The sequence below is a fragment of the Heptranchias perlo genome, chromosome 35 (genome assembly GCF_035084215.1).
Source record: "Heptranchias perlo isolate sHepPer1 chromosome 35, sHepPer1.hap1, whole genome shotgun sequence".
Taxonomy (NCBI): Eukaryota; Metazoa; Chordata; class Chondrichthyes; order Hexanchiformes; family Hexanchidae; genus Heptranchias; species Heptranchias perlo.
The window spans coordinates 8,763,048-8,835,136 of record NC_090359.1 but is presented as its reverse complement, the minus strand read 5'-3'; the positions used below and the strand labels follow the sequence as shown (position 1 = coordinate 8,835,136).

At 45.1% G+C, this 72,089-nt stretch overlaps 1 protein-coding gene across 1 annotated transcript; it reads right to left on the bottom strand.

Moving 5' to 3' along the window:
- Positions 1-48,717: 48,717 nt before the first annotated feature.
- LOC137302219 (probable G-protein coupled receptor 139) lies at positions 48,718-54,424 on the bottom strand. Its single transcript, XM_067971876.1, has 4 exons — positions 54,292-54,424; positions 49,720-49,882; positions 49,005-49,608; positions 48,718-48,807 (listed from the first exon to the last, which is right to left on the bottom strand). Exons 1-4 carry the CDS (start codon positions 54,422-54,424, stop codon positions 48,718-48,720), a joined length of 990 nt encoding a protein of 329 aa, XP_067827977.1.
- Positions 54,425-72,089: the final 17,665 nt, after the last annotated feature.

The window sequence follows — 72,089 nt, the reverse complement described above, 5'->3', positions numbered from 1 at the left end:
CTGGAACTCCCTTCCTAACAGCACTGTGGAAGAACCTTCACCACACGGACTGCAGTGGTACAAAGAGCTTCTACAAATACATAAGGGGCAAAAGAGTAACTAGGGAGAGAGTAGTGCCTCTTAAGGATCAACAAGGTCATCTTGTGGCGGAACCACAAAAGACGGGTGAGATCCTAAATGAATATTTCGCATCGGTATTTACAGTTGAGAAAGGCATGGATGTTAGGGAAGTTGGGGAAATAAATAGTGATGTTTTGAGGAGTGTACGTATTACAGAGAGGGAGGTGCTGGAAGTCTTAACGCGCATCAAGGTAGATAAATCTCCGGGACCTGATGAAATGTATCCCAGGATGTTATGGGAGGTTAGGGAGGAAATTGCGGGTCCCCTAGCAGAGATATTTCAATCATCGACAGCTACAGGTGAGGTGCCTGAAGATTGGAGGGTAGCAAATGTTGTGCCTTTGTTTAAAAAGGGCGGCAGGGAAAAGCCTGGGATCTACAGACCGGTGAGCCTGACATCTGTAGTGGGTAAGTTGTTCGAGGGTATTCTGAGAGACAGGATATACGGGCATTTGGAGAGGCGGGGACTGATTAGGAACAGTCAGCACGGTTTTGTGAGAGGAAAATCATGTCTTACAAATTTGATTCAGTTTTTTGAAGGGGTAACCAAAAAGATAGATGAGAGCTGTGCAGTAGACGTGGTCTACATGGACTTTAGCAAAGCCTTTGACAAGGTACCGCATGGTAGGTTGTTACATAAGGTTAGATCTCATGGGCTCCAAGGTGAGGTAGCCAATTGGATACAAAATTGGATTGACGGCAGAAGACAGAGGGTGGTTGCAGAGGGTTGTTTTTCAAACTGGAGGCCAGTGACCAGCGGTGTGCCTCAGAGATCGGTGCTGGGTCCGCTGTTATTTGTTATTTATTTTAATGATTTGGATGAAAATTTGGAGGCATGGTTAGTAAGTTTGCAGATGACACCAAGAATGGTGGCATTGTGAACAGTGAAGAAGGTTATCTAGGATTGCAACGGGATCTTGATAAATTGGGCCAGTGGGCCGATGAATGGCAGATGGAGTTTGATTTAGATAAATGTGATGTGATGCATTTTGGCAGATCGAATCGGGCCAGGACCTACTCCGTTAATGGTAGGGCGTTGGGGAAAGTTATAGAGCAAAGAGATATAGGAGTACAGGTTCATAGCTCCTTGAAAGTGGAGTCACAGGTGGATAGGGTGGTGAAGAAGGCATTCAGCATGCTTGGTTTCATTGGTCAGAACATTGAATCCAGGAGTTGGGATGTCTTGTTGTAGTTGTACAAGACATTTGTAAGGCCACACTTGGAATACTGTGTTCAGTTCTGGTCACCCTATTATAGAAAGGGCATTATTAAACTAGAAAGAGTGCAGAAAAGATTTACTAGGATATTACCGGGACTTGATGGTTTGACATATAGGGAGAGGTTGGATAGACTGAGACTTTTTTCCCTGGAGAGTGGAAGGTTTAGGGATGATCTGATAGAATTCTATAAAACAATGAGGGGCATAGATAAGGTAGATAGTCAAAATCTTTTCCCAAAGGTAGGGGAGTCTATAACGAGGGGGCATAGATTTAAGGTGAGAGGGGAGAGATAGAAAAGGGTCCAGAGGGGCAATTTTTTCACTCAAAGGGTGGTGAGTGTCTGGAACGAGCTGCCAGAGGCAGTAGTAGAGGCGGGTGCAATTTTGTCTTTTAAAAAGCATTTGGACAGTTACATGGGTAAGATGGGTATAGAGGGATATGAGCCAAATGCAGGCAACTGGGACTAGCTTAGTGATATAAACTGGGCGACATGGACATGTTGGGCCGAAGGGCCTGTTTCCATGATGTAAACTTCTATGACTCTAAGGCGGCTCACCACCAACTTGTCAAGGGCAATTAGGGATGAGCAATAAATACTGACCTTGCCAGTGACGCCCATATCCCATGAACCAATGCAAAATATAAGACATCGGCTGGCCGGTTGAATATGTGGATACGGGGCTGATAAAATTTAACACAGATAAGTGTGAAGTGGTACATTTTGGCCGGAAGTTCGACGAGAGACAATATCTACTCAAGGATACAATTCATTCGAGGGTGAAGGAACAGAGAGGCCTGGGGGTATCTGTGCAGAAATCGTTGAAGGTGCAGATCGTGTTAAAACGGTTAAAAAAACAAAGGGGATCCTGGGCTTGATAAATTGGGACAAAAGTAAGGAAGTTATGCTGAACCTTTGTGAAGCAGTGGTTGGAGTATTGTATCCAGATCTGGGCTCCGCACATTAGGTAGGATGTGAAGGCATTGGAGAGCGTGCAGAAAAGATTTATTAGAATGATTCCAGGAATGAGGGGCTTTTGTGATGTGGAGAGATTGGAAAAGCTGGGGTGTTCTCAATGGAACAGAGATGGTTGCGAGGAGATTTGATGGAGGTATTCAGAATGATGAAGGGTCTATACAGATTAGATCGAGAGGAACTGTTCCCAATCGCGGAAGTTTCAAGAACCAGAGCGCATAGATTTAAGGTGACATGAGGAAAAACTTTTTTTACACAGCGAATGGTTTGGATCTGGAATGCACTGCTCGAGGGGGTGATGGAGGCAGATTCAATCATGGCCTTCAAAAGGAAACTGGATAAGTACTTACAAGGAGAACAAATTACCGGGCTACGGGGATAGGGCAGGGGAATGGGACTGGCTGATTGCTCTTGCGTAGAGACAGTGTGGACTCGATGGGCCGAATGGCCTCCTTCCGTGCTGTAACCTTTCTATGATTCTATGATTCTAAGATTCTAGTTATTCAACTTCCTGATCTTCACAGCCAAGATCCTTTCTCACTACTGCCCTGAGTCATCTTTTATTATCAAAACGTCCGCCCTCCTTTTCCATTCTGCCTGTCTTTCCGAAACGTCAAGTACCCTGTAACATTTAGATCCCAACCTTGGTCACCTTTCAACCACGTCTCTGTAATGGCTATTGGATCAAACTGTTTCATCTCTATTTGCGCCATTGGTTTGTCTATCTTGTTACCAATGCAAAATCTTGTTACATATGAAAAAGGATGATATTAAGGGAAATAATCGTGGGTACCTCAGAGTCAAAGTTAGGAGAAATTATAATGGGGAATTTGGAAATAACAGAGACGTTAAACAAAAATTTTATTTCTGTTTTCACTGTAGAAGACACAAAAAAATATCTCGAAAATAGTGGGGAACCAACGGTCTGATGATAGGGAGGAATTTAACATAATTAAGATTAAGTCAGCACAAACTACTGGAGAAATTCACGGGACGAAAAGCCGACAAATCTATGGACCTAACGGCCTACATCCTAGAGTTTTTAAAGAGGTGGCTGTGGAGATAGTGGATGCATTGGTTTTCATCTTCCTGGATTCGCTAAATTCTTAAATGGTCGCAGTGGATAGGAAGGCGGAAAATGTAACCCCGTCATTCAATAAAGTTGGGAGAGAGAAAAAGCAGGGAACTAAATGCCATTTAGCCTGACATCAGTGGAAGGGAAAATGCAAGAATCTATTATTAACGACCTGATATCAGGGCACTTAGAAAATCATAATATGATTAGCAGAGTCAACACGGTTTTGTGAATGGGGAATTGTGTTTGAATAATGTATAATAATTTCTTGTGGGTGTAACGAGCAGGGTAAATAAAGGAGCACCAGTAGAGGTAGTGTATTTGGATTTTCAAATTGCATTCGATAAGCTGCCACACAAGAAGTTGTGGCATAGATATACAGGATGGTGGTCCCTTTAAGTGTTGATAAACCCAAATATATAGACTGGTGGTCCCAGTTACTTGATAAACCCAGATATTATAGGCTGGTGAAGCAAGTAAACCTCGATATCTCGACTGATGGTCGCAGTAAATCCAAATAAATCACAATATATACCTACACCGCGATATATAGGCTGATGATCACAACAAAATTCGGTAAATTCCGATATATAGACTTGTGATCCCAGTAAACCTCGATTACACCAGACATAGAGAAGGGTGATATCAGTAAACCCTGATAAACACAGATATGTGGACTGGTGCTCCCAGCAAATCGTGATAAACCCCAATGTATAGGATGGTGATCTCATGAAACACTGATAAAAGCCAGTTATATAGGGTCTTGATCCCAGTAAGGTATGCAAAACCCAAAATTTAAACTGGTGATTGCAGTAAATCACGATAAAGCCAGATATTTCAGCCGCTGATCCCAGCAAAACATGTTCAACCCCGATATGAAAGCTGGTGACTCCAATCAAGCCTGTGAAAACCCAGATGTATAGGATGGTGGTCCCAGTAAACCACCATAAACGCAAAAATATAGGCTATTAGTCGCAGTAAACCCTAATAAGCACAGCTTTTATTGGCTGGCGCAGCAATTAAACCCCGATATCTCGACTGATGATCCCAATAAAGCACGATGTATAAGGTAGTTGTTATGTTACTGGAATAGTAACCCAGAGGCCTGGAATAACAATCTTTGTGTTAGGCATGAGTTCAAATCCTGCCACAGCAGCTGGGCAATTTAAATTCATTCAAATAACTTCTGGAATAAAAAAAAAACTGGTATCAGTAATGGTGGCCAAGAAACTACCGGATTGCTGTAAAAACCCATCTGGTTCAGAAATGTTTTTTTAGCGGAGGAAACCTGCCGCACTTACCAGGTCTGGCCGATATGTGACTCCAGGCCCACAGCAATGTAGTTGATTCTTAATCGCTCTCTGAAATGGCCGAGCGAGCCACTCAGTTGTACAATCTCGCTACAGAAAGTCACAATAAGAATAAAACCAGAAGGACCACGCGGCATTGGAACACTCGGCACCGGACACGACAAAGGCAAATCAAATCCAGTCGACCCTGCAATGTCCTCCTCACTAACTCCTGGGGGCATTGTACCAAAATTGGGAGAGCTGTCCCACGGACGACTTCAGCTACAGCCTGATAGAGCGATGCTCACAGAATCATAGCTTTCAGCCAAACGCTTCCATCACCATCCCTGCGTATGTCCTGTCCCACAGGCAGGACAGACCCACCAGAGGTGAGGGTACAATGGTATACAGCCCAGGAGGGAGTGGCGCTGGGAGTCCTCAATATTGATTCCAGACCCCATGAATTCTCTTGGCATCAGATCAAACATGAGCAAGGATAACTCCCACTGATTACCACCGACCGCCCTCCCTCAGCTGATGGAGCAGTCCTCCTCCATGTTGAGCCCCACGTGGGGGAAGCTCTGAGGGCAGCAAGGGCACAGAATGTACTCTGAGTGGGGGACTTCAATGTCCATCACAAATAGTGGCTCGGTAGCAGCAATACTGACCAAGCTGGCCGAGTCCTGAAGGACATAACTGCCAGACTGGGCCTGCGGCAGGTGGTGAGCGAACCAACACGAAGGGAAAAACCTATTTGATACAACTCAGCCTCGTCCCGATATCCCCACCATCACAGAAGCCAGTCTCCAGCCAATTCGATTCACTCCACGTGATATCATGAAACGGCTCAGTGCACTGGATACAACAAGGGCTGTGGACCCGACAACATCCCGGCTGCAGCGCTGAAGACTTGTGTTCCAGAACTAGCCGCGCCCCTCGCCAGAGTGTAACTGTACCAGAGTGCTACTGCAACAATGGCATCGAACCGACAATGTGGACAATTGCCCAGGTGTGTCCTGTCGACAAAAAGCAGGACAAATCCAATCCGGCCAATTACTGCCCCATCAGTCTAATCTCAATCATCAGCAAACTAGTGGAAGGTGTCGTCGACAGTGCTATCAAGCGGCACTTACTCACCAATAACCTGCTCACCGATGCTCAGTTTGGGTTCCGCCAGGACCATTCGGCGACAGACCTCATTACAACCTTGGTCCAAACATGAACAAATGAGCTGAATATTAGAGGTGAGTTGAGAGTGACTGCCCTTGACATCAAGGCAGCATTTGACCGAATGTAGCACCAAGGAGCCCCAGTAAAATTGGAGTCAATGGGAATCAGGGGGAAAACCCTCCAGTGGCTGGAGTCATATCAGCACAAAGGAAGATGGTAGTGGTTGTTGGAGGCCAATCATCTCAACCCCAGGACATTGCTGCAAGATTTTCTCAGTGAGGTGTCCAAGGCCCAACCATCTTCAGCTGTTTCATCAATGACCTTCCCTCCATCATAAAATTAGAAATGGGGATGTTCGCTGATGACTGCACAGTGTTCAGTTCCATTCGCACCCCTCAGATAATGAAGCAGTCCGTGTCCGCATGCAGCAAGACCTGGACAACCTCCAGGCTTGGGCTGAGGTGTGGCAAGTAACATTTGCGCCAGACAACTTCCAGGCAATAACCGTCTCCAACAACAAAGAGTCTAACGACCTTAACTTGACATTCAACAGCATTACCATCGCCGAATCCCCCACCATCAACATCCGGGGGGTCAACCTTGACCAGAAACTAAACTGGGCCAGCCATATAAATACTGTGGCTACAAAAGCAGGTCAGAGGCTGGGTATTCTGCGGCAAGTGACTCACCTCCTGACTCCCCAAAGCCTTTAAACCATCTACAAGGCACATTTCAGTTGTATGATGGAATACCTTCTACTTGCCTGGATGAGTGCAGCTCCAACAATACTCAAGAAGCATGACAATATCCAAGACAAAGCTACCTGCTTGATTGGCACCATAACCACTACCCTGAACATTCACTCCCTTCACCACCAGCGCACCGTGGCTGCAGTGTGTACCATCCACAGGATGCACTGCAGCAACTCGCCAAGGCTTCTTCGACAGCACCTCCCAAATCCACGACTCGACGACATGGAAGGACAGGGGCAGCAGGCATACGGGAACAATACCACGTGCACATTCCCCTCCAAATCACATACCATCCCGACTGAGAAATATATCGCCGTTCCTTCATCGTCGCTGGGTCAAAATCCTGGAATTCCCTCCCTTAACCACATGGCCTGCTGCGATTCAAGGCGACGGCTCACCACCACCTTCTCAAGGTCAATTAGGGATGGGCCATAAATGCTGACCTTGCCAGCGATACCCACATCCATGAACGAATAAAAAAAAAAATATACCGCGATATTTCGGCTGATGGTCACAACAAACCTCGATAAATCACTATATGTAGACTGGTGATCCCTCTAAGCCCGATAAACTCAAAAATAAACCCTGCCGTTTGCACTAAACCCTTATAAACACGTATTATAGGATGGTAAACAAAGTAAACTCTGATATATAGACTGATGATCCCAGGAACCCGCAATGAGGCACGATAAATAAAGTAGTGATCCCAGTAAACCGCTAATGCGCCCAAATATATAGACTGGTAATCCCAGTTAACCGCGATACACCCAGATATATAGGCTGGTGATCTGAGTAAACCACGCTAAAGCCAGATATATAGGCTGGTGATCTGAGTAAACCGACATAAAGCCAGATATATATATACTGGCGATCCCAGCGAACCACAATAAATCCCGACTTATTGACCTATGATACCAGTAAATCATGATAAACTTCGTTGTATAGTATGTAAGGAATCTTACAACACCAGGTTATAGTCCAATAGTTTTATTTGTTGCCAGACAGGAGGGTTCCCTCCCAGTCGGGGAACACTTTAGCAGTCAAAGATATTCAGCCACCGATCTTCGGGTAAGCGCTCTCCAAGGCGGCCTTTGAGACACACGACGACGCAAAATCGTCGAGCAGAAATTGATAGCCAAGTTCCGCACCCATGAGGACGGCCTCAACCGGGATCTTGGGTTCATGTCACGCTACACGTAAGCAGGGGGAAATTTTTTTTAATCTGTTTTTAATACAACTGGACATTCTCTCTGTCTCTCTCTGCCTTTCGAGTCTCTTTCTCTCTCTGGCTTTGTAACCTGACCCATTGTGTATTCAGAACTGTTTTCCGTGGCTAACCTGTCTGAACACCAACGACACCTTTGATTGGTGTGAGCGTGTCCCAGCCTAATATAAGATATGCGATTTGAGAATCTTTCACTCACTCACTCACCTGACGAAGGAGATAATCTCCGAAAGCTTGTGATTTTCAAATAAAACTGTTGGACTATAACCTGGTGTTGTAAGATTCCTTACATTTGTCCACCCCAGTCCATCACCGGCATCTCCACACCATGGCTTATATAGAATGGTGCTCCCAGTAAACCCAGACAATCGCAGATGGATAGGCTGGTGATCCCAGACAACTATGAGGAACCCAGATATATTTTGGTTGGTGATGCCAGTAAAACCCGCTAAACGCAGATAACTAGGCTGGTAATCCCAGCAAAGCCCGATTAACCAGACATATACTGGTGACCCTAGTAAACCCCGATAAATCGAGATACATAGGCTGGTGATACCAGTAAACCCTGATATACCCTGAAATATAGGCTGGTGATCGAAGTTGGCACCCCGGTCAACCAAGATATGCATGCTGGTGATTCCATTTAAACTGGATAAAGCCAGTTGTATCAGCTGGTGATCCCATCAAATGGTGATAAACCTCGACTGGTGACCTTAGTAAATCCTGAGAAACTAAGATATATCGTACGGTGATAACAGTAAGGAATGATAAACTGGATATCTTGGCTGGTGATTTCAGAAAACAACAACGAATCCAAATATATAGGCTTGTGCTTCCAGTCGACACTGTTAATCCCAGATAAATAGGCTGTTGGTCCCTTTGAAACCTGATAAACCCAAATATATAGACTGGTGATCCCAGTACACCCTGATAAACGCAGATATTATAGGCTGTTGAACAAAGTAAACCCCGGTAACACTGATATCTTGACTGATGATCCAAGAAAACCTCAATATACCACGATATATAGACTGGTTATTCCAGTAAACCGCAGTATATAGGCTGATGATCAGAACAAACGTCGATAAATCCCGCCACATAGACTGGTAATGCCAGTAAACCATGATAAGCCAAGATATGTAGATTGGTGGTCCCGCTAAACTAAGACAAACCCAGATATATAGGCTGGTGATCACAGTAAATACGATAAAGCAAATACATGAGTTGCTGTTCCAGCATCGTTTTAAGCCCCTGGTGACACCAGGAAAGTCTGTGAAACCAAGACATATTACCTGGTGATTCCAGTGGTCCCTGACAAACCCAGGTATGTAGGCTGATGTTCCCAGTGAAACCCAATAAACACAAATATATAGATTGGTGGTCCCAGTAAACACTTATAAATTCAGGTATTATCGGCTGGTGAACCAAGTAAATCAAGATAAACTCCGAAATATATTCTGGTGCTCCCAGTAAACCACGATATATAGGCTGGTGATCCCAGTAAACCACTAATAAATCCAAATATATGGATTGGTGAACCCAATATCTCTGATTAATACAGATATATAGGTTGTTAATGCAAGTAAACCCAGGTAAACCCAGATATAAAGTCTGGTGATCTCATTAAACCCGAGAAAACCAGATATATCCTGGTGATCGCAAGGAAACTCCGAAAAACCCACGGATATAAGCTGTTGATTGCAGATGATCCCTGAAAAACCCATGTAAAAAGGCTTGTGATTCCCTAATAACTCAAATATTTAGGCTGGTAATCCCAGTAAAACCCGATAAACACGGACATATTGGTTGGTGATCCCAGAAATCCCACTGATAAACCCAGATATATACTTCGACTACGACAACTTGCATTGATTTTTCGCCTTTATAGTAGTAAAACGTCCCAAGACGTTTCACAGGAGCGATTATCAGGCACAATTTCACACTGCGCCAAATAAGAAGATGTTAGGACAGGTGACCAAAAGCTTGGTCGAAATGCTTGCTTTTAACGAGCATCTTAAACGAGGAGAGAGAGGCGGCGAGGTTGAGGGAAGGAATTCCAGAGCTGAGGGACTTGGCTGCTTAAGGCACGGCTGCTAATGGTGGAACAATGAAAATCGAGGATGCACAAGATTCCAGAATTGGAGGTGTGCAGAGATGTCGGTGGGATGTTGGGCTGGAGAAGGTTACAGAGAAAGGCAGGGACGAGGCCATTGTGGGATTTGAAAACATGGGTGAAAAGTTTAACTTGAGGCATTTGCGGGCCGGGAGCCAATGTTGGTCAGTGAGCACAAGGGTGATGCAAGAACGGGACTTGGTGTGAGTTCGGAAAAGGGCAGCAGAGTTTCGGATGAGCTCAAGTTTAAGGAGTGTGGAAGTGGTAGGCCGGCCAGAGAGTATTGGAATAGTCAAGTCGAGAGGTAACAAAGGCATAGATGAGAGTTTAATCTGGACCCCATGAAATCTCATGGCATCAGGTCAAATATGGGCAAGGAAACCTCCTGATGATTACCACCTACCGTCCTCCCTCAGCTGATGAATCAGTCCTCCTCCATGTTGAGCACCACTTGGAGGAAGCAATGAGGGTCGCAAGGGCACAAAATGTACTCTGGGTGCGGCAGCAGAATTGTATTCCAGCACAATCTGTAACCTCATGGCCCGGCATATTCCTCACTCTACCATTACCAACAAGCCAGGGGATCAACCCTGGTTCAATGAGGAGTGTAGAAGAGCATGCCAGGAGCACCACCAGGCGTACCTAAAAATGAGGTGCCAACCTGGTGAAGCGACAACTCAGGACTACATGCATGCTAAACAGCGGAAGCAACATGCTATAGACAGAGCTAAGCGATTCCACAACCAACGGATCAGATCAAAGCTCTGCAGTCATGCCACATCCATTCGTGAATTGTGGTGGACAATTAAACAACTAACGGGAGGAGGAGGTTCTGCAAACATCCCCATTCTCAACGATGGCGGAGTCCAGCACGTAAGTGCAAAAGACAAGGCTGAAGCGTTTGCAACCATCTTCAGCCAGAAGTGCCGAGTGGATGATCCATCTCAGCCTCCTCCCGATATCCCCACCATCACGGAAGCCAGTCTTCGGCCAATTCGATTCACTCCACGTGAGATCAAGAAACGGCTGAGTGCACTGGATACAGCAAAGGCTATGGGCCCCCGACAACATCCCAGCTGTAGTGCTGAAGACTTGTGCTCCAGAACTAGCTGCGCCTCTAGCCAAGCTGTTCCAGTACAGCTACAACACTGGCATCTATCCGACAATGTGGAAAATTGCCCAGGTATGTCCTGTCCACAAAAAGCAGGACAAATCCAATCTGACCAATTACCGCCCCATCAGTCTACTCTCAATCATCAGCAAAGTGATGGAAGGTGTCGACGACAGTGCTATCAAGCGGCACTTACTCACCAATAACCTGCTCACCGATGCTCAGTTTGGGTTCCGCCATGACCACTCGGCTCCAGACCTCATTACAGCCTTGGTCCAAACATGGACAAAAGAGCTGATTTCCAGAGGTGAGGTGAGAGTGACTGCCCTTAACATTAAGGCAGCATTTGACCGAGTGTGGCAACAAGGAGCCCGAGTAAAATTGAAGTCAATGGGAATCAGAGGGAAAACTCTCCAGTGGCTCGAGTCATACCGAGCACAAAGGAGATGGTGGCGGTTGTTGGAGGCCAATCATCTCAGCCCCAGGGCATTGCTGCAGGAGTTCCTCAGGGCAGTGTCTTTGGCCCAACCATCTTCAGCTGCTTCATCAATGACCTTCCCTCCATCATAAGGTCAGAAATGTGGATGTTCGCTGATGACTGCACAGTGTTCAGTTCCATTCGCAACCGCTCAGGTAATGAAGCAGTCCGAGCCCGCATGCAGCAAGACCTGGACAACATCCAGGCTTGGGCTGATAAGTGGCAAGTAACATTCGCGCCAGATAAGTGCCAGGCAATGACCATCTCCAACAAAAGAGAGTCTAACCACCTCCCCTTGACATTCAACGGCATTACCATCGCCGAATCCCCCACCATCAACATCCTGGGGGTCACCATTGACCAGAAACAGAACTGGACCAGCCATATAAATACTGTGGCTACGAGAGCAGGTCAGAGGCTGGGTATTCTGCGGCGAGTGACTCACTTTCTGACTCCCCAAAGCCTTTCCACCATCTACAGGGCACAAGTCAGGAGTGTGATGGAATACTTTCCACTTGCCTGGATGAGTGCAGCTCCAACAACACTCACGAAGCTCGACACCATCCAAGATAAAGCAGCCCGCTTGTTTGGCACTCCATCCACCACCCTAAACATTCACTCCCTTCACCACCGGCGCACTGTGACTGCAGTGTGCACCATCCACAGGATGTACTGCGACAACTCGCCAAGGCTTCTTCGACAGCACCTCCCAAACCCGTGACCTCTCCCACCGAGAAGGACAAGAGCAGCAGGCGCATGGGAACAACACCTCCTGCACATTCCCCTCCAAGTCACACACCATCCCGACTTGGAAATATATCGCCGTTCCTTCATTGTCGCTGGGTCAAAATCCTGGAACTCCCTTCCTAACAGCACTGTGGGAGAACCGTCACCACACTGACTGCAGCGGTTCAAGAAGGCGGCCCACCACCACCTTCTCGAGGGCAATTCGGGATGGGTAATAAATGCCGGCCTCGCCATCGAAGCCCGCATCCCATGAACGAATAAAAAAAAAGATGAGCTGATACTGAAGTGGCCACGAATGATGTTATGGATGTGGAGAGAGGCGGTCTTGGTGATGAAGTGGATGTGATGTCCGAAGCTCATCCCATGGTCAAATAGATCGCCAAGATGGCGAACAGTCTGGTTCAGCCTCAAACAGTTGCCAGGGAGAGGGATGGAGTCGATGGCAAGGGAAGAGAATTTGTGGCCGGGACCAAAGACATTGTTTTCGGTCTTCATAATATTTGCTTGGAGGAAATTTCCGCTGATCCAGAACTGGATGTCGGGCAACAAGTGTGACAAATCAGAGACAGCGAAGGAGTCGAGATTGGTGATGGTGAGGTCGAGCGATTCTTTGCCTATCGCTGAATCAATAAGAATGGAACGAGGGGAGCACAGTTCCACCCTGCTGGGCGACGGAGGAGAGGCGTTGGAGGAGGATCATGTGGTCAACCATGTCAAAGGCTGCAGACAGGTCAAGAAGGATGAGGAGGGATTTTTTACTATGATCACAGTCACATAGGATGTCATTTGCGAATGGATAAGGGCTGTTTCAGTACCATGGCAGTGGCAGAAACCTGTTTGGAGGGATTCAAACATGGAGTTTCTGGGAAGATGGGCACGGATTTGAAAAATGACAATATGTTCAAGGAATTTGGAGAGGAAAAGGAGGGTCCACACCTTTTGAAAAACAAGCTGTTTTTTATCCTTGCTACCAAAATGAACAAGCTAATTGAAGTTAAATCAATGAGAGAGCAGTGGGAGATATTTCAAGTGGTGATTCAAGGGTTTCACGGTAAACATGTTCCAACAAAGAAAAAGGGAGGGCTGCCAAATCCAGAGTCCCCTGGATGTCAGTAAGCATTCAGAGTAAGATAATGCAGAAAAAATAAGCCAATGGTAGACACCGGGAACTCAATACTACAGAAAGCTTAGAGGAGTGTCCAAAGTGCAAGGGTGAAGTTAAAAAAGAAATTAGGAAAGCAAAGAGAGGGCATGGAAAATATCAGCAGGTAAAATCAAAGAAAACCCACAGATTATTTATAAATACATTAAGAGCAAGAGGATAACTAAGTAAAGAGTGGGGCCTATTGAGACCAAAATAGTAATCTATGTGTGGAGGTGGAATGATGTGGGTATGGTTCTTAAAGAATACTTTGCATCTATCTTCACAAAGGAGAGGGATGATGCAGGGATTGAAGTTAAGAAGAAGCGATGTGAAATATTGGATGGGATAAACATAGTGAGAGAGGAAGTATTAATGGGATTAGCGTCTTTGATCGTGGATAAAACACCAGGGCCGGATGAAATGTATCCCAGGCTGATAAAAGAAGCCAGGGTGGAAATAGCGAAGGCTTTAACAATCATTTTCTAAACTGCACTGGATACAGGCGTAGTGCCGGAGGATTGGAGAACTGCTAACGGTGTACCGTTGTTTAAAAAGGGAGCGAAGGATAGACCGAGTAATTACAGGCCAGTCAGCCTAACCACGGTGGTGGGAAAATTATTGAAATCAATTCTAAGGGACAGGAAAAACTGTCACTTCGAAAGGCACGGACGAATCAAGGGCAGTCAGCACGGATTTGGTAAGGGGAGGTAGTGTCTGAATGACTTGATTGAATTTTTCAAGGAGGTGACAAGGAGGATCGTTAAGGGTAGCGTAATTGATGTAGTCTACAGGGATTTTTGCAAGGCTTTTGACAAGGTCCCACATGGCAGATTTGTCAAAAAAGTAAAAGCCCATGGGATCGAAGGGAATGTGGCAAATTTAATCCAAAACTGTCTCGGTGGCAGGAAGCAAAGGTAATGGTCGACGGCTATTTTTGTGACTGGAAGGCTGTTTCCAGTGGGATGCCACAGGGCTCGGTGCTAGGTACTTTGCTTTTTGTGGTATGCATTAACGATTTGGACTTAAACGTAGGTGGCATGACTAAGACATTTGCGGATGACAGAAAGATAGGCCATGTGTTTGATAGTGAGGAGGAAAGCTGTAGACTGCAGGAAGATATCAATGAACTGGTCAGATGGGCAAAAAAGTGACAAATGTAGTTCAATCCGGAGAAGTGTGAGGTAATGCATTTGGGAGGGCCAAAAAGGCAACGGAATACACAATAAATGGGAGGAAGTGAGGGAACTTGGAGTGCATGTCCACAGATCCCTGAAGGTAACAGGACAGGTAGATAAGGTGGTTAGGAAGGCATATGGAATTATTTCGTTTATTAGCCGAGGCATGGAATGTAAAAGCAGGGATGTTATACTGGAACTGTATAAAACACTTATTTGGCCAAAGTTTGAGTACTGCGCACAATTCTTTTAACCACATTACAGGAAGGATGGAATTGCACTCGGGTGCAGAGGAGATTCACGAGGATGCTGCCGGGACTGGAGAATTATAGCTGTGATGATATATTTGATAGGCTGGGGTTGTTTTCCTTCGAGCAGAGGAGGCTGAGGGGTGATATGATTGAGTTGTACAAAATGATGAGTGGCCGAGATAGAGTGGATAGAACGGACTTATTTCCCTCAGTGGAAGCGTCAATAATCAGGGGGCATAGATTTAAAGTGATTGGTGGAAGGATGAGAGCATGAAGGAGGAAACAAATTCACCCAGAGGGTGGTGGGGGCCTGGAACTCACTCCCTGAGAGGGTGGTAGAGGCAGAAATCCTCAATTCATAAGAACATTCCTGGATCTACACTTGAAGAGCCGTGACATGCAGGAGTCTTCCCACTGCACAGTGGACCCTTTCTCCCATCATCAGAATTCTCGTTCCACCTGGACCTCTCTCTGGCCTCTTACCTTCTCTTGATCTTCTCATTGCGAACTGCCGATGTGTCATCGGCCGTTTAAATTCTTCTACGCCCCTCACTCTCTCTAACCTCCCTACCTCTGAACTTGCAACACTCCGTTCTCTTCGGTCCAACCCTGACATTGTCATTAAACCTGCTCAGAAGGACGGCGCTGTTGTTGTGCAGCAAAAAGACCTTTACCTTGCGGAGTCTGAACGCCAACTCTCCGACACTTCCTCCTACCTCCACCTCGACCATGACACCACGGCCGAACATCAAACCATTATTTCCCAGACCGCCACTGACCTCATCGCCTCTGGAGAGCTTTGCCCCATGGAAGCCAACCTCATAGCCAAAAACTGCCCACAGCCCGCTTCCACCTCCTTCCCAAGATCCACAAACAGGACTGCCCCGGGAGACCCATCGTTTCAGCCTGATCTTGCCCCACAGAATGTATTTCTTCCTCTCTTGATGATATATTTTTCCCCTCGATCAGTCTATTACGGCCAACATCCACGACGCTTCTGACGCCCTTCGCCACTTAAACCGTTTCCAGTTCTGCGGCCCTAAATATCTCCTTTTCACCATAGACGTCCAATCCCTCTACACATACATTCCCCATCAGGACGGTCTGCAGGCCCTCCGCTTCTTCCTTGAAAGGAGGCCCAACCAGTCCCCATCCGCCACCACCCGCCTCCATCTGGTTGAAGTCGTTCTTATGTTGAACAACTTCTCCTTTGACTCCACTCACTTCCTCCAAATAAAAGTGTCGCTATAGGAACTCATATGAGTCCTAGGTATGCCAGCTTTTTCGTGGGATACGTGGAACATTTCTTGTTCTCCTCACGTCCCCTCACTCACCTCTTTTTTCCCGGTATATTGATGACTCGATCGGTGCCGTTTCCTGCTCTCACCCCGAAGTGCAAAATCTCGTAAAATTTGGTTCCAATACCCACCCTTCCCTCGCCTTCACATGGTCCATCTCCGCCTCTTCCCTTCCCTTCCTCGACTTCTCGATCTCCATTTCTTGGGATAGGCTGTCAACCAATATCTATTATGAGCCTACGACTCCCACAGTTACTGTGGTTACACGTCCTCCCATTCCGCTTCATGTAAGGACTCTAGTCCCTTCTCCCAGTTTGTCCATCTCCTTCGCATCTGTTCTGACGATGCTACCTTCCACACCAGTGCTTCTGATTAGTCTTCCTTATGCCTCAGCCGAGGATTCCCCTCCACTGTAGTTGATAGGGCCTTCGACTGTGTCCATCCTATTAGCCGCACTTGTGCCGCCATTCCTTCTCCTCCCTCGAAGCACCATGATAGGGTCTCGACAACCTTCACGCTCAATGGATCATCCTCCGCGATTTCCGGCACTTCCAGCGCGTTGCCACCATAAATCACATTTCCTCCTCATTTCAGCATTCCGAAGGGACCGCTCACTCCGGCACAGCCTGGTCCAGACTTCAATCACCCCCAACTCCCTCTCTCGTACCCACGGCAACTTCCTGTTCGAATGCAGGAGCTGCAACACTTGCCCTTTCACCTCTTCCATTCCGACCATCCAGGGCCCAAAACACTCGATCCAGGTGAAACAGCGGTTTACTTGTACTCCTTTGAATTTAGTATACTGTATTCAGTGCTCACAATGAGGTAACCTCTATATTGGGGAGACCAAAACCAGACTGGGTGATCACTTTACTGAACACCTCCGCTGGGGTTGTATTCTCCAGAGTTTCGAAGGTTAAGGGGTGATCTGATCGAAGTTTATAAGATATTAAGGGGAACAGATAGGGTGGATCGAGAGAAACTATTTCCGATGGTTGGGGATTTTAGTAGTAGGGGGCACAGTCTAAAAATTAGAGCCAGACCTTTCAGGAGCGAGATTAGAAAGCTTTTCTATACACAAAGGGTGGTAGAAGTTTGGAACCCTCTTCCGCAAACGGCAATTGATACTAGCTCAATTGCTAAATTTAAATCTGAGATAGATAGCTTTTTGGCAACCAAAGGTATTAAAGGATATGGGCCAAAAGCAGGTACATGTAGTTAGATCACAGATCAGCCATGATCTTATCAAATGACGGAGCAGGCACGAGGGTCTGAATGGCTTACTCCTGTTCCTATGTTCCTAAGTTCGCAAGTTTGACTCTGACCTGCCTGTCACTTGCCATTTTAATTCCCTGACCCACTCTCAGTCCGGCCTCTCTGTCCTCGGCTTCTTAAACTGTTCCAATTAACCTCAACTGAAGCTCGAGGAATAGCACCTCATCTTTCGATTTAGGCACTTTACAAGCTCTGGACTCAACATCAATTTAAATAATTTCAGATCATAACCACTGCTCCCATTTTTTCGGACAACAAGTGCTGGTAATAGTTCTGAAGTTACCATTTACAGCTCCTCTAGACCCATCTTCTGTTTCTTTACTTGTCCCATTACCACCCTCCTTGCCTTGCACCATCATCCCTTTGTCATGTAATCACTCCTGCCCTCCACCATATCAGAGACCTTCCTTTTTTGTTCTTTCCTCCCCTTCCCTTCCCATTCCCCTTTCCCTGACTCAGTACTTGCTTAAAAACTGTTTATTTTTCAACTTCTTCCAGTTCTGACGAAGGTTCATCAACCGGAAATGTTAACTCTACTTCTTTCTCCACAGATGCTGCCTGATTTGCAGAGTATTTCTCAAACTTTCTGTTTATATTCCAACTGCCACCTTCTTGCCCACTCACTTAACCTGTCTATATCAATTTGCAGATTGTTTGTGTTCTCCTCATAGCTTTTTCCCACCTAGCTTTGAATTGTCAGCAAACTTGGATACAATACTCTCGATCCCTGTATTGAAGTCATTAATATAGATTGTAAAAAGCTGAGGCCCAAGCACTGACCCTTGCGGCACCCCACTAGTTACAGCCTGCCAAACTGAAAATGACTCGCTTATGCATACTCTCTGTTTTCTCTCCGTTAACCAATCCTCGATCCATGCTAATATGTTATCATCAACCCCATGACCCCTTATCTTGTGTTGTAACAACCTTTTATGTGGCACGTTTTAGAATAACTTTTGAAAATCCAAATATACGATATACACTGGTTCCCCTTTATCTACGCTGCTAGCATAGGGTACTGAGCGTAGTGGTTATGTTATTGAACTAACAAACACAGAGTCATGAGCTCAAATCCCATCAAAGCAGCCGAGGGGGTTACATTCAATTAATTGAATAAAATCTGGAAAAAAAGAGGTGTTTCATGAAATTACCAGATTGTCGTAAAAGCCCATCTGATTCATTAATGTCCTGTGGGGAAAAAAAGCAGCCGACTTTACCTGGTCTGGCCTATATGTGACTCCAGAGCCACAACAATGTGGTTGTTTCTTAATCGCCGTCTGAAATGGCCGAGGAAGCCGCTCAGTTATACAATCTGGCTGCAAAAAGTAACCTTCACCACACGAACTACAGCGGTTCAAGAGCAATGAGGGATGGGCAACAAATGCTTGCCTTGCCAGCGACGCCCACATCCTATGTACGAATGAAAAAACAGATGCATCCTCAAAAGCTCTAATAGATTTGTCAAACACGATTTCCCTTTCCTAAAACCGTGTTATGATTTTCTACGTGTCCCATTGCCACGCCCTTAATAATCGATTCCAGCATTTTCCTGACAACTGATCTCAGACTAACTTGTCTGGAGATTCCTATTTATTCCCTCCCTCCTTTCTTTAATAGCGGGGTTACAGTTGCTACCTTCCACAGAGACCATTCTATAATCTGAGGAATTTTTAACGATCACAACCAATGCATTCAAAATCTCTGCAGCCACCTCTTTTGGAACCCGAAGATGTAGGCCATCAGGTCTCCCACTGCTCTCACGTCCCCTCTGACGTGTTAAATGCCTCCAAATGAATACAACCTGGGCTGAAGATCTGGCTCGTTTATTCCCCAGTGTAAGGGAGAGCACATCGGAACATTAGAAATAGGGGCAGCAGTCGGCCATACTGCACCTTGAGCCTGCTCCGCCATTCAGTTATATCACGGCTGATCTTCGACCTCAAATCTACTTTCCCGCCACATCCGCATATCCCTTTCTCTAAGTGTGCAAAAAATTATCGCTCTTGGTCTTGAATATACTCAACGACTGACCATCCACAGCGCCCTGGGGTAGATTATTGCAAAGATTCATAACCATTTGAATGAAGAAATTTTTCCTCATCTCGGTCCGAAATAGCCATCCCCTTATTCTGAGAATATGATCCCTCGTTCTAGACTCTGCAGCCAGAGGAAACAGACTCTCAGCATCCACCCTGTCCATCCTACTCACAATCTGATATGTTTCAGAGATCACCTCTCATTCTTCTAAACTCCAGACAGTATAGGCCCATTCTACTCAATCTCTTCTCATAGGACAACCGTCCCATCCCAAGAATCAACCTAGTGAAATTTCGTTGTCCCTCCTCCAATGCAAGTCTATCCTTCCTTAGGTAAGGAGACCAAAACTGCACACAGTACTCCCGGGGTGATCTCACCAGTGCCCTCTATAATTGCAGCAAGACTTTCTTAGTATTAGATAGGATGAAATTAAAGAAAAAGGCAGATAAAGTTGCCAGAAAAAGCAGCAGGCCTGAGGATTGTATCATTTTAGAAATCAGCAACGGAGGACAAAGAAATTGATAAAGAAAGGGAAATAGAATATGAGAGTAAACTAGCGAGAGACATAAAAAAGCGGACTGCAAAAGTTTCTATCGGTATATGCAAAGAAAAAGACTGGCGAAGGCAAATGTGGTTACCTCACAGACATAGACGGGAGAATTTATAATGAGGAATAAGGAAATGGCAGAGAAATTAAACAAACACTTTGTTGTCTGTCTTCACGGAAGAAGACACAAAAACCCTCCCAGAGATACTATAGAACCAAGGGTCCGGCGAGAATGAGGAACTGAAAGAAATTAGTATTGGTGAAATAAATAGCACCAGAGAAATTAACGTGACTAAAAGTCCACAAACCCCAAGGACCTGATGAACGACATCCCAGGGTTTGGAAAACGTTGGCTTTCGAGATAGTGGATGCATTGGTGTCATCTTACAAAATTCGATAGATTCTGGAACAGTTCTTGCAGATTGAAGGGTATCAAATGTAACCCCACTATTTAAGAACGGAGAAAGAGAAAGAACAGGGAACGACAGACCTGTTAGCCTGACACCAGCAGTAGGGAAAATGCTAGAATCTATTATAAAGGATGTGATAACAGGACACTTATAAAATAATAATGGGATTTGGCAGAGTCAACATGTACTTACGAAAGGGAAATCATGTTTCACAAACCATTTCTTTGAGGATGTAACTAGTCGAATAGATAAGGGGGAACCAGTGGATGTGATGTATTTGGATTTTCAGACGGCTTTCGACAATGTTCCACAAAGGAGGTTGGTGAAAAAAGTTGGAGCACATGGGATTGGTGGTAATATGCTGGAATGGATTCAGAATTGGTTAACAGATAGAAAAGAGAGAGTAGGAATAAATGGGTCTTTTTTAGGTTGGCAAACTGTGACTACTGGGGCACCGCAGCGATCGGTGCTTGGGCCCCATCTATTCACAAACTATATCAATGATTTGGATGAGTGGACCAAATGTAATGTTTCCAAGTTTGCTGGTGACAGAAAACTAGGTGGGAATGTGAGTTGTGAGGAGGATGCAAAGAGGCTTCAATGGGGATATCGGCAGGCTAAGTGAGTGGGCAAGAACAAGGCAGATAGAATGTAATGTAGAAAATGTGAATTTATCCGCTTTGTTGGACAAATAGAAATGCAGAGTATTTTTAAATGGTGAGAGTTTGGGAAATGTTCCTTTTCAAAGGGACCTCGGTGTTGTTGTACAAGAGTCACCGAAATCTATCATGCAGGTGCAGCAAGCAATTGGGAAGGTAAATGATATGTGACCTTTATTACAAGAGGATTTGAGTACAGGTGTAAAGATGTCTTACTGCAATCATATAGGGCCTTGGTGAGACCGCACCTGGATTATTTTGCACAATTTTAGTATCCTTACCTAAGAAGGCATATACTTGCCATAGAGGGAGTGCAACGAAGGTTCACCAGACTGATTCGTGGGATGGTATGATTGTCATATGAGGAGAGATTCACTAGACTAGGCCTGTATTCTCTGGAATCTAGAACAATGAGAGATGATCTCATTGACAAATACAACATTTTTACAGGGCTCGACATTGTAGATGCAAGTATGATGTTTCCCCTGCCTGGGGCGTCTGGAACCAGTGGTTCTATTGTTCAGTATAAGGGGCAGGCCATTTAGAGCAGAGATGAGGAAAATTTTCTTCACTCAGAGGGTGGTGAATCTTTAGAATTGTCTACCCATGGGGCTGTGAAGGCTCAGTCATTGAGTACATTCAAAACAGAGATCGATATATTTATAGATATTAAAGGCATCAAAGGATGTGTGGATAGTGTAGGACAACGGGGTTGAGAGAGAAGATCAGCCATGATCATGTTGTATGGCAGAGCAGGCTCGATGGGCCGTATGGCCAAGTTCTGCTCCTATTTCTTATGTTCTTACGTCCTTGCTCTTTTGCTTTGAACCCCTTGCAATAAAGGCTACCTGGCTGATCTGTCTTACTTTTAACGTAGGAAAACCTCGGGTAAAGGTCTAGTTCTGAAGGAGTCGCCGTGTAAGATTTAGAACAATTCTCGAAGTCTCGTGCTGACTTACCATACATGTATTAATGCAAAATCAACCCACAGATGGACACAGAGATAAACACAGCCCGAGATGCAGGCAGTATCCGGAATTACAGGGAAACAGACAAGAGAAAGAGAATAACAAAGCCGTTTGCTGGGAAAAAACTGCTTTAAACTATAATAGTCAATAACAGGAAGATGCTAGTTATTATAGCGACCGGATGAAGGGAGTAGGGGCAACCGCAGAACTTTATAGTGAACAGGAGACCCTGGGTTCAAATCCCAGCAGGAGTTCATTATTTGCACCTTGGTTCCATTTATTAAATTTTGACTTTTAAGCAACAAGAGAAGGTTTTTGCAGTTGTTCAGGATTCAGCGAGTAAATATTTCAGAAATGTCGTGTGTCAGTGAACCTTCATTGTACGCACAGATGCCTCAGATAATTTGGTTTTGGAGTCCTGAATAAGAAAGGATAAAAATGTGGAATTCCAATTCCGCACTCACTGAATTATACGCAGTGACCTCTCTGACAAATCAACAGAGAGAGACGGGGTGTGAGGTAAAGAGAAGGAGAGGGGAGCGAGAGAGTACAGACATGAAAATGCCTACAATTAGAACCTCGGAAAAGAGATCTAGAATCTGAGATAGTCGAAATACGATCTTCACATTTTCACCGATGTCAAGCCATAGAGGTATTTAAAATTACGCATTATTCTCATAGTCTGTAAATTTGAGATATAAAAGTACGTTTAGACTCGTAATCTGTAGTTAACAAACACTCATGGTCGAAGTATCTTCTTCATGGCTAGAAGCCAGGAACGTAGAGAGATTTAAGGGTCCAAATACAGAAATCACTAAAAGCTAGTGGATAGGTAAAATAATCATTACAAAGGCGAAGGGAATGTTGGCCTTTATCTCAATATGGCTGAAATACAAAGGGGTGGAAGCTATGTTACAGTTATATAAAGCTCTGGTTGGACCACATTTCGAGTCGTGTTCAGTTTGGGCACCGCGCCTCAGGAAGTACAGTGAAGATTCACCAGAATTATACCGGAGCTAAAAGGGTAAAATTACGAGGATACGTTGCAGAGACCCGACTTGTATTACCTTGAATATAGAAGATTACGTGATGTTCTAATTGAGGTCTTTATGGTGATCAGAGGAGTTGATAAGGTGGATAGAAATATATTATTTCCTCTGGCCGGGGGAGTCCAGCACAAGGGGGTATAACCTTACAATTAGAGGTAGGCCGTTCAGGGAAATGGCAGAAATCACTTCTTCACACAACGGTTCGTGGGAATCTGGAACTCGCTCCCCCAAAAGCTGTTGAGGCTGGGGGTCAATAGATAATTCCAAAACTGAGATGGATAATTGCTTTGTTTGGATTGGCAATTAAGAGTTGTGGAACCAAGGCAGGTTGTGACTGGGATTTGGTTCCAGTGCTGGTTTCTGTATATAGCTTCTGTAGGCAATGCTGAGTGAGTTGAAGCACATTTAGTGACCAATCAGAACGTGAAAGTGACGTGCCTGTAATTATTCAGTCGATGGCTCCTGAATAGTACCACGTGTCTATCATTTTAGCAAAACCCGAATGCAGTGAGATGGAGCAGAGGATATAAAAAAACCTTAAAGTGAAAGTATAAATATTAGTTTCAACAAAGGACCAATGACACGTTTCCACAGGTAAGGGCCTCTTGCCTTAAGATTCTTTCCAGCAGAGTGGGGCAGGCGATCCAAGTCAACGACGGTATGGAGCTTTGGCGTCACGATGGGTTAGTATGCGACCTTTATATGATAATACAGTTCGTGAAATACCAAAGTTGTGAGTTCGAGTCTGACATAAAGCAATCAATCCTTTTGCTTGTGAACATTCCGAGTTGATATGTTCCAAAATGCATCGACATACTAATGTTCTCCTGTGGACAGCTAAGCTCCTCCTACCTAGTGTGTTCCAAAGGAGGTGAGAGTTATAAAACAGCGATTTAGTATTATTTGTTTAAAGGAGGTTCAAAAATGTCAGGATTACGTTCTAAATATTTCTGGATACAAGACGTTCGGGAAAGATGGGGTAGAAAACAGAGGCGGCGGGGGATGGTGTGTTGGCACTATTGATTAAGAAGAATATTGCAGTGGTGGAGAGGATGTGCTGGAGGGGTCAAGGACGGAATCTATTTGGTTAGAGTTAAGAAACAATAGAGGCACCATTACACTATTGGTGTATTCTATCGGCCACCAATCTAGTGGGAAGGATAAAGAGGAGCAAATTTGCAGGGAAATTACAGAGAGATGCAAGAGTCATGGGGGACTTTTCCTAATATCGGTTGGGATGGTAATACTGTAAAGGACAGAGAGGGGGAACAGTTTCTGAAGTGTGTTCAGGAGAACTTTCTTGATCTGTACGTTTCCGGCCCAAACAGGAAGGAGAGAATATTCACAGCTAAATTTAACAGTAGCACTGAAGCAAATACAAACTTTCTTTTTCATAATGAGATGAGCTGCAGGTTTGTAAACTCATCGCTTTAACCCGTTCAGGATATATTTTAACGTCAAGGCGCTGAATTTCTGTTTGCACAGTCTGTTATTCGAGTGCTTCACTGCAGTTACAGGCAGGTAACACCGTAAGAAGACGCGCACTCTCTCACACACAGACACACGCGTTCACACACACAGCTCCACAGACACACTCACAGCAACACAGACATACACACAATGCACATACACACACACACACACACAAAAACACGCACATTCATACATAAAGACAGACACGCACATATGCAGGCGTCCATATACACAGAGACACATACATACTCAGACAGATGCACACACACAACCGGCACAGACACGATGGGCCGAATGGCCTCATTCTGTGCTGTAATTTTTTCTATGTTTTTACAAACACAAGCTCACAGACACACACACAGAAACACACATAAGGCCCATTGCTGTCGTAAAATGTTCCATCTGCAGCGAAATCTCTGCTGCTATCTCAATTCAACTCCTGCTGAGCCCTCACACAGCTCAGTGCTCCTCAATCAGGCCGCACCACCTCTTAAAATGTTAATAATCCAATGAAGTGCCGATTACCCTGCGGGGATTAGCTGCACAGCAACAGTTTCTGAATTCTTATTACCACCTCGAAAATATCACCTGGAGATTATTAAATTAAACCTATTATTTCAACATGTGCAGCCTTGATCTCCTTTAGAGCCTTTTTAATTTGCCTTCGGCCTTCACTGCGCTGAACCTCGGTTTTGCTTTCCTCTAATTTGCGGTGAGGTGGGTATAGGTCTCGGAGTAAACCAGCATCTGTAGTGTTATAATATTGAATAATGGTAATGGGATGGTTCAAATAGCCTTAAATATACGGGCAAGAAGAGGTAGGGAAAGGGGAAATTGGAGTGGAGATTTACAGAGTGTACAGGAGCCCTTTCTTACCCAATATGTGACAAGTCCAACAAGAGAGAAATCACTGATGGATCTAGTAATGGGAAAGGAACCAGCGCAGATAACAGAAGTAAGTTTAGGGGAACATTGTGGCAATAGCGATCATATCATAAGACGGTTTAAAATAATGATTGAGAAAGACATTAGTAAGATAAAGACCAAAGCAATAGATTGGAAAAAAAGCTAATTTGAGGGGATAAGAATGGAACTCGGAAGGTGAATTGGAAAAAAAATGAAAAACAAAGAAATAGAACAGCAGTGGGAAATATTTAAAATAGTGAACAATGGAATTCAGTAGAAACGTATTTCTCTAAAAAGCAAAGAAACACTCGCCAGTAATGAAACACCATGGATAAATAACGAGATAAGGGTAAAATTGAAACTATAGAAAAAGGTATACTCTAAATGTATAGACAATAAATGGGAGGATGACAAAAGGGAATACGAAGAAGTTAGGAAAGAAGTAAAAAAAAAATAGGAAAACAAAGAGTAACTACGAAATTAAATTATCAAGAAACATAAAAAGAAATATGAAAGTATTTTACAGGCAGATAAATAACGAAATATAAAACAGAATGGGGATAGGGCCACTAAGGGATGCACAAGATAAACTCACAGGTAATGACAGCCAAGTAGCAGAAATATTGAATAATTACGTAGCCTCGATATTTACAGGGAGACTAACAAGTTGGGCATCACATTAGAAGAAATCAAAAACAATAAAAAATACTTAAAATAGAAATTGGGGTGATAATTGATCAACTAATAAAACTTAGAGAGGACAAGATCCCTGGTCCGGATGGATTGCATCCATGAATATTAAAGTAATTAAATATAATAGGGTGGAGATAGCAGACGCATTATTATATATATATAAACATTCAGTAGAAAAAGGAATATTGTCAGAAGACTGGCGGACAGCTAATGTTATTACTATCTTAAAAAAGTTAGTCAGACCATTGAGCTTAACATCGATGGGAGGAAGGATAATGGAATCTTTAGTCAAAGATGTACTGGAAAAACATCTAGAGAACGAAAATATAATAAATAGTCAGCACGGATTTCATAAGGAAAAGACATGCTTGAATAACCCTATTGAATTATTTGAAGAAGGAACTTAAAGAGTAGACAAGGGTAATGAGTCGAGGTAATATAATTGGAGGTGGACACCCTGCAGTCACAGAGAGTTCAGTACAGCAAGTGGGTGGCCATTCGCAAGGGTAGGAAGAGGCAGGCAGTGCAGGAATATTTTGGGTCTGTGGCACTCTCAAACCGCCAGTAAGGGTGACGACAGCTTGAAGGAGTGCAGTCCTGAACATGGCAACATAGGGCAGAGGACTTCACTGGGGGATCGGGGGTTTGGGGCGGCAGCACAGTGAAGTGTAGAAACGCTGCAGTCATAAGGATTCATTAGTCAAGGGGACAGACAGGGGTTTCTGTGACCGTCGACGTGAGTCCTGCATGGTGTATTGCCTCCCTGGTGCCAGGGTAAAGGACATCACTGAGAGGGGGCAGAACATTCTGCGTGGGGAAGGGGAACACCCAGAATTCGTGGTCCATATCGGTACCAACAACATGGGAAAGAAAAGGGATGAGGTCCCTCGGTCTGAGCTTCAGGAATCGGGGAGGAAGTTAAAAAACAGGAGCTCCAAGGGAGTAATCTCTGGGTTATTTCCAGTGCCACGCGCCAATGAATAGAGGAATAGGAAGATAAGGCAGGTTAATGCTTGGCTGGAGACATGGTTCAAGAGTGAGGGCTTCAGATTCTTGGGGCATCAGGACCAGTTCTGGGACAGGTGGGACATATTCAAGACAGACGGTTTGCACCTCCAAAGAGCTGGTACCAATCTCCTCGCAGACAGACTCACTAGTGCTGTGGGTGGGATGGGGGGCGGTTAATATAAAAGGACAGTGCGTTGGGAACCAAAATGTAGCATTAGAAAGGAGAAACGAGGTGCACAAAGGATTGAGAGAGACAGATAGCGCTGGAGTAAGAAATAGTGCAGTATTAGGTGGGATAATCGAAAAGAAAAAGAGGAGGTCTAAGATAGGTTTAGAGTGCATGTGTGTAAACGCACAAAGCGTGGTAAAAAGGCAAATAAGGTGCAGCAGGCGCAAATAGCCACATGGGGATATCATGTAGTGGCGATAACGGAGACGGGAACACAAAAAAAGGGCAGGATCGTGCAGTAAATATTCCTGGATACAAGGTGTTCCGAAAAGAAATGGAAGGAAAAAGGAGGGGGATGACATTGATTAAAGAGAACATTGCAGTGCTGGAGAGAGAGGACGATCTTGAGGGGTCAAAGGCAGAATCTATTTGGTTGGAGGTAAGAAAAAATAGATGCGACATAACATTACTCAGTATATTCTGTCGGCCACCAATAGGTGAGAAAGCTATAGAGGGTCACATTTGCAAGGAAATTACAGAGAGATGCAAGAACTACAGTGTAGTGATAATGGGAGACTTCAACGATTCCAATAAAGACTCGAATAGTGATAGTGCAAATAGCAAAGAGGGGGAGTAATTTCTGAAGTGTGATCAGAAGTTTCTTGATCCCTATGTTTCTGGCCCAACGATGAAGGAGGCTTTGTTGGAACTCGTTCTGGGGAATGAAGTGGGTCAAGCGGAGCAATTGTCATTGGGGGAACATTTAAGGAACAGAGATCATAGCATCATAATGTTTAGATTAATAATGGAAATGGACGAGGAGCAATCCAGAGTAAAAAAAAAACTTAATTGGAGGATGGGCAATTTCAATGGGCTGAGAACGGACCTGGCCTGGGTAAATTGGAATCAAAGATTGGCAGGCAAAACTGTAATCGAACAATGGATGTCCTTTGAAGAGGAGATGGTTCCGGTACAATCCAGGTACATTCCAATGACGGGGAAAGTTAGGCAACCAAAGCCAGAACTCCCTCGATGGCGAAAGAGACAGAGAGTAAGATGAAGCGGATGAAGCATAATCCTATCTTAGACCTTCTCTTATTCTCTCTTACTCTGATCTCACCTAATACTGTGCCTTTTCTTACTCTTGCGCTATCTGTCTATCCCAATCCTTTGAGCACCTTGTTTCTCCTTTCTAATGCTACATCTTGGTTCCCAACGCTCTGCCAAATTAGTTTACCCCCGCCCCCCACCCACCGCACTAGTGAGCCTGTCTGCGAGGGCAATGGTCCCAGCATTGTGGAAATGCAAACCGACCGTTTTGAATATGTCCCTCCTCTCCCAGAACAGTTCCCGATGCCCCAAGAATCTGCAGCCGTCCCTCTTGCACCATGTCTCTAGCCACGCATTAACCTGCCTTATCTTCCTATTTCTCGATTCACTATGGCAGATATCATGTTGATAATACAAGTGAGAATCAAACGGAATATAGAAAGTAAAGGAGACAAGTGAAAAAAGAAAATAAGAGGATCAAAGAAAGAGCATGAGAATAGACTGGTGGCTAACATAAAATAGAATGCAAAAGTATTCTGTAAGCAGATAAACAGTAAACGTGTAATAGAGGAGGGGTGGGGCCGATTTGGGACCAAAAAGGAGATCTGAGCATGGAGACAAAGGGAATGGCCGATGTATTAAATGAGTACTTTGCATCTGTCTTTAACAAGGAAGAAGATGCTGCCAAAGTCACAGTACAAGCGGAGGTAGTTGAGTTACTGGATGGGGTGAAAATTCATAAAGAGGAGTTACTGGAAAGGCTGGCTGTGCTGAAAGTAGATAAGTCGCCCGGTCCCGATGGGATGCATCCTCGGTTGCTCAGGGAAGTAACGGTGTAAATTGTAGAGGTGCTGGCCAAAATCTTCCAATCCTCGTTAGATACTGGGCTGGCGCCAGAGGACTGGTGAATTGCTAATTTTACACCCTTGTTCAAAAAAATGTGCAAGGATAAACTCAGCAACTACAGGCCAGTCAGTTTAACCTAGGTCGTGGGGATAGTTTTAGAAACGATAATCCGGGACAAAATTAATAGTCAGAACTGAATTGTTAAAGACAAATCGTGTTTAACGAACTTGATTGAATTTTTTGATGGGGGAACAGAGAGAGTTGATGAGGGCAATGCTTGATGTTGTGCATATGGACTTTCGACAGACATTTGATAAAGTGCCACATAATAGGCGTGTCAGCAAAATTGAAGTCCATGGATTAAAAGGGGCAGTGACAACATCGATACTAAATTGGCTAAGTGACAGGAAACAGGTAATAGTTGTGAACGATTGTATTTCGCACTATTTAGTTTGCGAAAAATTCTGCTCATCCAGTACTGGATATCAGACCAGGAATGTGACAAATCGAAGGCAATAGAGAGGTCGAGAGAGGTGGTGGTGAGGTAAATCTGGGTATCGTCAGCGTACATGTGGATTCTGCCATGTGTTTTCGGATAATGCCACCCAGGGGCAGTATAAAGATGAAAAAAAAATATGAGGGGCACAATGATAAATCCTTGGGGAACTCCAGAGGTAGCGGTGCGGGAGCGGGAAGAGAAGCCATTGCCGGTGATTCTCTGGCTAAGACCGGATAGACAAGAATGGAACCAGGAGAGTGCTGTCCCACCCAGCTGGACGATGGAGGAGAGGTGTTGGTGGAGAATGTTACGGTCGACCGTGTAAAAGGCAGCAGACAGGTCGAGAAGGTTGAGGAGGGATAATGTACCACGGTCACAGTCACATAGGATGTCATTTGTGACTTTGGTAAGGGCCGTTTCAGTACTGTGGCGGAAACGGATACCTGATTGGAGGTATTCAAACTTGGAGTTGCGGGAAAGATGGACACGAATTTGAAAGGCGACAGCACGGTAAAGGACTTTGGAGAAGCCAGAAAAGGAAGTTGAGTGGTCAGCAGTACGGTGGGAATAGGATTGAACGAGCAAGTTGTGCGTTTCATGGTCAAGATGAGCACGGAGCGGACATGTGGGGAGATACGAGAGAAACTAGAGAAAGATCCGAGTCCAGGGCTAGGGCATGGGTTGGGGGGAACCTTATGGGAAGTTTGGCTTGGTGGACTAAGGGAACGGAGGGAAACGTCAGAGGCAGTTGAATAGATGGTCTCAATCTTAGTGACAAAGAAGTCCAGGAGTTCCTCGCACCTGTTGTTGGATTTGTGGGTGGAAGAGGTCGGCCAGAGGGGTTTAAGAAGACGGGTTGCAGTGAATAGAAGCCGGGGATTATCTTTGCATTCCAGGATGATCCGGGAATAGTGGGCAGTTTTGGCAGAGAGCAGGACCTGGTAGTGCTTTAAGTAAAAAGCAAAATATCACGGGTGCTTGAAATCTGAAATAAAAACAGAACTGGAAAAAGGTCCTCGAACTGAAACGTTAACTTTGTTTCTTTCTCCACAGATGCTGCCTGACTTGCTGAGATTCTCCAACATTTTCTGTTCTTATATTTTGTTGGAGCTGTATGCAGTCCAGCCAGATCTGACAATGAATGGCTAAACCAGTTTGTCCACCATAAAAGTTCAAGTCTGCGTCCCTTGGACTTAAGGGAGCAGAGGGCCGTACCAGGGGGAACGACAGAGTGAGAGAGAGTGATTATTTAATTGGTACAAACGCATCAAACGCGGGGGTAAGGATGAGACTGAGCAGTGCAGAAATGTAGTAGTGAATGGAGGGTCAAAGTCCAGACAGTTGGAAACCTGGAAGTGCCGCTGCAAGTGACTAGGAGGGGAGCTTTTTTCCCAGGGGCGGACACAAAAAGAAGTGGAGTTCGGAGGGGCAAGGGGGATGTGGGTGGAGAGAGTTACAAGGTAGTGATCTTAAATGGCCTTATCTGTGATTGAGTAAATTTGAGTGGAGAAGACAAGTGAGATGAGGTCGAGAAGGACGCCGTGAATATGGGTAGGCGAGATTATATGGAGGGAAAGTTTAAGGGAGGATCGGAGGGCACTGAGCACAGAGGGGAGAGAGCATGATGAGCTGAGATGGAGATTGAAATCCCCGGGAATGAGGAGTCGCTCGGTGCAGAGATTGAGTGAGGAAAGCAGTGAAGATATCTCGGTGACAAACTTGGCGTGGTACTTGGATAGACGGTAGAGATCATATATTTTAATGGAGAGGTGACAGGGCTGGAACAATATGAGATGCAGAAAGGAGGACAAGGTGCCAAATGAGTAAGGGAACGGACTAAGGTCTGCATTGGTGATAAGAGCCACACCACTACAGTGACGGCCTGAGCGGGGTAAGTGGTAGAAGGTATAGCCAGGCAGAGAGGATTCATTAGGGGAAGAGATGTCATAACCCGTCATCTAGGTTTCCGTCAAGGACATGATGTCGATGCAATCAGCCATAATGACCACATGGTCACAAGTGAACGTACATTCTGCAGGGTAATGAGGAGATGGGCCGTAATAACTGATCCGCTGGCAGAATCCACCGGGTCAGCGCTGGGAGGGGTGAGTGGGATGGTAAGGAAATTGGCAAGATTAGCCCCCAGCGGGCGTTAAGTCGTTGAGAGAGGAGGATGGGGAAGTTGAGGTTGCTGCTCGTAAGGAGGCAGCAACAAGTGCCTCGATGGGCCCTTTGGAGAATGCCAAGAGAGGCACTGAGGGAAGTTTTAGGCATATGTAAGAGGGAGTCAAGCGTGGGACAACGGCAGGAGAGTAGGACGTTTGAGGAGTGCTGAAGGATGGGGCTAGGGATTTGGAGCAGCAGAGTACCCGAAAGAGGAGAAATGAATGGTGGCATGACGACAAGATAGAGTTTCCTCGGAAAGGTAAAAAAACGAAGGCAAAAGGGGAGAAGAAGGGTGAAATAGAAGCGATCGGACAGCCAAAACCTACACTCGAATGGACTCAGGGAAACTCAAGATGCACAGTCGTGGTTCCATAACAAGATTAGGATAGAAATGCCTTCGTAATAAATGAAGAATAAAGCGGATACAATAGGAGGAAATTCAAAGATAAAATTGGAGGCCCCATGGTGGGATACAGTTCATGTCGAGAGGGTGGAGTCTGCTTGTTGCATCGACAAACTGATGTCCAGGTTCGGAGACAGATGTGGATGGCGAATGAGTCCAGAAGCTATGTGAAGGGTAAAGTATCAGAGGACGCGCTGCCGGAGTATATCTGTGGGAATGAAGATCCAGGGGGTGTGCAGACTCAATCACAGGACAGAAAAACGACGGGGAAATTGGATGTCATTAGAAGATCCAGAAGCAGCAGAGAAATGGCCAAGGAGAGGGAATTTCTGGCCAGGAATCAGGAAATGTAGCAGAATAAAGTTGAAAAAGCAATAGGACAGTCATAAGCTCGGCAGGTAACAGCGGCTGTGGGGGATGGGCTTCATGCTGGAAAAAGTGACCTTAAAACTTAGCAACTGAATAGCAGATCAGTGTCACAGCACCTGAGTCTTGCAGTGTACTCCAGTGGAGTAGCGTACTCTTAAACTCCGGAGCAGTCCAGGAATTTAGAAGCCAAATTTCAGCAAAGATCAAGTGCTCACTGATGAAAATGAAGAACAGGCATGGTCAGGGGATGCGCAATAGGCCCAGGTAACTTCATAGTTGCAGCTTCCACTTGTGGTTAGGGCTAAAATGCACCCACTATTAGAACCAGGGGAACTTAAACAGTGGAAGGGAGGAGATTGGCGGAGAAAGAGCACAGGATGACAACGGATGGCCAAGGATAGTGTTGCACTGCAAAGGGAGCTGCCAGCCTAGGAGCCATTTTAACAGTGCCATCTTTAATTTGAAGTAAGGCCAACTTCGAAGGCATAAGAAAGAAATTGTCCAGAGTAAACTGGGCTGAGCTGTCAACGGGTGTGAAGAGTGTAAAGTATTCAAAGGATTATTTGGTAGAATCCAAAACCAATACAAACCTCTCAAACGTAAAACCTCCACTTGTGTCTTTAAGCAACCATGACCAAAAAATGGATGAAGAGACCGTATCGAGCGAAAAAAAAGGCTTACACAAATGTAAGCAAGGTGGAAATCCAGTGAACTGAGGGAACTATAAAAAGCATCAAAATGATACAAAGAAAGCAATAATAGTTTCATGAAGGGAATATGAAAAAAACTTGCAATGGATAACAAAGATACGGGTAAAAGTTTTTATGAATATATTTAGAGAAAGAGAGTCATAAGGGGGAAGTTGGTCTCATGAAAGCCAGTTATAGGCGATACTATAATGGATAATAAGTAAATGACAGGATTTTTAAATGAATAATTGACATGTTTTCACTTTGAACAAACTAGCTGCGGTACAAGGGAACCTAATAATAAGTCAAGCGGAGGAATATACTGGATTTAATATGTTAAGCAATGGTAATCGAGAAAATAATTGAACTTATGATGGAAACTTATCCAGACCCTGCTTGTTTTCACCACAGAGTATTAAAAGGAATAGGTGAGGAAATTGCAAATGCGTTAGCAATTAATCGTCAAAGCTCTCTAGATTCGGGCATTGTGTCTTTAAGTTTGAAAATTCCAAATGTCACTCCATGAGTAAAGAAAGGAGGGAGAGAGCAAGCAGGAAACTATATACTTGTCAGTTTAACGTTAGTTGTAGGGAATTTACTACAACCTATCGAAAGGAACAGAGTTACTAATCATTAGTTTCAGCATGAATTGATCACTGAGTCAGCATGGATTCGTGAATAGTAAAACATGTCTTGATTAATCCAGTTGAATTTTTATGAGGAACGCTATAACCTTGAATAGGGCAGTGCCCAATGATGTTGTCTATATGGACTTACAGAAGGTATTTGATAAGTCTCCTCACAAGAGATTATTGGCAAAATTAAAAGTGCATTGAATTGGAGGCAAGCTTGTTACATGGGTTCGTAATTGATTAGAAGGTAAGAGTCAGAGTGTAGGGACAAATGGAGAGCAGAGCAGAAGGGGTTGTTCTCCAGAGAACAGAGAAGGTTAAGGGGAGATTTAATAGAGGTGTTCAAAATCATGAAAGGTTTTAATAGCGCCAATAAGGAGAAACTGTTTCCAGAGGTAGAAGAGTCGATAATTAGAGGGCACAGGGTTAAGGTAATTGGCAAAAGAGCAGGAGGCGAGATGAGGAGATTTTATTTTTTTACACAGCTAGTTGTTATGATCTGAAATGCAGTTCCTGAAAGTGTGGTGGAAGCAGATTCAATAATAACGTTCAAAAGAGAACTGGATAAATACTTGAAGGGGGAAATTTGCAGCTTTTTGGGCAAAGGGCAGGGAAGTAAAGCTAATTGCAAAGCTTTACAAATAGCCGGCACAAACAAGAAGACCGAATTGCCTCTTCTGTGCTGTATCATTCTATGATGCTGTGATTATATGAATTGGCAGAATGTGGTAAATGGTGTTAAACGAAGGAATGGAGAGTTCTATACCCACATTATCATAAAACACTAAGTTAGGAGGCGCATTAACATGTGTAGATGGGAGCAGGAAGTTACAAAAGGATATCAACACACTAATTGAGTGGGCAACACTGTGGCAGATGGAGTTTAATTTAAGGAAGTGTGAGGCCATCTACTTTGGATCCAAGAATGACAAATCGAAACATCGTCTTAATGGCGAGAGACTTAAAACTGTGGAGTTGCAAAAGTATTTAGGTGTCAAGGATCACAAATCACTAAAAGCTGCTGCACAGGCACAAAAAGTAATCAAAACGGCGAATGAAGTTTTGGCCTTTAACTCAAGGGGGCTAAAAACAAAAGTGAGGAATTGTTGCTTCGGCTGCACAGATCCTTGGTCAGATTCCATCTGGAGTATTGCGTTCAGTTTTGGGCACCGCACTTCATGAAGGACATATTGACGTTGGAGGGAGTGTATCACAGATTCACCAGAAAGATACCTAGGCTTAAAGGGATACATTATGAGAAAAGGTTGCATGAACCTGGCTTGCATTCCCTTGAGTTTATAAGGTTGAAAGGTGATCTAATCGAGGTGTATAAAATGATAAAGGGATTCGATGGGGTTGCGGCAGATAAACGATTACCTCTGGTGGAGGATTACGGAACAAGTGAGCATATTCTTGCAATTAGAACCAGGCCGTTCAGCAGTGATGTCAGGAAGCACCTTGTCACACAAAGGGGAATGGAAATCAGCGGATGCTCGGTCAATTGAAATGTACAAGAATGCGATAATTAGATTTTTGTTAGGTAAGTCTATCAAGGGATTTGGAGCAAAGACGTGTAAATGGAGTTCAGGTACAGATCAGTCAGTATAAGATTGAACGGTGGAAGAGGCTCGAGGGGCTGCATGGCTTTCTCTTGTTCCTATTGTTCTGTGCAAGTAATCAAGTTTGTAAAAACACTTCTCCATCCTAGGATATTCGACACACGTCATCGACTCATTCACTGAGATAAAAACAGAAAGTGCTGGAAACACTCAGTCAGTCAAGCAGCACCTTTGGAGATAGGAAGGTAGAATACCGTTTCAGGTTCCTGACTTTTCGAACGGAACGTTATCCGACCTTCTTCTCTACACAGGCGCCGTCGGACTCGCTGAGTGTTTCCAGCATTTTCTCTTATTTCAGATTTCCACCATCTTGCTTTTTACATTCTGTGCGATGCATGTCCGGACAATAAAGTTACAGATTGGAACCGCATTTCTGAAACAATCACTTGCTGAATTCGGAAGAAACGCAAAGCCCTCGCTGAAAAGTCACAAATGCTGAAATGGAACCAAGTGAAAAGAATAATGTCCCGCTGGGATTTGAATCCAAAAACTCCTGCTTTTCGACAGGCTCTTTAACCAACGAAGGCAAGGAGCCCTGCTTTAGACCCGAGTTCCACATCCGGTCGCTACAATCTCTAATAACCTCCTGTTACTGTCTTTCGGGGTTTATGACAGGGTTTTCTTAGCAAACCGCTTTGATCTTCTTTTTCTCTTATCTATTCCCTTGTGTTTTCAGATACTTCCTGTATCGCGGGCTGTGTTTATCTCTGTGTCCATCCGTGTGTTGATTCTGGTTTAATCCGTGTGTCTGGGTTTGTTTTGAGTGAGCCCCAGACTTTTAGAAATGTTCTCAAACTTCCCCTGTGAATCATTCAGAGATGACCCATTTACCCGAGATTTTCCGACGTTAACTATGAAGCGGATCCGATACTTCTCTCCCTGACACGGTGAATCTAACGAGAGGGTCTTCTGGCAATGTTCTCTTTATTAGGAGGCAGGAGACAAGACATTCTGTCTGGAATTATTAGCCCATTCAGTTTTGTGTCAACTGACGCGAGGGGAGTTTCGGAATTTGTCACAAGATCATAACAACAAGCTTTGGACACTTTCGTTTCCGCCTTTGTACTCTGGGTCAGCTTGTTCTGGTCGGTATTTTCAGTTCTATACTTGCCAGTTCTATTTGAAGGCAGATTGAACCAGCTCGAAGATAATGTTGGCTTGATGAGATCGCTCCCATCAAGAGGTGAAAGGGAGGGAGGAACATAAAATATTTACAATCAACAGGGAAAGGGTTCTGAAAAAAATATTTGAACGAAAGCTGACAAGTCCCAAAGTCCTGACGGACTTCATCCGAGGGTCTTAAAAGAAGTGGCTGCAGAGACAGTCGATGCATTGGTATTAATTACCAAAATTCCACAGATTCTGGAAGCGTCCCATCAGATTGGAAAATAGCGAATGTAACTCCTCTGTTGAAGAAAGGAGGGAGACAGAAAGCAGGATACTTCAGTCCAGTTAGCTTAACATCTGTCACAGGCAAAATGCTTGAATTTATTATTAAGGAGGTTATAACAGGCTACTTAGAAAACCTCAGTGCAATCAGGTAGAGTCAACACGGCTTTGTGAAAGGGAAATCGTGTTTCACTAATTTATTGGAGTTATTTGAGGAAGTAACAAGCAACGTGGATATAAGGGATCCTGTGGATGTGGTGTACTTGGATTTCCAGAAGGCTTTTGACAAGCTGCATCTCAAAGGGTACTACACAACATAAGAGCTCGTGGTGTAGGGGGTAACATATTAGCATGGATAAAGGATTGGTTAGCTAACAGGAAACAGAGAGTAGGCATAAATGGGTCATTTTCAGGTTGGCAAGATGCAACAAGTGGATTGCAACAGGGATCAGTGCTTGGGCCTCAACTATTTCCAAACTATGTCAATGATTTGGATGAAGGGACTGAATGCGTGGTTGCTAAATTTGCTGATGACACGTGAAATGTAAGGAGTATTACAACACCAAGTTATAGTCCAACAGTTTATTTGAAATCACAAGCTTTCGGAGGCTTCATCATTCATCAGGTGAGTGTAGGATTCCATAAAGGTATAGCATATATAGTCAGAGAACAATGCCTAGTGATTACAGATAATCTTTCCAACTGCCCGTTATCAAAGCAATCAAAGGACTTGAATGGTGTTCAGACAGGGAAACATTACATACAAGACTACCGAACACACAAACGGTCACAACACAAAGACAGAGAGAGAGAGAGAGAGACCCGAAAGGCAGAGAAAGAGATAGAATGACCAGTTGTATTGAAAACAGATAACATTTTTTTCCGCTGGTGGGGTTACATGTAGCGTCACATGAACGCAAGATCCCGGTTGAGGCCGTCCTCATGGGTGCGGAACTTGGCTATCAATTTCTGCTCGACGATTTTGCGTTGTCGTGTGTCTCGAAGGCTGCCTTGGAGAACGCTTACCCACAGATCGAAGGCTGAATGTCCTTGACTGCTGAAGTGTTCCCCGTCTGGGAGGGAACCCTCCTGTCTGGCGATTGTTGTGCGGTGTCCGTTCATCCTTCGTCGCAGTGTCTGCATGGTCTCCCCGATGTACCATGCTCCGGGTCATCCTTTCCTGCAACGTATTAGGTAGACAGTGTTGGCCGAGTGGAAGGAGTATGAACCATGTACCTGGTGGGTGGTGTCCTCTCGTGTGATGGTGGTATCCGTGTCGATGATCTGACATGTCTTGCAGAGGTTGCCGTGGCAGGGTTGTGTGGTGTCGTGGACGCTGTTCTCCTGAAAGCTGGGTAATTTGCTGCGAACGATGGTCTGTTTGAGGTTGGGTGGCTGTTTGAAGGCGAGTAGTGGAGGCATGGGGATGGCCTTAGCGAGGTGTTCGTCGTCATCGATGACATGTTGAAGGCTGCGAAGAACATGGCGTAGTTTCTCCGCTCCGGGGAAGTACTGGACGACGAAGGGTACTCTGTTGGTTGCGTCCCGTGTTAGTGTTCTGAGGAGGTCTATGCGATTTTTCGCTGTGGTCCGTCGGAACTGTCGATCGATGAGTCGAGCGTCATATCCCGTTCTTACGAGGGCGTCATTCAGCGTCTGTAGGTGTCCATCGCGTTCCTCCTCGTCTGAGAAAATCCTGTGCATTCGCAGGACCTGTCCATAGGGGATGGCCTCTTTGACGTGGTTAGGGTGGAAGTTGGAAAAGTGGAGCATCGTGAGGTTGTCCGTGGGCTTGCGGTAGAGTGAGGTGCTGAGGTGCCCGTCTTTGATGGAGATTCGTGTGTCCAAGAATGAAAGCGATTCTGAGGAGTAGTCCATGGTGAGTTTGATGGTGGGATGGAACTTGTTGATGTTATCGTGTGGTCTCTTCAGTGATTCTTCGCCGTGGGTCCATAGGAAGAAAATGTCGTCGATGTATCTGGTGTATTGTGTTGGATGGACCTGGTGTTGTAAAACTCCTTACATTTGACCACCCCAGTCCATCACCGGCATCTCCACATCATGATGACACGAGAGAGTAAGTTGTGAACAGGACGTAAGGAGTTTACAAAGGGATATAGAAAGGCTAATTGAGTGGGCAAAAATTTGGCAGATGGAATATAACGTGGGAAAATGTGAACTTGTCCACTTTGGCTGGAGGAATTGAAAAGCTGAATATTATTTAAATGGGGAGAGATTGCAGAACTCTGCGGTACAGAGATCTAGGTGTCCAATACATGAATCTCAAAAAGTTGGCATGCAGGTACAGCAAGTGATTAGGAAGGCAAATGGAATCATAGAGTCATAGAGTTATACAGCACGGATAGAGGCCCTTCGGCCCATCGTGTCCGCGCCGGCCATCAAGCCCAGTCTAATCTAATCCCATATTCCAGCATTTGGTCCGTAGCCTTGTATGCTATGGCATTTCAAGTGCTCATCCAAATGCTTCTTGAATGTTGTGAGGGTTCCTGCCTCCACAACCCTCTCAGGCAGTGAGTTCCAGACTCCAACCACCCTCTGGGTGAAAAAGTTCTTTCTCAAATCCCCTCTAAACCTCCCGCCTTTTACCTTGAATCTATGCCCCCTTGTTATAGAACCCTCAACGAAGGGAAAAAGCTCCTTAGTATCCATCCTATCTATGCCCCTTATAATTTTGTACGCCTCAATCATGTCCCCCCTCAGCCTCCTCTGCTCCAAGGAAAACAAACCCAATCTTCCCAGTCTCTCTTCATAGCTGAAGCGCTCCAGCCCTGGTAACATCCTGGTGAATCTCCTCTGCACCCTCTCCAAAGCGATCACATCCTTCCTGTAGTGCGGCGACCAGAACTGCACACAGTACTCCAGCTGTGGCCTAACCCGTGTTTTATACAAATGTTGTCATTTATTGAAAGGAGGAATGGAATATAAAAGTAGAGATGTTTTTCTACAGTGGAACAGAGCATTGGTGAGACCACATCTACAATACTGTGTGCAGTTTTGGTCTCCTTTTTGAAGTAAGGACCTAATTGCTTTGAAGGCGATTCGGAGAAGGTTCACTCGACTGATTCCTGGGATGAGGGGTTTATCTTAAGAGGAAAGGTTGAACAAATTGGGCCTGTATACACTGGAGTTCATAAAAATGAGAGGTAATCTTCATGAAATATGTAAGATCCTGAGAGGACTAGAAGGGTTAGATGCTAAGGGGATGTTTCCCCTTATGGGAGAGACTAGAACTATGGGCCACAGTTTAAAAATAAGTTGTCTCCCGTTTAAGGTGGAGATGAGGGTCGTGAGTCTGTGGAACTCCCTTCCCCAGACAGCGGTGGAGGCAGGGTCATTGAATATTGTTAAGGCTGAGTTAGATAGATTCCTGATTAACAAGGGAGTCAAAGGTTATAGTCGGTAGATGGGAAAGTAGGGTTGAGGTCACCATCAGATTAGCCCTGATCTTATCAAATGGTCGAGCAGGCTCGAGGGGCTGAATGGCCTACTCCTGCTCTTAATTCGTATGTTCGTATGGTTACATTTTTAAAGGTGTCTCTTTTTATGTGGGAAACACAGGGACCGAAATTTGAATTTAGATCGCTGAATTCAGGGTCCAGAGTTCAGAGTGCTCAACATTAGACAATGTAAACAACACGTCCATTGGTTTGAGCAAACTCCTTTCAAAGAACCCTGTCTCGTTTCTCAGCGCACACACACACATACGCGCAAACATACACACAGGCATGCATTCATGCACACAACACACACACACACATACACACGTGCACACGCACGGACATACACAAACCTTTGGGACATAAGACATAGGAGAAGCTGAAGGCCCCTCGAGCCTGATCCGTCATTCAATAAGATCATGGATGATCTTGGCCTCTACTCCACTTTCCTGCCAGATCCCCATATCCCCTAATAGCTTGAGATAGATCGGCTGATGGTCCGAAGTGCATCAATGACTTAGTTGGACTCTGTGCTTAAAATGTTTTAAAAGACCGTCAGTGAGGGCGAATGTTAGGGTTTGAGAATTGCCACCGTCAAACTGGTCCAAGCTTCCTCTCCATTTGATTTTCCGAGTCAATATTCTCATCACTCACTCTCATGAAGCCAAATTTCCGCTTGCAGCTGCTGGGCAACAATCTACAAGTTGCCCCAAGATATGCTCTGTGTGAGAAATTGGTGCCAGAATTGGAAAGTTTGCTGAAAGTGAAGGATTGCAAAATGTTGCATTGAGTTGTGGTAGATGTTTGTTAAATAAATCTACGTGAGTGAAGGAAAAGAAAGAGAGAAATAACTTGCATTTACATAGCGCCTGTCACAGCCTCAGGATGCCCCAAAGCGCTTTACAGCCAATTAAATATTGGAAGTGTAGTCACGGTTATAATGTCGGTAATACATTATATAATGAATAATGTACAAAGTAGTAATTTTGTGATTATTACTTTTCTTTGCTTTTTCGTTGCTCTCTCCAAGAGCAGACTCTCGGGAAAGTGAAGGTGAACTTCAGTGACGGTAAAATCACCCTGGCTTCGGGCTGAACAAGATGGAACTGGCGACACCTGTATCTGAGAGGCTGAAATTGTTAGCAGTTTTCCCGAGTTTCAGTGAGAGACAGGACGGAAGGATTTGTAGCGCTGAAAGTATCTATCACCCACCCGGATGGAGATTGAAGTGAGGAGGTGGTTTTAAAAGAATCCAGACTTGTGAGAAGGAAGAAATCAGATCAGTCCAACCTAACTCTGTATTAACCATTCAATTGGCAAGTTTCAAACACCAGTGTTGTTTCTAACTGTCCAATTGATTGTGGTAAAAATGCTGCAGGGAACAAAGCCATTTTCTGAGCTGCACAACAAAGGTCAACATATTGAAAATACAGCATCTTGGCTGGAAGGGCAGAATTGTCCGCTGTTTTATCGCTCTCCCTGGCCACCGCCTGAGGCTGAACCAGACTGTTCGCAATTTTGGCGTCCTATTGGAACCTGACCTGAACTTCTGACCCCATATCCGCTCCATCGCCAAGACCGACTGATGCCAGCACTGCAATATCACCAGTCTCCGTCCCTGCCTCAGCTCATCTGCTGCTGAAAACCTCATCCAGGCCTTCGTTACCTCTCGACTCGACGATTCCAATACTCTCCTGGATGGACTCCCACCTTGCACCCTCCCAAAACTGGAACTCATCCAAAACTCTGCTGCTCGTATCCTAAATCGGACCAATTCCTCTTAACCCATCACACCTGTGCTCGCTGACCAACATTGGCTTCTGTTCTGGTGATGCCTTGTTTTTAAAATTATCATCCTTGTTTCTAAATCCCTCACTATCTCTGTAACACCGCCAGCACTACAACCCTTGGGGATCTCTGCATTCCACCAATTCAGGCCTCTATCACATCCCTATTACATCCCCGATTTCCTTCGCTCCACCGTTGTTGACCAGGCATTCAGCTGCCTCCGCCCTAATTTCTGGAATTCCCTCCCTAATCTTGTCTGCCTTTCTACCTCTCTCTCCTCCTTGAAGACGCTCCTTAAAATCTTCCTATTTGACCAAGATTTTGGTCATCTGTACTAATATCTCCTTATGTGGCTCGGTGTCAAATTATGTTTTATAATCATTCCTGTGAAGCGCCTTGGGATGTTTTGCTATGTTAAAGGTGCTATATAAATGCAAGTTTTGTTGTTTTGAAGGATTTGAAGGGAGGACTGTCATGTCACTGCCTCGTAAGCATGACTGGTTTAGAGACTGAGATCTTTCAGCGCCACACTTGCATAGATTATAGAGAATTTACAGCACAGAAACAGGCCATTCGGCCCAATTCGTCTTTGCCGGCGTTAATTCTCAACACGAACATCCTCCCACCCATTCATTTTTTTATCAAACTACTTTATTTGCGGCCTCTTAATAGTTAGACTCGGAATACACATCAGGGACCGTTTTCAAAATTCTCAGCAACGTGTTCAGGAGGATCCTTGTTCCTGTTAAGCCTGATGTAGGAAACATGGACAGTTACCCCATGAGTTACACATCTTCTTGTTTGTGCCACATGTTTTTTTCATTGGTTAGAACCATTAAAATAATATAAACACTTTACACAATGGCTGACAAGCTAAACTTTTCCCACACGGGAGCTGGAAAAGGCCGCTCGGCCTTTCAGCGGATCATTAACTTCAAGCTGGCTAATTTCACCCGTTTACACCATGAAAACAGTGAGCATCTTTCCCTTCCCAATTTCCCGATACGACACTTGAAGCCAATGAAAACCCGCTTCACCAAAATAGGAATTGCGTATTTTGTTCTTTGAATTAAAAAATATCTCAGCGGCCCATGGCCCAATCAGATATCGTCAATCGCCTCCACTCCCTCCTCTGAACAAGATGTGGAGATGCCGGTGATGGACTGGGGTTGACAATTGTAAACAATTTTACAACACCAAGTTATAGTCCAGCAATTTTGTTTTAAATTCACAAGCTTTCGGAGGCTTCCTCCTTCGTCAGGTGAACGATGTGAAAATGAAGGATTTCATTTTCACATCGTTCACCTGACGAAGGAGGAAGCCTCCGAAAGCTTGTGAATTTAAAATAAAATTGCTGGACTATAACTTGGTCCTCTAAACAAGTAATACCAAAATGCTGCTTTAAAACTCTCACCTGCTTTTGTAACACGGTAGGTTGGAGGAACCGAAGTGTCCAACGGTTTACACGAATAAGTGGTTGTATTTTGCAACACAGCAATTGTACCAACTAAAATGGTACCAGGGATACGGGACTTCAGTTATGTGGAGAGACTAGAGAAGTTGGGATTGTTCTCCTTAGATCAACGATATTTAAGGGAAGATTGATCAGACGAGTTCAACACGATGAGGGGCTTTGATGGAGTAAATACGGATAAACTGTTTCCACTAACAGGAGGTGTTGGTAACTGGAGGACACAAATTTAAGATAATTGGCAAAACAGCCAGGGGGCCGATGAGTTGGTGGTGCGGGGAGGCGGAGGAGGTGAGTAGAATTTTTATTATGCAGCGAGTTGTTATGATTCTCAAGAAATCCCATGAAATCTCATGGCATCAGGTCAAACATGGGCAAGGAAACCTCCTGCTGATTACCACCTACCGTCCTCCCTCAGCTGATGAATCAGTCCTCCTCCATGTTGAACACCACTTGGAGGAAGCACTGAGGGTAGCAAGGGCACAAATTGTACTCTGGGTGGGGGACTTCAATGTCCATCACCAAGAGTTGCTCGGTAGCACCACTCCTGACCGAGCTGGCCGAGTCCTGAAGGAAATAGCTGCCAGACTGGGCCTGCAGCAGGTGGTGAGCGAACCAACACGAAGGAAAAACTTACTTGACCTCGTCCTCACCAATCTACCTGTCGCAAATGCATCTGTCCATGACAGTATTGGTAGGAGTGACCACCGCACTGTCCTCGTGGAGATGAAGTCCCGTCTTCGCACTGACGACACCATCCAACGTGTTGTGTGGCACTACCACCGTGCTAAATGGGATAGATTAAGAACAGATCTAGCAGCTCAAAACTCGGAATCCATGAGGCGCTGTGGGCCATCAGCAGCAGCAGAATTGTATTCCAAAACAATCTGTAACCTCATGGCCCGGCATATTCCTCACTCTACCATTACCAACAAGCCAGGGGATCAACCCTGGTTCAATGAGGAGTGTAGAAGAGCATGCCAGGAGCAGCACCAGGCGTACCTAAAAATGAGGTGCCAACCTGGTGAAGCTACAACTCAGGACTACATGCATGCTAAACAGCGGAAACAACATGCTATAGACAGAGCTAAGCCATTCCACAACCAACGGATCAGATCAAAGCTCTGCAGTCCTGCCACATCCAGTCGTGAATGGTGGTGGACAATTGAACAACTAACGGGAGGAGGAGGCTCTGCAAACATCCCCATTCTCAATGATGGCGGAGTCCAGCACGTGAGTGCAAAAGACAAGGCTGAAGCGTTTGCAACCATCTTCAGCCAGAAGTGCCGAGTGGAAGATCCATCTCAGCCTCCACCCGATATCCCCACCATCACGGAAGCCAGTCTTCGGCCAATTCGATTCACTCCACGTGATATCAAGAAACGGCTGAGTGCACTGGATACAGCAAAGGCTATGGGCCCCGACAACATCCCAGCTGTAGTGCTGAAGGCTTGTGCTCCAGAACTAGCTGCGCCTCTTGCCAAGCTGTTCCAGTACAGCTACAACACTGGCATCTACCCGACAATGTGGAAAATTGCCCAGGTATGTCCTGTCCACAAAATCAGGACAAATCCAATCCGGCCAATTACCGCCCCATCAGTCTACTCCCAATCATCAGCAAAGTGATGGAAGGTGTCGTCGACAGTGCTATCAAGCGTCACTTACTCACCAATAACCTGCTCACCGATGCTCAGTTTGGGTTCCGCCAGGGCCACTCGGGTCCAGACCTCATTACAGCCTTGGTCCAAACATGGACAAAAGAGATGAATTCCAGAGGTGAGGTGAGAGTGACTGCCCTTGACATCAAGGCAGAATTTGACCGAGTGTGGCACCAAGGAGCCCTAGTAAAATTGAAGTCAATGGGAATCAGGGGGAAAACTCTCCAGTGGCTGTAGTCATACCTAGCACAAAGGAAGATGGTAGTGGTTGTTGGAGGCCAATCATCTCAGCCCCAGGGCATTGCTGCAGGAGTTCCTCAGGGCAGTGTCCGAGGCCCAACCATCTTCAGCTGCTTCATCAATGACCTTCCCTCCATCATAAGGTCAGAAATTAGGATGTTCGCTGATGACTGCACAGTGTTCAGTTCCATTCGCAACCCCTCAGATAATGAAGCATTCCGAGCCTGCATGCAGCAAGACCTGGACAACATCCAGGCTTGGGCTCATAAGTGGCCAGTAACATTCGCGCCAGATAAGTGCCAGGCAATGACCATCTCCAACAAGAGAGAGTCTAACCACCTCCCCTTGACATTCAACGGCATTACCATCGCCGAATCCCCCACCATCAACATCCTGGGTGTCAGCATTGACCAGAAACTTAACTGGACCAGCCATATAAATACTGTAGCTACGAGAGCAGGTCAGAGGCTGGGTATTCTGCGGCGAGTGACTCACCTCCTGACTCCCCAAAGCCTTTCCACCATCTACAAGGCACAAGTCAGGAGTGTGATGGAATACTCTCCACTTGCCTGGATGAGTGCAGCTCCAACAACACTCAAGAAGCTCGACAGCATCCAAGATAAAGCAGCCCGCTTGATTGGCACCCCATCCACCACCCTAAACATTCACTCCCTTCACCACCGGCGCACTGTGGCTGCAGTGTGCACCATCCACAGGATGCCCTGCAGCAACTCGCCAAGGCTTCTTCGACAGCACCTCCCAAACCCGCGACCTCTACCACCTAGATGGACAAGAGCTGCAGGCGCATGGGAACAACACCACCTGCACGTTCCCCTCCAAGTCTCACACCATCCCGACTTGGAAATATATCGCCGTTCCTTCATTGTCGCTGGGTCAAAATCCTCAACTCCCTTCCTAACAGCACTGTGGGAGAACCGTGACCAAACGGACTGCAGCGGTTCAAGAAGGCGGCTCACCACCACCTTCTCGAGGGCAATTAGGGATGGGCAATAAATCCCGACCTTGCCAGCGACGACCACATCCTGTGAACGAATAAAAAAAAAAGATTGGTCGGAATCTGCAGGGCGATGGAGAAATTCAGGGGAGTTGTATTAATTTTTAGCTCTTTCAAAGAGCCGGCACAGGCACGATGGGCCGAATGTCTTCCTAAAAATCTCTAAACTGTGATAAAATCTGTTCTTCTGCAGCTTTTTAGTCGGGTTAAATTAAACCACACCCGTCAGCGTTCTGGACCCCTGCTTTTTCCGGAGTTGGATTCAGAGTCGTTTTCTATCTATTAGTACTGTACCGGGATCCGAGAGTGTGCTGAATCGAGACCCGGGACTTTTGTACCTGAACCCGGGAGTATGCTGTATTGGGACTCGAGGAATGTGCTGTACCTGGACCGGGGAGTTTCCTGTACCGGAACCCGGGAGTGTGCTGAGCCGAGACCATGGACTGTTGCAACTGGACCCGGGATTGTGCTGTCCTGGGACCTGAGGAGTGTGCTGTACCTGGACCAAGAATTTTCCTGTACCGGGACACGGGAATGTTCTATATGTAGACCAGGGAGTGTGCTTTTCCTGGACCTGAGGAGTGTGCTTTACCTGGACCCGAGGAGTGTGCTGTACCTGGAGCCGAGGAGTCTGCTGTACCTGGACCGAAGGAGTGTGCTTTACCTGGACCCGAGGAGTGTGCTGTACCTGGACCCGAGGAGTGTGCTGTACCTGGAGACGAGGAGTGTGCTGTAGCTGGACCCAAGGAGTGTGCTCTACCTGGACCCAAGGAGTGTGCTTTACCTGGACCCGAGGAGTGTGCTGTACATGGACCCGAGGAGTGTGCTGTACCTGGAGCCGAGGAGTGTGCTGTAGCTGGACACAAGGAGTGTGCTGTACCTGGACCCGAGGAGTGTGCTCCACCTGGACCCGAGGAGTGTGCTGTACCTGGACCCGAGGAGTGTGCTGTACCTGGACCCGAGGAGTGTGCTGTACCTGCACCCGAGGAGTGTGCTGTGCCTGGACTCGAGGAGTGTGCTGTGCCTGGACCCGAGGAGTGTGCTGTACCTGGACCCGAGGAGTGTGCTGCACCTGGACCCGAGGAGTGTGCTGTACCTGGAGCCGAGGAGTGTGCTGTACCTGGAGCCGAGGAGTGTGCTGTACCTGGACTGGGGAGTGTGCTGTACCTGGAGCCGAGGAGTGTGCTGTACCTGGACCCGAGGAGTGTGCTGTACCTGGACCTGAGGAGTGTGCTGTACCTGGAGCCGAGGAGTGTGTTGTACCTGGACCCGAGGAGTGTGCTGTACCTGGACCCGAAGAGTGTGCTGTACCTGGACCCGAGGAGTGTGCTGTACCTGGACCCGAGGAGTGTGCTGAACCTGGACCCGAGGAGTGTGCTGTACCTGGACCGGGGAGTTTCCTGTACCGGGACCCGGGAATGAACTTTACTGGTACAAGGGAATGTGCTGCATGTTGAGCCGGGAGTGCGCTGTACTGGGACCAGGGAATGTGCTATACGTGGACCCAGTAAATGTGCTGTGCCGGGACCGGGGAGAGTGCTGTAACAGGATTCGGGAGTATGTTTTACCGGAAATCGGGAATGGAGCAATGACATTCCTTTCTGATCTGGTCCAGATCTCTGTGTCCTCTAACAATATCTCGAACGGTGCACCAAGTTATCATTGGGCTCAGTGACTTTTAGTTTACTGCCAAATCTGCTTTATTCAACCATAGGTGAATGATACAGAACACCGAGTACGATGAAATATGTTCGCCGTAATCAGTTCAACATCTGCTCAGAAACTCTGACAAAAACATCGAACCAGCTTAGACTGTGGAACAGGGTGGGGTGAGGGTTTGATTGGAATTTAATGAAGAAACACTTATTACTTTTCTCGATCTGTCCCAATGATGGCACACAGATGAATATCCTCCACAGTCTTCTCGCTGCCTTGACTGTTTTCTGGTGTCTATATTCATTTCAAAAAGTCTTCCTTCAAAGAGTGCCAGAGTTCAGAAAACCTTTCAACACTGAGCTACTAAACATCCTCTGTCTGACCGGACATTGTTCAGGAATGGATTATTTTCAGAAAATAATCAAAACAAGGGGTCATTCGCAAAACACCCCGGACTGCGAGCTGAGCACGGGACTGTCTAAAACAGTTAACCGCTCTTGGGCAAGAATATGGCCAAACTGCATCTGCAGGTAGATCATGTATGGGTCATATCTCGTGAAGAATGGCGGCATTAACTTACTTTTAAGACGGGAGCAGAGTGTGAAATGTTTCACAAAGTGGTAAGAGTTAAACAAGCATCATATTAGATTCCACAGAACATGAAACAAAAACACATGAGAATGTGAGAAAGTGTGAGATCTTCTCATCTAATTAATCTAACCATCATTGCGAGGGGATATTTCACTCCATTCTTCAACTCCTCTCTGAATTTCCTTTGGGTCACTGCATAAATAAAAGTGTTCGTGCAGCAACTCAGGAGCTGCAGCATGAAGCCGATTTCTCGTACAAATGTGGGCAGGGGAACAGGATATCCCAAATAATCCAACCGTTTCAATGTAGAACACGTAGTGAACACCACCCATAACAGGATGAAATTCCCCGATATAACAAACAGTACAACGATCGATTTCCTTCGATTCTCCATCTCTGGGTCACTGGAACTCTCCCCACTGCTCGGACCCCGGATTCTCCTGCGGGCTCTGCTGGCCACTAAAATGTGTCTGACCGTCAATACATTGAACAGTACAATCAAAAGAAATGGAATAAATGGTGTTAAAATGTAATGCATTAATTCAACAACAGCCCAGGCCTGCGAATTAGATACGTCGAATCTCACGCGGCAAAACCAGGGAGTATTGGTAAGCCAGTATGAATTTGTATTCAGAAAATACCAGAAAATGTTCTTCAAGCCGCTCAGCACAGTCACTGTTCCAAGAACCACAGCCGCCGTCTTCTCGGTGCAATATTTAGTTTTCAGCTTCTGGCTACAAATGGCCACAAATCGATCAAAGGTGAAAGTGATGGTGAACCAGACAGAACAATCTGTGACTGCATAAAGCAGGACGGCGTGGATATTACACACTCTAATGACCCACAGAAATTTAAATTGTTCCCGATAAACAATAGGAATCTGCCTTAATATCAGATCGACGATAACGACCAGTAGATCCGCCGCTGCCATGGCCACCAGGTAGCGAGTGACGCATTTGGAGAGACCGCACTTTCCCCGAGACAGGATCACAATCGTCACCACGTTAACTGTGAACAAGACGGAAATCGGGAAACGATTCACCAGACTCAGGAAAAATACTAATTTGATGCGTTTCCAGTGAAATAAAGGAGCATGTTATGGAACAGGGACATTAATGTTCTTCACAATAACCTGAAATGCGCCAAGAAATTTGCAGCTTGACTTCGCCTCCAGTGATGGAATCGGATTATTTTAGCTGTGACGGGCTTTGTAATCAGAGTAATGCATCGGCAAATAAGTGAAGCAGCGGAATCGAATTAAATATGATTCAAAACAAAAACTGAATTGGGAATGAACACAGAAATATTCAGTCGGGAAGTGGAAGCTTTATTTGCACCTGAGCCAACGGGGAAAGGAAAAGGTGGACGTTTGTGGGATTGAATTGCAGCCTGTGTGAGTTAGCTGCTGGGTTGATGCAAGTGACTTCAACGTCCCGAGGTGGGGAAGGGATAAAAGGGCCCTGGGAGGAAGAGGAATGGTCGAATCGCTGTTGCCCTTTAATGGAATAGTGAGCTAACAAAACCCATTGTCTGTGCTCATACATTGACGATGGTCACTTGTTCATAGGCATTAAGTTCATCTGTACAATGGCACAAATCAAACCCTCCCATCCAATGTTGGGAACGGAAAGTAGGAATATGGGAACATCGGAATTGCTAGATGAAAAAAGGCTGAGGTCCATCGAGTTCGACCATCCTGGTCGTCACATGATACAACGAAAATAGTTTTGTGACTAATCATTGCAAATATTCTCGATCAATTAACCTACAACAGACCCAGACATGAGGTGAGGATAGCCGCAGTGTTAGAAACTTTCAGGGACCATAGATCCAAAATCATTTTTTCCTCCCAAACATGTTACATTTACTGTATGTCATGTCTCATATTACTCATCTACTGTACCCAAAATGTTATTTTCTGAAAGAAACCTCGATAATTTGCGTTTGAATGAATCAATACTAACTGCTTCCACCGTCTCCTTAAGGAGCCTGTTCCATAGATTGGCCACTCAGACACAGAAATAATGTTTTTGCAGCTTACTTTTGAATTCACCTCCCCCGCCACCACCCACTCTTCAGTTGCAGACTGCGTCCTCTGGTGCTACTGTTCTGAGCAAGCTGAAACAGAAACAGCCTGTCCTGCTCTACATTATCTAGTCGAGAGATAATTACTCCACTTTACTGCTCCTGGTCTAAAATATTACATATTTAATTTCTGTTTGTTTTATATATTAGAAGTGAGGCCCAATCTGATACTCTCCGCCTTGATTTCCAAAGGTTAATCATTGAATGGACGGAGTTACAGACACGCAAAGCTCCATGATCGGCTATTAGATATTCAGGGTCATGTGTGATGTCCCGCAACAAAAATACAAAAGTAGAAAATGATAATATAATGTGGTTAATTTAGCAGGCAAGTTTTCTAATTACATTACAGGTAACACTTGTAACAAGAATCATTCACTTTATATAGTGGAATAATGCGACCGGCAATATAATACACCAACCCACGATTTCAAAATGATCTGAATTCTAGTCAAATAGTTTTAATCTTGCTCTTTTCCTTCAGTGGTGTGAATTGAGTCAGCTTCCAATTTATACAGAGAATAAGACACAATACAATATCGAGTGAGTACACAATCAGATTACGCCCCTTACAATGATTGTGGCTCCTGATCAGAGATACGAAGAACTGTATCAGACAGGCACGGAATTAGATTGTGAATACAGATTAATTTTTGGAAATTTAAACACTAAATCATCGGAATAAAAATAAACATCAGCTCACTTAACCATTCTAAATTAACCATTCAGAAACAGTAACACCAACGTAGAAGATGAAACAGTGGAAAGCGAGAGAGCTGAACCAGATTGGATCATCAATGTATTTGTCATTCAGCTGGTCGGACTGATTTGCGCCTCTAAATAACTAACTGTATCCTGCCGAAATTGAAGACAGTGTGAGCTCATAAAACGTTCCTCACCTGGCACTCGGACACAGGACTTAAAGCAGAATGCACACTTTTAAATAAGAGAATGATCTTGTCAATTGGCCTGTGCTGTATTCTGAAAGAACACCGATATCTTCATAAAATCACCTGAAATGGGACTAATAATGACCACTAAGGACACACTTTTCATTGAACTGACACCAAAGAATGGGAATTCACATTAGTAGAGCATGGGCCATTATCAAACACACACAATAATTGCATTTAGATAGCGCCTTTCACAACCTTGGAGGTTACAAAGTGCTTCACAACCAATGAGGTTTGCAGTGTAGTCACTGTTGGAATGTAGGGAAAGTTATAAAATAAAGAGCTGGACAGGCGGACTAAGATGCCACGTGCAGTTAAACTCGGCTTCCTGAAGTACCAGGTGCAGATAGTAACTTACCCGGGACACCGAACGCAGCCAAGATCGGGTAGTAAATCCTTTGTATATCATAAATTGCCCATAGAATCTGGAGCTTGATCATAAAACTAAGAGACATTATTTCCCCTTCGGTAAGAAGCAATGATTCGATGGTTGGTCCTGATACTGGGAGCAATTCACCGATTGACACATTGAATGGATTTCCCTTAATTATAGCAGAGAGAATGCAACCGGTCAGAAAATGAGGTCCCGCGCTGACTGAGTTTAATTACAGTCACTGAACAAACAGATGAAGTCAACAACTCTCACTCCAATGTCTCTAACAAGAACAGCGGAATTTCCATTCAGGTAAAGCCCCGGAGACCAGGTTAAATGCTGTACCTTCATACACGCATACAAGTACCACAATAAGTTGTATTGGCCACAATTAGTGTAGGATTGGGATTCGATCGCTGATAGGATATGGGCAGCAGAGCTTCACATGATCAGAATTTCATGGACAGTAGATGATTGGAAGCCAATCAGAAGAGCATTGGAATAGTCGATTATGGAGATGAAAATGAAAAATTACCTGTACGGTAGCATTGTGGGTATGTTACTGGACCAGTAATTCAGAGGCCTGGACTAATAATCAGAATACATGAGTTCAAATTTTTCCACAGCAGCTGGGGAATTTAAATTCTGTTAATTAAATAAAATCTGGAGTTAAAAGCTAGTATCAGTAATGGTGACCATGAAACTAGTGGATTGTCCTAAAAATACATTTGGTTCATTAATGTCCTTTCGGGAAGGAAACCTGCCGTCCTTTCCCGGTCTGGGCCTTTATTTGATTCCAGACCCACAGCATTGTGGTTGATCCTTAACAATCCCGGTACAAAATGCCGTTAAGAGAATAAAACCTGTAAGTCCATCCGACCGCGGATCACGAGACACTGGACACGACAAAGGCAAAGGCAAACCAAGCCCAGTGGACCCTGCAAAGTCCTCCTCACTAACACCTGGAGACTTGTGCCAACATTGGGATAGCTGGCCCACAGCCTGACATTGCCATACTCACAAAATCATACCTTTCAGCCAAAGTCCCAGACTACTCCATCACCATCCCTGGGTACAACCCGTCCCAACGGCAAGTCAAACCCACCAGAGGTGGCGACACTGTGGCATACAGTAAGGAGGCAGTGGCGCTGGGAGTCCTCAACATTGACTCGGGACCTCATGATGTCTCATGGCATCAAGTCAAACATGGGCAAGGATAGCTCTTGCTAATTACCACCTACCGCCCTCCCTCAGAAGATGAATCAGTACTCCTCTATTTTGAGCTCCACTTGGAGGGAGAACGGAGGGTAGCAAGGGTACAGAATGTCGTCTGGTTGGGGGACTTTAGTGTCCATCACTAAGAGTGGCTCGGTTGCACCACTACTGACCGATCTGGCCGAGTCCTGAAGGGCATAATTGCCAGACTGGGCCTGCAGCAGGTAGTGAGAGAGCCAACACGAGGGGAAAACCGACTTGACGGCGTCCTCACCAATCTCCCTGTCGCAGATGCATCTTCGCATGGCAGCATTGGTCGGATTGACCATCGCACAGTCATTATGGAGACAATGTCCCGTCTTTACACTGAGGACACCGTCCCTCATTTTGTGTGGCACTACCATCGTGCTAAATGATTCAGAACAGATCGAGCAGATCAAATTGGGCGTCCACGAGGCCCTGTGGGTGATCAGCAGGAGCAGAATTGTATTTCACCACAATCTGTAACCTCATGAAACGAAATATCCCTCACTCTACCTTTACCAACAAGTCAGGGGATCAACCCTGGTTAACTGAGTAGTGTGGAAGAGTATGCCAGGAGCGGCACCAGGCGTACTTAAAAATGAGGTGCTCACCTGGCGAAGATAGAACACGTGACTACATGCATGCTAATAGTGGAAGCAACATGCTATCGTCAGAGCTAAGCGATTCCACAACCAACGGATAAAATAAAAGTTCCGCAGTCCTGCCACGTCCAGTCGTGAATGGTAGTGGTCAATTGAACAACCAACTGGAGGAGGAGGGTCCGTGAACGTCCCCATCCTCAATGATGGCAAAATCGAGCACGTGAGTGCAAAAGTTCAGGCTGAAGCGTTTGCAACAATCTTCATCCAGAAGTGCCGAGTGGATTGTCCATCTCGACATGCTCCCGCGATCCCCATCATAACAGAAGACAGTCTTCAGCCAATTCGATTTACTCCACGTGATATCAGGAAAAGGCTGAGTGCACCTGGTGCAGAGGTTATGGGCCCCGAAAACATCCCGGCTGTAGTGCTGAAAACTTGTGCTTCTGAAGTAGCCAGGCTTCTAGCCAAGCTGTACCAGTGCTGCTACAACACTGGCACCTACCCAACAAAGTAAAAAATTACCCAGGTTTGCACTGTCCACAAAAAGGAGAAGACATCCAATCCAGCCAATTAACGCCCCATCAGTCCACTCTCAATCATCAGCAAAGTGAGGGAAAGCGTCATCGACAGTGCTATCAAGCGGCACTTACTTTCCAATAACCTGCTCACCGATCCTCAGTTTCGATTCTACCACGACCACTCGGTTTGATGCCTCATTGCAGCCTTGGACCAAATATGGACAAAAAAGCTGAATTTCAGAGGTGAGGTGAGAGTAACTGCCCTTGACATGAAGGCAGCATTTGACCGAGTGTGGCACCAAGGAGCCCTAGAAAAATTGAAGTCAATGGGAATCGGGGGAAAACTCTCCTCTGGCTTAAGTCATACCAAGCACAAAGGATGGTTGTGGCTGTTGGAATCCAATCGTCTCAGCACCAGGTCATCGCTGCAGGAGTTACGAAGGGCAGTGTCCACCGCCCAACAATCTTCATCTGCTTCTCTCCATGATTAAGGTCAGAAGTGGGGATGTTCTGTCATGATTGCACAGTCTTCAGTTACATTCCCAACCTTTCAGATAATGATGCAGTCCGTGTCTGCATGGAGCAAGTCCTGGACAACATCCAGGCTTGGGCTGTTCAGTGGCAAGTAACATTCACGCCAGACAAGTGCCAGGCAATGAACATCTCCAACAAGGGAGAGTATAACCACCTCCCCTTGACATTCAACGGCATTAACATCGCCGAATCCCCCACCATCAACCTCCTGTGGGTCACCATTGACCAGAAACTGAACTGGACCAGCCAGATAAATACTGTGACGACAAGAGCTGGTCAAAGGCTGGGCTTTCTGCTGCGAGTGACTCAACTCCTATCTCCCCAATTCCTTTCCACCTTCTACAAGGCACAAGTCAGGAGTGTGATGGAATACTCTCCACTTGCCTGGATGAATGCAGCTCCAACAACACTCAAGAAGCTCGACACCATTCAGGACAAAACAGCTCGCTTAATTGGCACCCCATTCACCCCACCTTAACAATTTACTCCCTCCACCTTCAGCGCACCGTGGCCGCGCTGTGTATCGTCTATAAAATGCACTGCAGCAACTGGCAAAGACTTCTTCAACAGCACCTCCCAAACCCGTGACCTCTACCACCTAAAAGGGCAAGGGCAACAGGCGCATGGGAACACCACCATCTCCACTTTCCTATGCAAGTCACACAGCATCCTGACTTTTAAATAATTCGCCGCTCCTTCATCGTCGCTGGGTCAAAATCCTGGAACTCCGTTCCTAACAACACTGTGGGAGAGCCTTCATCACACGGACTGTAGCGGTTCAAGAAGACGGCTCACCACAACCTTCTCAAGGGCGATAAGGGATGGGCATTAAATGCTGGCCACATCCCCTGACTGAATAAAAAAATGGCAGGGATGAGAGTTTCAGTGGTGGATTGGATGAGGTCAGATTTGAACAGAAGATGCCCATTTCCAAGGTGGAAATGGGCATTTTCTTTTGAACAGGCTGGTGGTGAATCTACTAGATTGGATGGGGTCAGGGAGGATATGGGGTCAGATGCGTAAAACTAGAGAGAGACAGAAGTTCACGAGCAAAGTGCATGGGAGGTGATGTGGGAGGATTGGATTGTTGGATAACGGTCGTTAATGAGAAGGAGGAAGAATCAGAGGCGGCTGAACGGATGGTTAATGACCTCAGTGACCAAGAAATCGACGAGCTCTTTGCAATTGTTCAAAATATAACCTCGTACTCGGGAGTGAATCCAGTGAAACGTTCCCTGTAAGACATATCTTCTCCCTGAGTCAATGATCCCAAAAAGCATTATCATTGAAACTAATCAAGCTTATTGTTTTGGAATCTCTCCTCTACCGTAACCTCTGTTATATTTTCAGAATTTCGCCAATAAATCCTATTAAAAGTCGTGTCATTGACACCATAAAGCCTCTTATTTACGATCGGCATAGCCAAATACATACTGTTTACATAGGAGGGACTTCAGAACTTGTCTTACTAGAGGCAGACACTATTAGACGTGAATGTACGAGAAAAACCGAGATATATAGGCTGGTGATACCGGTCAATCCTGAAAAACCGAGATACATAGGTTGGTGATACCAGTCAATCCCGAAAAACCTAGATATATAGGCTGGTGGCACAAACAAACCGCAACAAACCCAGATATATCGACTGCTAATCCCCGAAAACCCCAATAAATACCGAAATACAGGTTGGTTATTCCAGTAAACAGAATCTTCCCCTACAGGTAGGCTGGTGATCACAGTAACCCCAATAAACTAAGCTATATATCGCAATTAACTCCGATAAAGCCAGGCAGATAGGTTGGTTATCACAGTAACCGAATCATCCCATCGAGATAGGCTGGTGATCCAGGTAAACATCTATAAACTCAAATATTTTTGCTGGTGATACCAGGAAACTGTGATCAAATCGAGATACATAGGCTGGTGATCTCAGTAATCCCCACGGAACCCTGATATATCGGCTGGTGATCCCGTAAAATGCCGATAAAAACATATATAGGCTTGTGAACATTTACCCGAATATATAGGCTGGTGAACGTTGAAAACCCTAATAAATCCAAATATATAGGCAGATGATTCCAGTACACCTGAATAAGCCCAGCCATGATTGGCAGTGATCCCAACAAACACTAATAAACGTAGATATATAAGCTGGTGTTACAACTAAACCGCATTAAATCCATATATCTATTTATATAGGCTGGTTGATCAAAGTTACCGTCAAAAAAACAAGCTCTATACGGTGGTGATCACAATGAACCCCAATAAACCTCGATATATAGGCAGGTGATCCCAGTAGCCTCTGATCAAGACAGATATATTCGTGATCACAGTAACCCATAATAAACCCACCTTCATAGGCTGATGATCACAGTGAACGGTAATAAACTGAGGTATATCCGCAGGTGATCAAAGTAAACCACAATCAACCTCAATATATACAGGCTGGTGATCCCAGTAATCCATAATAAACCCACATATAAAAGCTGGCGAATGCAGTAAACCATGATGAACCCTGTTATACAGGCTGATGGTCGAGTAAACCCGGATAAACCCAAATATCAAAGCTACTATTCGCAGTAAAGCCCTATAAACACCTATAAACCGAGATAGAAAAGCTGGTGATCACAGCAAACCCGATAATGCCAAATATATAAGCTGGCAATCCCAGTAAACCTCAATAAACCCAGGTATTTACGCTGATGGTTCCCAGATAACACCAATCAAACCGAAATGTACAGGCTGATGAAGCCAGTTAACCCAGATGAATTCAGATGTATATGCTGGTGATCTCAGTAAACCCCCACAAACTCAAGTATATAGGCTGGTGTTCCGAGTAAATGCCGATAACCACAGATATATAGGCTGGTGATCATAGTATACCATAATAATGAGGGTATTAGGTGGAATGAGACAGAGAGAGAAAGAGACCTGGCTCAAAAAAGGCAGAATTAGGTACTAAATATTTCTGAATAAAAAGTGTTCAGGAAAGATAGGGAAAGGGAAAAAAAGGATGGGGTGGGGGTGGGTGCGGTGGCGCTATTGGTGAAGGAGAATATTGCAGTGCTGGAGATAGAGGGTGTCTTTGAGCTTTCATGGACAGAATCTATTTGGTTAGAGTTAGGAAACTGTCGAGGTGCCATTACACTCTTAGGTGTAGTCGATAGGCCGCCAACGAGTGGGAAGGATATCGAGGAACAAATTTGCAGAGAAATTAAAGAGACGTGCAAGATTACTGGACTAATAATCCAGAGGCGTGGACTAAAATCCGGAGTCATGAGATCAAATCCCGCCACAGCAGCTGGCGAATTTAAATTCAATTAATCAAATAAAAATCTGCAATTAAAATACTAGTATCAGTAATGGTGGCCATGAAACTACCGGATTGTCGTAAAAACCCATCTGGTTCACTAATGTCCTTCAGGGAAGGAAACCTGCCGTCCTTATCCGGTCTGGCCGATATGTGACTCCAGACCCACAGCAATGTGGTTGATTCTTAATTGCCCTCTGAAATGGCCTAGCAAGCCACTCAGTTGTAAAATCTCGCTACGAAAAGTCATAACAAGGATAAAACCGGAAGGACAAACCGGCATTGGGCCACGAGGCACCAGACACGACAACGGCAAACCAAGCCCTGTCGACCATGCAAAGTCCTCCTCACCAACATCTGGGGACTTGTGCCAAAATTGGGAGAGCTGTACCACCGACTAGTCAAGCAACAGCCTGACATAGCCATACTCACAGAATCATTATTTCAGCAAACGTCCCAGACTCTTCCATCACCATCCCTGGGTACGTCCTGTCCCACCGGCAGGACAGGCCGACCAGAAGTCGCGATACAGTGATATACAGTCAGGAGGGAGTGGCCCTGGGAGTCCTCAACATTGACTCTGGACCCCATGAAATCTCATGGCATCAGGTCAAACATGGGCAAGGAAACCTCCGGCTGATTACCACCTACCGTCCTCACTCAGCTGATGAATCAGTCCTCCTCCATGTTGAGCACCACTTGGAGGAAGCACTGAGGGTAGCAAGGGCACAAAATGTACTCTGGGTGGGGGACTTCAATGTCCATTACCAAGAAAAGCTCGGTAGCACCACGACTGACCGGCATATTCCTCACTCTACCATTACCAACAAGCCAGGGTATCAACCCTGGTTCAATGAGGAGTGCAGAAGAGCATGCCAGGAGCAGCACCAGGCGTACCTAAAATGAGGTGCCAACCTGGTGAAGCTACAACTCAGGACTACATGCATGCTAAACAGCGGAAGCAGCATGCTACAGACAGAGCTAAGCGATTCCACAACCAATGGATCAGATCAAAGCTCTGCAGTCCTGCCACATCCAGTCGCGAATGGTGGTGGACAATTAAACAACAAAATGGAGGAGGAGGCTCTGCAAACATCCCCATCCTCAATGATGGCGGAGTCCAGCACGTGAGTGCAAAGGACAAGGCTGAAGCGTTTGCAACCATCTTCAGCCAGAAGTGCCGAGTGGATGATCCATCTCGGCCTCCTCCCGATAACCCCACCATAACAGAAGCCAGTCTTCAGCCAATTCGATTTACTCCACGTGATATCAAGAAACGGCTGAGAGCACAAGATACAGCAAAGGCGATGGGCCCCGACAACATCCCAGCAGTAGTGCTGAAGACTTGTGCTCCATAACTAGCTGCGCCTCGAGCCAAGCTGTTCCGGTTCAGCTACAGCACTGGCATCTAAGCGACAATGTGGAAAATTGCCCAGGTATGTCCTGTCCACAAAAAGCAGGACAAATCGAATCCGGCCAATTATCGCCCCATCAGTCCACTCTCAATCATCAGCAAATTGGTGGAAGGTGTCGTTGACAGTGCTATCCAGCGGCACTTACTCACCGATAACCTGCTCACGTAAGCTCAGTTTGGGTTCCGCCAGGACCACTCGGCTCCAGACCTCATTACAGCCTTGGTCCAAACAGGGAGAAAAGAGCGGATTTCCAGAGGTGAGGTGAGAGTGACTGCCCTTGATATCAAGGCAGCATTTGAACGAGTGTGGCACCAAGGAGCCCTAGTAAAATTGAAGTCAATGGGAATCAGGGGGAAAAATCTCCAGTGGCAGGAGTCATACCTAGCACAAAGGAAGATGGTAGTGGTTGTTGAAGGCCAATCATCTCAGCCCCAGGACATTGCTGCAGGAGTTCCTCAGTGCAGTGTCCTCGGCCCAGCTATCTTCAGCTGCTTCATCAATGACCTTCCCTCCATCATAAGGTCAGAAATTGGGATGTTCGCTGATGATTGCACAGTGTTCAGTTCCATTCGCAACACCTCAAATAATAAAGCAGTCCGAACCCGCATGCAGCAAAACCTGGACAACATTCAGGCTTGGGCTCATAAGTGGCAAGTAACATTCGCGCCAGATAAGTGCCAGGCAGTGACCATCTCCAAAAAGAGAGAGTCTAACCACCTCCCCTTGACATTCAACGGCATTACCATCACCGAATCCCCCACCATCAACGTCCTGGGGGTCACCATTGACCAGAAACTTAACTGGACCAGCCATATAAATAATGTGGCTCCGAGAGCCGTTCAGAGGCTGGGTATTCTGCGGCGAGTGACTCACCTCCTGACTCCACAAAGCCTTTCCACCATCTACAGGTCACAAGTCAGGAGTCTGATGGAATACTCTCCACTTGCTTGGATGAGTGCAGCTCCAACAACACTCAAGAAGCTTGACACCATCCAACAAAAAGCAGACCACTTGATTGGCACCCCATCCACCACACTAAACATTCACTCCCTTCACCACCGGCACACTGTGGCTGCAGTGTGTACCATCCACAGGATGCACTGCAGCAACTCGCCAAGGCTTCTTCAACAGCACCTCTCTTACCCGCGACCTCTACCACCTAGATGCACTAGAGCAGCAGGCACATGGGAACAACACCACCTGCACGTTCCTCTCCAAGTCACGCACCATGCCGACTTGGAAATCTATTGCCGTTCCTTCATCGTCGCTGGGTCAAAATCCTGGGACTCCCTTCCTAACAGCACTGTGGGAGAACCGTCACCACACGGACTGCAGCGGTTCAAGAAGGCGGCTCACCACCTCCGTCTCAAGAGCAATTAGGGATGGACAATAAATGCCGGCCTCGCCAGCGACACCCACATCCCATGAACGAATAAATAAAAAAAACTGCAGTGATAATGGGCGACTTCAACTATACCCATATTGACTGGGATAGTAATAGTGTAAAGGGCAAAGGGGGAAGGAATATCTGAAGTGCTTTCAGGAGAACTTTCTTGATTAGTATGTTTCCAGTCCAACGATAATGGAGACATTGCTGCATCTGTTTCTGAGGAATGAGATGGGTCAAGTGTAGCAATTGTCAGTTGGTGAACATTTAGGAAACAGCAGTATTAGTATCATAAGGTTTAGAGTAGTTATTGAAAAGGACAATCATAGAATCATGGAATCATAGAAAGATTAAAGAACGGAAGGAGTCCATTTGGCCCATCGATTCTGCACCAGCACCATGCAAGAGCAATCCAGCTCGTCCCACTACCCCGCCCCATCCACGGAGCCCGATTTTTTTTTTCCTTTCAAGTACTTATTCACGATTGAATCTGCCTCCAACACCCCCTCGGGCACTGCATTCCAGATCTTAACCACCCGCTGTGTAAAAAAAAAATTCTTCCTCATGTCATCTTTGGTTCGTTTGCCAATCACCTTAAATCTATGTCCTCTGATCCTTGAACCTTCTGCCAATGGGAACAGTTTCTCTCTATCTGCTCTGTCTGGACCCTTCATGATTTTGAATACCTCCACCAAATCTCCTCGCAACCGTTTATGTTCCGAGGAGAACAACCTCAGCTTCTCCAATCTGTCCACGTAACTAAAGTCCCTCATCCCTGGAATCATTCCAATAAATCTCTTTTGCACCCTCTCTGGGGTCTTCATAACATTGCTGATGTGCAGTGCCCAGAAGTGGACACAATACTCCAGTTGTGGCTGAACCAGTGTTTTATAAAGATTCATCATGACTTCCAAACTTCTGTACTCTATTCCTCTATTTATAAAGCCCAGGATCCTGTATGCTTTTTAACCACTTTCTCAACCTGCCCTTCCATCTTCAACGATTGGTGCACATATACACCCAGATCTCTCTTTTCCTGTACCCCTTTTAGAGTTCTGCCCTTTCGTTTATATTGCCTCTCCTGGTTCTTCCTACGAAATGTAACACATCGCATTTTTCTGCGTTAACTTTCATCTGCCATGTGTCCGCCCATGCCACCAGGCTGTCTGTATCGTCCTGAAGTTTATCGCTATTCTCCTCACTGTTTAGTACACTTCCAAGGTTTGTGTCATCTGGAAATTTTGAAATTGTGCCCCGTACACCCAAGTGAAAGTCATTAATGCATGTCATGAAAAGCAGTCGTCCTAGCATTGACTCCTGGGAAGCACCATTGAACACCTCCCTCCAGTCCGAAAAACAACCGTTCACCACTACTCACCGTTTCTTGTCACTTAGCAAATTCTGTATCCATATTGCTACTGCCCCCTTTATTCTATGGGCCGTAATCTTGATGATAATCCCCCCATAGAACCATAGAATCATAGAGAAGATGCAGCACAGAAGAGAGCCACTCGGACCATTGTGTCAGCGCCGGCTCGAAGATCAACCAGGTGCCTATTCTAATCTCACCTTTCAGAAACCGATCCGTGGGACTGCAAATTACAGCACTCTTGGGGCAGTTCCAGGTACGTTTCTAAAAGTTGAGGGTCCCTGACTCTACCACCCATTCGGGCAGCGAATTCCATACACCCACCACGCTCTGAGTGGAAAAGTTTTTGCTTATGTCCCCTCCAATCCTTCAGCCAATCAGCTTAAATCTATGTCATCTATTTCTTGAACTCTCCGCTAGGGGAAACAGGTACTTCCTGTCTAATCAATATCGGCCCCTCATAATTTTGTACACCTCAATCCAGTCTCCCCTCAGCATCCTCTGCTCCAAGGAAAAGAGCCCCGGACTATTCAATCTCTCCTCGTGGCTGCAATTTTCAAGCCTTGGGAACATCCCATGCGCCACTTTATCAAACGCCTTTTGAAAGTCCATATAAAGAGCACATCAGCTGCATTGCTTTCATCTACCTCTCTGTTATCTCATCAAAAACTCTCTATGAAGTGAGTTAAACACGATTTGCCTTTAACAAATCCGTGCTGGCTTTCCCTAATCAATCCACAATCGTCCATGTGACTGTTAATTCTGTCACGGATTAACGTTTCTAAAAGTTTCCCCACCACTGAGGTTAAACTGACTGGCCTATTGTTGCTGGCTTTATCCATTCAAGGAATAATCGACACTATCCTTACAAGGAACAATCAATAGTAAGAATACTTAATTAGAGGAGAACCAATTTCAGTGGGATCTGGCCCGGGTAAATTGGAATCAAACATTGGCAGGCAAAGCTGTTATCGAAAAATGGGGAGTCTTTAAAGAAGAGATGGTTCTGGTACAGCTTAGATACATTCCCACAAAGGGGAAAACTAGGGCAACCCAAGCTGGACCTCCCTGGATAACGAAATACATAGAGAGTAAGATGAAGCAGAAAAATGGGCCTATGGCAGATATCAGGTAGATAATAAAAGTGAGCACCAGGCTGAATATAAATATTACAGAGAAGTGGAAAAGGAAACAAGAGGGTCAAAGAAAGGGTATGGCGGCTAACATAAAAGGGAATCCAAATGCATTTTATAGCATAAAAGCAGTCTACGTAGTAAGAGGAGGGGTGGGCCCAATTTACGACCAAAGAGGAGATCGAGGAATGGAGGGAGAGGGCGTGGCTGAGGTATTAGATAATTACTTTGCATCTGTCTTTACCAAGGATGAATGTGCTGCCAAAATCACATTAAAAGGGGAGCTAGTTGTGATACTGGATTGGGTGAAAATTAATAAAGAGAAGTTACTAGAAAGTCTGGCTGCACTCATAATAGATAAGTCAACCGGTTTGGACAGAATTCATCCTAGCTTTCTGAGGTAAGTAAGTGTAGAAATTGCAGTGGTGCTGGTCAGAATCTTCCAATGCTCCTTAGAAAAATAGAGGCATAGGGTAAAAAATAAGGAAGTTATGTTGAACCTTTCCAAAACACTGGTTCGGCAACAACTGGAGTATTGTGTCCAAATCTCATCTCTGCATTTTGGAAAGGTTGTGAAGGCTTTGTCGAGGAGACAGAAAAGATTTATTAGAATGGTTCCAAGGTTGAGGGACTTCTGTTCCGTGGATAAACTGGAAAAGTTAGGGTTGTTCTCCTCAGTGCAGAGGAGGTTGAGAGAATATTTGATAAAACTTTTCCAAATCATTACCCGTTTAGATAAAGTATTAAAGAGAAACTGTTCCCCTTGATAGAAGGTCGAAAACCAGAGGACACAGATTTAAAGTGATTGGCTAAAGAACCAAAGGGGAAAGAACGGGGGAATGTGACTAACTGGATTGCTGTTACAAAGATCCGGCGCAGACTCGATGGGCTGAATGGCCTCCCTCTGTGCTGTTGCGATTTTATGATGCTCCGGTTCCATAAACGCGGATACATAGGCTGGTGACCTCAATAAGCCCTAATAAATCCGGATATATAGGCTGGTGGTTCCGGTTTACTCTGATAAATCCAGCTATTTTGCTTGGTAATCCTAGTAAATCCTAATAAACTCAGCTTTATAGACTGGTAATCACAGTAAACCGTATTAAACCCATGTATTTCGGCTCGTGATCAAAGTAAACGGTAATAAACCAAGATATCTAGGCCGGTGATCACAATAAACCCGAAGAAACCTAAATATATCGGCTGGTGATCCCAGAAAATCCTGCTAAACCCTAATTTACCGATTGGTGATCCCATGAAAACCTGATAATCCCAGATATGTAGGCTGGTGATCCCAGTATACAGACTGAAAAAAACAGATATATAGGTTGGTGGTCCCAGAAAACCCTGAAAGTCCGAGATATAAAGGCTGGTGATCCCAGTAAATCCACTGTTAAACCCAGAGTGGTGATCCCAGTAAACAATGAGAATCCAAGTTCTGTCGGCTGGTGACCCCTTTAAATAGACTGATAAACTTAAAATTTTTGGCTGACAATTTCAGTTGTCCCTGATATAGGAACATTGGAACAAAGGAACATAGGAACAGGAGTAGGCCATTCAGCCCCTCGTGCCTGCTCCGCCATTTGATAAGATCATGGCTGATCTGTGATAGAACTCCATATACCTGCCTTTGGCCCATATCTCCTAATACCTTTGGTTGCCAAAAAGCTATCTCTCTCAGATTTAAATTTAACAATTGAGCTAGTATCAATTGCCGTTTGCGGAAGAGAGTTCCAAACTTCTACAACACTTTGTGTGTCGAAATGTTTTCTAATCTCGCTCCTGAAAGGTCTGGCTCTAATTTTTAGACTGTGCCCCCTACTCTTAAAATCCCCAACCAGCAGAAATAGTTTCTCTCTATCCACCACATCTGTTCCCCTTAATATCTTATTAACTTCCATCAGATCACCCCTTAAACTTCGAAACTCCAGAGAATGCAACCACAATTTGTGTAATCTCTCATCGTAACTTAACCCTTGAAGTCCGGGTATCATTCCAGTAAACCTACGCTGCACTCCCTCCAAGGCTCATATGTCCTTCCGAAGCTGCGGTGCCCAGAACTGCTCACAATACTCCAGGTGTGGTCTAACCAGGGTTTTGTATAGCTGCCGCATAACTTCTGCCCCCTTGTACTCTAGTCCTCCAGATATACAGGCCAGCATTCCATTAGCCTTCTATATTATTTTCTGCACCTGTTCATGACACTTCAATGATCGGTGTACCTGAACCGCTAAGTCCCTTTGGACATCCACTGTTTTTAACTTTTTGCTTTTTTGATCCAAAGTGGATGACCTCACATTTGTCTACATTGAATTCCATTTGCCACAATTTTACCCATTCAACTAATCTATCAACATACCTTTGGAATTTTATGTTTTCTTCTACATTGCTTACAATGCCACCAATCTATGTGTCATCGGCAAACTTAGATATGAGACTTTCTATGCCTTCATCTAAGTTGTTAATAAATATTGTGAATAATTGACGCCCCAAGACAGATCCCTGCGGGACTCCACTCGGCACATCCTGCCAATGTGAATACTTACCCATTATCCTTACTCTCTATCGCCTTTCGCTCAGCCAATTTCCTAACCAAGTCCGTATTTCCCCTAGATTCCATGGGCATCTAACTTAGCTAAAAGTCTCTTACTATCCTCCTCACTGTTTACTGTACTTCCAAGTTTGGTCTCATCTGCAAATTTTGAAATTGTACGCTATGCACCTAAGTCGAAGTAATTTACACACACATATACATATATACATATATGAAACAATGGCCCGAGTACCGACCCCTGGGAAACATAGAATCATAGAAAATTTACCGCACAAAAGGAGGCCATTCGGCCCATCTTTTTCACGCCGGCTGAAAATGAGCCACGCAGCCTAATCCCACTTTCCAGCAGTTGCTCCGTATCCTTGTGGGTCACGGCACTTCAGGTGCACATCCAGGTACTTCTTAAATGAGTTGAGGGTTTCTGCTTCTAACCATCCTTTCAGCCACCACTGTGAACCTTCCTCCAGTTGCAAAAACAACCGTTCATCACTCCTATCTGTTTCCTGTCACTTAGCCAGTTTCGTATCCAAGCTGCCCTGCCCTTTTTTGTTCCACGGGCTTCAATTTTGCTTCCAAGCCTAATATGTGGCACTTTATCAAAAGCCTTTTGAAAGCCCTTATACACAGCATCAACCGCATTGCACTTATCAACCCTCCACGTTGCCCTTTCAAAATAACCAATCAAGTTCAATAAGACGATTTGCCATTAACAAATCCATGCTGATTTTCCTTCATTGATCCACACTTGTCCAAGTGACTATTACTTTTGTCCTGGATTATAGTTTCTAAAAGCTCCATACACCTATTATTAGATTGCTTTTATCATTTTAATGTTTTTTCTGCTCCCCCAGTCCACTGCATTTGCACATTGTCTGTATTTGTGTAAGTTTTTACTTTTAGTTCGATGCTGTCACTTAATTCATTCCTTGGTCATGGTTGCTTAACTACACAAGTAGAGGTTTTGCATTTCAGAGGTATTTATTGGTTTTGGATACTAAAAATAACCTTTTGAAAACTTACTACCTTGCTCTGCAGGGTTACCCTTTAACAGCACAGCCCAGTTTACTCTGGACAATTTATTTCTTATAACTCGAAGGTTGCCATACGTAAATTTAAAGATGCAATTTTTAGATCGCTCCTTGGCTGTCAGCTCCATTGGGAGCTCCTTTGCTGTTCACCACGATCTTTGGCCATCCTTTGCCATCCTATGCCCTTTCTCCTCAAACCTCCTCTCTTCCCCTGTTGAACTTCCACTGGCTCAAATAGTGGGTGCATTTTAGCCCGAACTACAAGTTCAAGTTGCAAATGTAAAGTTACCTGGGCCCACTCCCCGATCATGGCTGCTCTTTATTTTCATCATAGAGCACTGGATCTTTGCTCAAATTTGGCTTCCAAATTCTTGGACTTTCCTCGACTTTATGACTTCTCTACTCCACTGGACTGCACTAGATTGCATTTCTGCCCGTAGTGACTCTGATCTGCTGTTCATTTGCTTAAGTTTGAAGGTAATTTTGTCCAGCTTGAAGTCCATCTCCCACCGCTGTTGTTACCTGCCGAGCTTATGACAATCCCACTGGTCCTACTATTTTGTTAGCTTTATTTTGCTACAGTTCCTGGTTCCTGGCGAAATAATCACTCTCCTGGGCCGTAGTCAATTTCTCCGCAGTTTCTGGATCTTCTAATGATCTGCAATTTCCCCACTGTTTCTTCTGCCCGCGATTGGCTCTGCACATCTCCTCACTCTTCATTCGCACGGAAATACCTCCAGCAGTGTATCATCTGATATTCTATTCTTCAAATAGCTTCTGGACTCACTCGCTCTCTGCACCTGCCTCCGAAACTGGACATCAGTTGGTCGATGCTGCAGCTGACTCCACCGTATCTGCAACAAATTTATCTCACCACGGTACTTCTGGCTTTAACTTTGGACTCCCTCGAATTGCCTCATTGTCTCCTCTCTATTCCCCGTTTATTAACATGACATTTAGGGATGGGCAATAAATATTGGCCTTCCCAGCGACGCCCATATCAAATGAATGAATAAAAAAGTGTCCAATTTTATCGTCTATATGGACTTCCAAAAAGTATTTGATGAGGTTCCTCTCAAGAGATGGTTAGCGAAATTAAAAGTGCATGGGATTGGAGGCAAGCTTGTGAAATAGGTTCGTAATTGGTTAAAATGAAGGAGACATAGAGTCGATGTATAGAGAGTAAAGAAGGACGGGTCGTTCTCTTGGAGCAGAGCAGGTAAAGGGCAGATTTAATAGAGGTGTTGCAAATCATGAAAGGTTTTGCTTGAGCAAATAACGAGAAACTTTTTCCAGAGGCAGAAGGGCCGGTAACCAGAGGACACAGATTAATAGTTTTGGCAAAAGAACCAGAGGCGAGATGAGGAGAACTGCGTTCTAAAGCAGCGAGTTGTTATGATCTGGAATGCAGTGCATGAAAGGGTGGTGGAAGCAGATTCAATAATAACTTTCAAAAGAGAATTGGATAGATATTTGACGAGGGAAAATTTGCAGGGCTTTGGGGGAAGGGCAGGGGAGTGAGATTAATTGGATAGCTTTTCAAAGAGACGGTACAGGCACGAAGACCGAATGGCCTCTTCTTTGCTGTATCATTCGATGATGCTATGATTCAATGAATGTATTCTGATTGGCAGAATGTGGCAAATGGTGTTGAATGAAGGACGAGAGAGTTCTACATCGAAATTTTCACATAACACTAAATTGGGAGGCACAGCAAGGTGTGTAGATGGGAGCAGGAAGTTACGAACGGACATTGCTAGAATTAGCGAGTGGGCAAAAGTGGAGCTGAATTTGAGGCAGTGTGAGGTCATCCACTTTGGATCCAAGAAAGAAAAATCGAAATATTTACTTTGTGGCGTGAGACTAGGAAATGTAAAGATATTCGGGTGTCAAGGAACACAAATCATTAAAAGCTACTATGCAGGTACAACAAGCAATCAAAAAGGCTAATGAAGTTTTGGCCTTTATCTCAAGGCGGCTTGAAAACAAAAGTGAGGAATTGATGCTTCAGATGCACAGATCGTTGGTCAGATTCCACCTGGAGAACTTGGTTCAGTTTTGGGCACTGCAACTCAGGAAGGATATATTGACGTTGGATGGAGTGCAGCACAGATTCACCTGAATACGTGGGCTTAAAAGGGAAATTTACGTGGACATGTTGCATAAAACATGGCTTGTATTCCCTTGAGTTTAAATGGTGGGAGGGCCATCCAATCGAAGTGTTTAAAATGATAAGGAGATTCGATAGGGTAGTTACAGAGAAACTATTACCTCTGGTGGAGGTGTGTAGAACAAGTGAGCATATTCTTGCAATTAGAGCTAGGCCGTTCAGGAATGATATCAGGAAGCACCTTGGACAAAAATAGGGTCGTGGAAATCCGTGTATGTTGGGTCAATTGAAATTTTGAAGAATGCAATAAATAGATTTTTGTTAGGTAAGAGTATCAAGGGAAATGGCTCAAAGACGTGTAAATGGAGTTCAGGTTCAGATCAGCCATTATATGATTGAATGGAGGAACAGGCTGGAGGGGCTGCATGACCTACTCCTGTTCATATGATCCTGTGAAAGTAACGTTGTTTGTAAAAACATTTCTCCAGTGTAAGATACTCGATACACGTCATCGACTCATTGATCGAGATAAAAACAAGAAATGCTGGAAATACTCAGCGGGTCAGGCAGCATCTGTGGAGAGAGGAAGGTGGAATAATTTTTCAATCGATGACCTTTCGCCAGAAGGTTATCCGACATTCGTCTCGACACAGACGCTGTCTGACCCCCTGAGTTTTTCCAGCATTTTCTCCTGTAATTTCAGATTTCCAGCATCTTACTTCATACTTTCTCAGAGATGTCTGTCCGCACATTAAAGGTACAGTTTGGCACGGCTGTATTTGGTGAATTCCGAAGAATCTGCTTAAAAGTCACAAACAGGGAAATGGAACCAAGGTGAAAAGAATGTCCCGCTGGGATTTGATGCCAGGAACCTCTGCTTGTTTGACAGACTTTTTCATCAACTAAGGCATGGAGCCCTGCGGCACATCCTAGACACCACATCCGGTCACGATAAGCGCTAGCAGCCTCTTGTTGTTGTCTTTTAGGTTCTCAGTCAAGTTTTTGTTCACAAATCACTTTGACCTTCTCTTTCTCTTGTCCATTCCCATGCGCTTCCAGATATTGCATCGGGCTCTGTTTTCTCTGAGTCCATCTATAGGTTAATTCTGGGTCAATCCGTGTGTCTGGGTTTGTTTCCGAGTGAGTCGGAGGCTTTAAAGAATGTTCCAAAACCTCCCGTATGAATCACGCAGAGGTGACCAATTTACCCGAGATTTTTCCACCTTAATTAGCAGAGTTGATCAGACACTTCTCTCCCTTACACTGGGAAACGCACGGGCCGAATCTTCTGACAATGTTCCGTTTATCCGGAGGCAACAGATAAAGCATTCGGTCTCGAATCATTCGTCCATGAATGTTTTTGTCATTTGACCCGAGAGAGTTTCGGAAATTGTCACAAGCATTGGGAATTTCGGAAATTGGGAGTTTCGGAAATTGTCACAAGCATTGGGAATTTTCCTTTCCACAATTGCACTCTGGGCCAGCGAGTTCTATACTTGCCAGTTATATTTGAATGCAGATTAAAACAGCTTTGAGATGTTTATTTTCGCCGCATGAGATCGCTTCCATTGGCATAAAAGCGTCCATTATTTGCAGGACTGTAAATGATACCAAACGGCCTGGAATGAAGTTCCAGTCACATGGATTGCAGTAGCTTCTCACGTGGCTGGAGAATTTTTGAATGTTGAACTCGAGAATCGAATTGTGTTCACATTTTAAAAAGTGTCTCCTTTGATATGGGAAACATAGGGATCGACTCCAAAACAGGTTTCACAGAGATTTAAACGCGGATCACTGGATTCAAAGTCCAAAGTGCTCACCATTACACCATGTAACCAACCGAGATTGCGTTGAACACACACCATTCAAAGAACCTTGGCTCCCTTCTTAGCACACACACACATACACGCACACATATGCAGACATACGCACAGACATGCACACATACACATTGATGGGCACACACAAGTACGCACATAGACACACATACACACATATTGAATCATCGACAGCTACAGGTGAGGTGCCTGAAGATTGGAGGGTAGCAAATGTTGTGCCTTTGTTTAAAAAGGGCGGCAGGGAAAATCCTGGGAACTACAGACCGGTGAGCCTGACATCTGTGGTGGGTAAGTTGTTAGAGGGTATTCTGAGAGACAGGATCTACAGGCATTTGGAGAGGCAGGGACTGATTAGGAACAGTCAGCATGGCTTTGTGAGAGGAAAATCATGTCTCACGAATTTGATTGAGTTTTTTGAAGGGGTAACCAAGAAGATAGATGAGGGCTGTGCAGTAGACGTGGTCTACATGGACTTTAGCAAAGCCTTTGACAAGGTACCGCATGGTAGATTGTTACATAAGGTTAAATCTCACGGGATCCAAGGTGAGGTAGCCTATTGGATACAAAATTGGATTGAGGACAGAAGACAGAGGGTGGTTGTAGAGGGTTGTTTTTCAAACTGGAGGCCTGTGACCAGCGGTGTGCCTCAGGGATCGGTGCTGGGTCCGCTGTTATTTGTTATTTATATTAATGATTTGGATGAGAATTTACGAGGCATTGTTATAAGTTTGCAGATGGCACCAAGATTGGTGGCATTGTTGACAGTG

Bases quoted from the DNA above. Each gene is read 5' to 3' on its own strand.
- LOC137302219 (XM_067971876.1), bottom strand. From the start codon at position 54,424: ATGTCGAGATGGACAATCCACTCGGCACTTCTGGATGAAGATTGTTGC. The intron at 49,609-49,719 runs GTGGGTCATTAG...GGCCATTTGTAG, and splicing joins CGGGAACAATTTAAATTTCT to CCAGAAGCTGAAAACTAAAT. The intron at 48,808-49,004 runs GTTAGATTAATT...ATCTACCTGCAG, and splicing joins AATATCCCCTCGCAATGATG to ATGCAGTTTGGCCATATTCT.